Here is a 72,089-nt window from a genome sequence, read left to right on the forward strand (position 1 = left end):
CAAGGCAATTGTGTTAACCCATTTATATGTGAAAACAACACCCGAAAGGATTTCTTATACTCAAAAAGTTGTTAAAACTCTTTTAAACTATTTTAAACTTCTTTTATATCAAATCATATTCAGCTATCTATTTGCATATAAATATGCTTTAACGGACTTAGGACTATTGCTAAATACCTTAACTCCTGTTCCTTGTTTGGTTGTGGGCTTAGGGTAGGATTACTAGTTCGACTATCGATTAAATCATAGTTATACTCATCAAATACATATATGAATATTAAACCCATTTTTAAGGATCATACTTAACTTAGTTGCTTATGATGAGTAATTGAGTCTTTTCTACAAATCAGTAACAGTTCAAACAAATATACTAGTAAACTATAATAGGTATAGTTTAGAGGTTCATTGCATACTACTTTTAGAATAGGGAAACATACAAGAGTCAGTACATTCATATCATTACTATACAATACAATACATACCATAACAAGAATAGAATAACTAAAATGGGAGCCACTATTTCATGGCATAACAACATACTTGTTGTGTCACGTTTTTAACCAGAGTCTCCTAGAGGGATAGCGTGAGTTTGTGTATAGATCTATACGGGATTGACCATCCTACACCTTGCTGCTAGCTACAGTGGGACCTGTAGGTCTACAGGTGACAAATTTCATACCATTTTTGACATCCGTAGAACGTCGTATTTTGTACTAGTCAATCAAGCATGGTTATAACTTAATCACATTTTACCTTAATTAAAAGTTTGGTTTTAAGGTAGTTAGTGCTTCAGTAGAGTATTTTTATACAAACACTGTTGTACATCTTCATTTTCCATTACATTCATACAATGATATTCTCACATAAGAAATGCATACTATTTTTCGTGTAAAGATAGTTTTACAAATATGGAAAACCCACATTTATACTATTACAAGTACAAATATACACGTTACATCATTTTCAAAGAGAAACAAACATACAAAACAGTTAAGTCTTGGTAGAAGACTACTTTTCATTTTAGTAGAAAATATAGGATTTTCTATGAAGTATATAAACATTTACATCAAAACACTTACAAACATTTTCATGAAGCAGATGCAAACTTTTGACACAAAAATACTTATGAAACAAACTAGCTTAAATGTTGATCTACTCTTTCAAAATAACTTGTATTCTCAGGTCACCAGTAGAGTGGTACACTGGACCAGGTTTTGAGAAGACAGAGCATGTTCAAGACTCATCTTTTATTTTGATATATTATTTTTGGTGTCTCACAACTATACACAGAGCACACATGTATAAACTATATTATTAATGCAATGGATGATATTGTTATTTGTTTTACTATTGTGCATCGTTATGATACTTTACATGACATCCTCCGCCCCTGAATATTTCCGCCAGTTCGGTTTGGGGGTGTGACAGATTGGTATCATAGCTTTGTTTATAGTGAAATGAGTATATCAACCCATAAAAGATATACAAACTATAAACGCATCAGGATTAAAATACTCTGACCAAGAGTTATACATTCAAAATAATAAATTATTTTACTAAAAGTATACATACATGCATTCATACTAAGATCAGTGTCATACTAGAATAGAACAAAAGTATTACGGTTGTTGAACAGGACAAGTAGGATTGGGTACATATAATCGGTTTTGGGATGGATATAGCCTGATCAACTATATCTATCCGAGAAGTGATTAGCATGTGCCTAGGAATGGTTGTGGTGTTGCAACAAGTCTAAAAGCTTACCAACTCTACTACAATTGAACTCTAGAATATAACATAAACTTAAAATACTATAGGAGTATTTTGTGGTACTATAATTACTTATGTGAAAACTAAAAAGGTCTTTACTAGTAGGTTTATAGTTTCCAAGTGGATACACTTAGGTTATATATGACTAAGATGTTATAGACTTAGAATTTGTGATCTTTGCTTTACTTCTTGTTCCTTGTTTAGTTATGGACTTAGAGTTAGGTCACTTATTCAAAGGTCTATTCTATCTTAAGTTGTGTATAGCTAGTTTGCACTACGTAAGTATAGAAGTAACTGGTGAGGATCATCTTATAATTATCTTTAGTAGTACACCTATTATGTGTTTCTTACATCCCTTTTCTCACTTAGATAACATGGTTGGATTCCATCTACCTGGCGACCCGTACTATCCTGATCAAGGAGTCGAAGGATGGTTTGAAGCTGAACCCGAGGATGAGAACCCAATGGTTCCAACAGAAGAAGACGCCACGGAGAGTTCTGATGAAGATAACAAGGAGGAAGTGCAAGAAGACTCTGACTCAGAACCCGAGGTCTATAATCCACCTCAAGATGCCCGGAACCCTAACCCTCGAACGGCATTTTAAGGCCCAACGCATTTGTGGGAAACGAACTTGGGAAGGTGGAGCCATGAATAGGGACAACCACCTCCTTACAATGGGGACCAAAGCTTCTACAACGTGAATGAGGGAGGCTCAGCAGATAGATTCCTTCCTATCTTGGTTCGTCGTGTTGCTCGCAATGTTGAGCAGGGAAGAGTAAACTTCGACCAAGTCCTGGAGATACGTGCTAACTCTGGAGTCAACACGATTCGTCTTCATCATCTGACTAATGACCAAAACTTTTAAAGGTCTCACACTGACGCCCTACAGGTGGAACTGAATGCCTACCGATCTGAAGCTATAGATCTTCGTCAGAACCAGGTGGCACTGCAAAGGTGTGTGTGGGAAGCGGAACAACAGCTGGCTGAATCCAAGGCTGAATCAAGTACCAACCAGAACAACCTTCCTCATGAGTAGAGTCTACTCTACTCCCACTTTTAGATATAAATTAGTTCTATTTATGGACTCTAGTATTAATTTCCTGCTTATGTTAAGACCTTGAACTTTCAGTCTGTTAGGTCTTGGTGCTGTCAAAATTTTCTCATTTCTGGTATGATGTAAGACCCACTCCAAGGTCAATTTTCCTGAACTTATTGCATCTTTAATACCAATGATATTGGCAAGAATATAATCCCCTAGGGAAATATTTGTCTAAATGCTTTTATCATTCTAGTATTGGATCTCTATTGCAAACACATTCTCATTTACTTGTTGAACTATGGCCATCTAGTTCATGGATCACTCTCATTATTATCACTATTGAACTCTTATTATTATCTTCATCTTTGTAAACTTACAGTAGAAAGATGCCTCCACATAAAATAACAAGATGTAACACTCCTATAACTCCAATTCAGACAGTACCACCTCCTCCTCCTAAATATGATCCTGTAGTCCTTCACACTACAGTGGTTGCGGCTATTATAACAGCCCTAACTCAATTCAATGCTTGCGGTACTAGCAGAAGTAGAACGGATGTTAACTCGACCCAAGTTAACAGTCATAGATGCTCTAGTGATTGTTCATACAAAGACTTCACCAACTACAAACCTATAACCTTTAACGAGACTGGGGGTATCATTGTTCTATCATAATGGTTCGAGAAAACTGAGTCAATCTTTGAGATCTGCTCCTGCCCGGAAGGAAGCAAAGTAAAATTTGTTACCTACACCTTTTTGGACAGAGTCCTCACATGGTGGAATAGCCATGTCAAGTCACTTACTCTCATTGAGGCTAATGCAACGGGCTGGGAAGCTCCGAAGGAGCTAATGATTGAGGAATACCGCCCGAGGGGGGAAGTTCATAAACTTGAACAGGAACTTTGGAGGCTAACCATGAAGGGCTCCGACATAGTATACTACAGTGCCATATTCAGTGATCTGGTGGCTTTATGTACATCGATGGTCCCCACTAAGGGAAAAAAGATCGAGAGGTACATTTGGGGCTGCTACCTCCAATTAAGGGAAATATGCTAGCTTCGAACCCCACTACATTCGACAGTGCCAAATGATTGGCACAACGACTCATTGATCATGGAATCCGCACACCAATAACAACCCCTACTATCCCAGAACTAGCCAAAACCGCCGACAACAAGCAGAAGTTTTGGGATAAGAAGAAGAACAACGCGACGCATAACTCTGCCAAGAAGTAGCAGATCATGGATGTTCATGCCGCAATAACACCTTCCACCACTACACCGGCGAAACAGTATGTTGGGAGTTTGCCAAAGTGCAACAAGTGCAACTTGCACCAGAACGGACCTTACCAGGAAATGCAGTGCGTGAACTACAACAAGATAAAGCTTCGGCTAGACCAATCACCCATCTCCCTAGCGTTGGAGTGGGTCATGCCTGTTATGGGTGTGGTAAGGTTGGTCACTACAAGATGAACTACCCAAAAGTAGGAAATGATGGTGGGGTGGGAAGAGTCTTGGTGATAGGCCATGAGGAAGCAGTGGCAAACCCTACAATGGTCACTGGTACGTCTCTCCTCGATAACTCTGATGCATGCATAAATATTTGATAGTTGAGCGAAGAGGAGTTTTGTGAACCAAAAATTTGCACACTTACTTAAACAACAACCACGAGCACTAATAGAATCGTTCACCATAGAAATGGCTAACGGAAAGACTGAGAGCAATAGCAATATATACATAGGATGTACCCTATCTCTAGATAGTCATTCATTTCCAATCGACCGCATGTCTGTCTCATTAACAGCTACGATGTCATTATCGGCATGGATTGGTTGAAGCTGCATCATGCTGACATTATGTGTTTTGAGAAGGCCGTTCTTATTAGTCTACCGAATAGCGAAACCCTAGTTATCTATGGCGACAAAACGGGTACAAACCTTCAGATCATCTCAAGTGTACAAGCTCAGAAGTACTTACGAAAGGAATATCATGTGTTTCTTGCTCATGTGGTTGATGTGAGCCAAGAGGCGAAAGACATAAAGAACATCCTACAAGTACGCGACTTGCCTGACATCTTTCTTGAAGAACTACCAGGATTACCACCACAACGTCAAGTTGAGTTCAAAATCGACTTAGTTCCAGGAGCTAGCCCTGTAGCCAAATCGCCTTATCGACTAGCACCAACCGAGACGCAAGAACTATCTGGTCAACCGAAAGAATTACTCAGCAAAGGATTTATCAAACCAAGCTTCTCACCCTGGGGAGCACCGGTCTTGTTCGTAAAGAAGAAAAACAGATCGTTCCATATGTGCATCGACTATAGAGGGTGTTATTAGGTCATGATACATGTATTTACATGTGTGGATTCCAAGGGTCGTATGTATAACCAAAATCCATACACATGGGTTTTATGATCCATGGTTCATGTGGCCCAACTCTTTATGTGTCATAGATAAACTTGGTCCAACATGGATCATAAGCCCAACAAATATAAATATAACTAATTACCATAATTAGTCCCCATAGATTTAATTAGTCTCTTTTGATCACTAAATTAATTCCAAATTAATTCTTGATCAATACTAATTAAAACATATGATTTCGTATTAATATATTAGAACTTATAATACATTAATATATCATATATAACCTTCTCTTAAGAGTCTATCCTAACAAATTGTCCTGATGATATACAACCTAAATAAACCATGCTACTCTCGAGTCGAGTACATACCAATAATAGTTATGGGCTTACACATCTAATTTAAAAGAATCTTGGGTAGCGGCATGGTTGGTTGAGAAGAATGGACCAATAACATTCCAACAATATTTGCACGGGTGGATTCTCACATGTGCGGGTACCCATAAAATTGCCCAGCTTTGGGCATTTTGGTCATTTTGTTTACCATTTACCTTGGGGGTTGGATCTTTCAGCATAACTTCGCTTTTCCACCATTAGAGACCAGAGGAGGCGATTTTTGGAGCTTCGATACATATTCTTCTTATCTTCCAAAGTAATTGTTAGTTTCGTGATGCAATTAGACTTTTGTGATTGTTATTCTATTGCCATGAGTAGCTAATTTCTCTATTTTGGTCAACCTTAGCTAAACCTTTGAATGTTTGTGGATTTTTGAAGGATTCATGCTTATTTATCATTTATCTTATGTCTATGATTCTAGTTCGTATTTCCTATGCTTTTTTAATGCTTTGATCATGTGCTTGGAACTTAAATGAGAAATTGTTGGTTTATTAATTTCTTTAGTTTAGCATTGAATCATTGAATTAACTTAGAATAAGAGCTTTATGATGGTAGAAATCATCTCTAGATTATGAATCATCGCTCCTTTATGGGTGCGTAAGCACTAACATCCTCTAGCAATTGGGGATTCCTTCATTCTTAAGGCTAATCAGCTTCTTGGGTTCAATTGCTTCGATTGGATCTTTGATTTTGATTAAGAAGGTGTGTTGTGGGCTTCCCCAACCTCCATACTACTTCATCATTGCTATAACACACAAATGTTCATTGTTTTGAATTGCCTTGGTCAACCAATTCTCATCAATATCTGAGCATCTCATCATCTTGCTTAATTGCAAGCTTTTTAGTTATTCAAGTCTTTTAGTTTTCAAGCAATCACAACCCCCCCCCCCCCCATTTTAGTTTATTTGTAGTTAGTTAGTTTATTTACACTAGTTCTATTAGATTGCATTAGTAATTGAATACAACCATTTCCCCGAGAATGGATACCCGTTTTTACAATTATATTACGTTTTATTTCCAAACAAATTATGTAATTTTCTTGGTGGACTTGACATCCCACCAAGTTTTGGCATCGTTGACGGGGAAATTGGTTATTTTTATTTGATTGTTTATTCCTAGGTCTACAAGAACCGGTCAACTACTTTACAATCTAGAAATTGAAAAAGAAGCAAAAAGGTTGAAAAGGTTTGCAAAATAAGCAAAGCAACAACAAATTGTTCAAGATTCTTACTCATCTCAACTAATCAACATAAAAGATCAAGTTCATACTTCAAGTGATACTGACACCAAACCGAGTTCTCCAATTGTTGGTCAATCCTTTGAATACATTTCGTTTGAAAACGACATAGCCATGAATCACACTCCACCTCACAATCCTAACCCAAACCTAAACAATCCAGATTCACATACCCCACCCCAACAACCAAGACAACAACAATAAGAACCTCTCATAGATATGCCACCTTGGAATCAAGCACTTCCTTAAAACCAACCGAATTATCAACCACAAAAACCAAAACTTCCACCAAAACAACCAACCTTAAAACAATGATTTTCAAGTTCAACAACCAGTACATCAACCAAATCAACCCAATTACCAATACCCTCCAATGTACCTACAACAACAACTCCCTTACCACCAATACCTTAACTACCAACCTTATCCACCACAAATGATCAACCAATACCCACCTTACCAACAATATCCCAATTATATTCAATAATATCCCAATCACCCCAATCCCTCTCAAGAGTTGACACTTAGACAAATGATGGAGACGGATGTTCCTCACACACCTCTTGGTATTTTTTATCCTATAAACCACTAAGGAATTGAATTGAAGTCATGATTCATACATCAACTCACCAAATTCCATGGTTTGGATAGAGAAGATCCTCAAAGGAATTTAAAATCCTTTCACATGACTAATTGCCTTCCCGCTCACCTTGGAAGATACATCTAGAGAGTGGTTATTCAACTTACCACCAGGATCTATTCACACATGGGAAGATTTAATCAAAGCCTTCAATAGCAAATTCTATCCCACATCCTGGATATCAAGTCAAAGAAGTGACATTTTCGGGATTTGTCAAGGGAAGAATGAGACTTTTCATGATTTTTGGGAGCGATTCAACAGTTTGTGTACAAGTTGCCCTCAACACAACATACCCGAACAACTACGTCTTCAACAATTTTATGAGAGTATGAATGAAAAAGATCGGAGGATGATTAATGGTTCAAGCGGTGGTGACACATTCAATAAGAAACCTCAAGAGATACGGTCACTTTTTGGTACCATTTCTCAAAATCAATGGAACTTTGGGACTCGCAATGAAATGAAGAGAAATTCTCCACAAGTGGTTGGTGAAGTTAGCAACACCCAACACTTGGAATCAAAAATATTGGATTTGACTAATGTGTTAAGTCAAATGGTGGTGGGAAGTGGTCAACAATTAATGGTATGTGGTATTTGTGCAATGATTGTTGGATTAATGTCTAAGTCCATAACTATAATTGGTAAGACTTGACCCGACCCATTAATGAGAGAAATAAGACACTTATGGTTATTAATATATTATAAGTTCTAGTATATTAATAATAAGAATAATAAGATTATTTAATTAGTATTGATCAAGAATTAATCTAGGATTAATTAAGTGATCAAAAGAAGACTAATTAAATATATGGGTTGATTGTGTAAATCATCCATACTTATATAGTGGGCTAATGCTCCATGGATAATCAAGTTGGGCTAAAACCCATAGGATGGTCCATGGATGCTCCATGGTGTATTTGAACCCATGGATCCAAGGAAATGGAAAGCCATGACAATTAAGGATTTACCCTAATTGTAACACTATATAAAGATCTTATTCTTGACAAAAATCGGCCACTAGTATTATTCTAGAGAGGGCTAGCCGATTTCATGAAGTGTAGAACTCTCTCAAGTTATTCTAAGTGTTTTGATAACTGTGATTCCATTTGAGGCTTCCACACTATTGGGGCTAGGCACTCAAGCTTCATGAAGACTTTCTACATCAAAGAGGTATGTATTCTATCTTGTTACACTCATTGTTTTGTATGCTAGATTAGGATAATACCTTGGATATTCTTATTTGCATGTATAATAGAGAAAACATAGATCCAAGGTATTTAGGGTTGCATGTACACTTAGGAGTGTTAGAATGCTCAAAACCCAACAATGACAATGCATTATACAGATAAGTTTCCCTCACTTGGTTGTGAATCGGAGGATGTTAATGCAATGGAAGGATATCAAGGTCAACCAAGACCTATGGGCTTTCAAAATAACTACAACCCAAATTGGAGGAATAACCCAACCAACCCATACCTACCAAAGAAAAACCCACCACATGTTATGATGAGACCCCAATTTTCTCAATACCTATGACAAAAACCTCGATATCCCCAAACATCTCATGCCACTCAAAAGTACCAACAACCTCCACAACAAGGCCAATCCAGTGGTAACCATCAAATGAGCCTTCAAGAACCTGTCACTTCTCTTGCTCAAAGTCAAACCCAATTTCATCAAGAGACCAATATTACTTTCTCGAATATTCAATCACAAATAGGAGACTTGGCTACGCTCTCAACAATATGGAACAAAGGGGTAAACTTCCTTCTCAAATTGACAAGAACCTCAATGTGAGTGCAATAACCTTAAGGATTGGGAAAACACTTGGAGAAAGCAAACCTAAAAGAGTTTCAAGAGAAGAAGAAGAAGTTATTATTGTTGAACCTATAAAAGTTGTAGCTACTCCAAAGGACCGGATTGTGCCAAACATTGACCAACCCGACTCTTCCAACAAACCTATCAAGCCATTGGTCATACCACCACCTTATCCCTCGCGGTTGGCTTCCTCTAAGAAACAAGAAGAAGAGAAAGAGTTTCTTAAGACTTTTCGCAAGGTCTAAATCAACATTCCACTATTGGATGCCATAAAGCAAATTCAGCGCCATGCCAAATTTCTTAAGGGTTTGTGCACCAACAACAGGAAACTTAAGGTGAATGAAAAGATTCAAGTCAATGCAAATGTGTCCGCGGTCATCAAAAAGAAGTTACCACCCAAATGCAAGGACCCGAGAATGTTCGCTATCCCTTGCAATATTAGTGATTTGCATGTTGAAAGTTTCATGTTAAATCTTGGAGCCTCAATCAATGTGATGCCCTACTCGGTTTTTCAATCTCTCAATGTTGGACCTTTGGAAGAAATCGGAGTGATAATTTAATTAGCAGAGAAGTCAAGTGTATTTCCAAGAGGCGTAATGGAGGATGTACTAGTGCAAGTCAATCAACTAGTATTTTCCGTGGACTTCTATGTCATTGACCTTGAAGAGAAGACTTCGACCAAGTCATCTATGATTCTTCTTGGAAGAACCTTCATGATTACCGCTCACACGATTATTAATGTACGTAATGGGAAGATCACCATGGAGTCCGATAGAGAACATTCATTTCAACCTCTTTGAAGAAATGAGGTACCCTATCAACATTTCTACATTGTATCGGGTTGATGTAATTGAGCCAATTACCCAAGAACTACTCGAGTTATCACATTGAGACATTTTGAAGATGGTGCTCAACATGAGTCTCGATTGTGAAAATTTGAAGAGAACATTGGATTTGTATACATTGGACTCCAAAGTTGAAGAGATTGTGAAGATTTTAGAAGTTAAAAATTCAACAAAGAAGGATGTTTCTCAAGTTGCCTTATCTCATTCTCCAAACAAGATGCCCCCTTCCATAATCTAACCACCCACACTTGAATTAAAAGTTTTACCTAGCCATTTGAAGTATGTTTATCTCGGTAAAGACGAAACTCTCCCGGTGATCATCTCCTCTTAATTGAAAGACTTTAAAGAGAACCAATTAGTTGAAGCTTTGAAAGATCATAAAGAGGCCATGGGGTTGACAATAGCGGGCATCAAGGGAATAAGTCCTAATGTATGCACTCACAAAATCCTCATGGAAGATGATTGTAAGCCTAGGAGGGAAGCTTAAAGAAGATTAAATCCTCCCATGATGGACGTTATCAAGAAAGATATAATTAAGCTCCTTGATGCGGACATGATTTACTCGATCTCCGACTCCAAATGGGTTAGTCCGGTTCAAGTGGTTCCCAAGAAAACGGGAATCACAGTTATTGACAATAACAAAGGAGTAATGGTACCCACTCGAGTTCAAAATGGATGGAGGGTGTGCATTGGTTATAGAAAGTTGAATTCAAGCACATGAAAAGATCATTTTCCTTTTCCTTTCATCGACCAAATGCTCAAACGATTAGTGGACAACTCCCATTATTGTTGCCTTGATGGATAATTGGGTTTTTACCAATTACCAATTGCCCCCGAAGATCAACACAAGATGACTTTTACATGACCTTTTGGCATGTTTGCCTATAAGCGGATGCCATTTGGATTATGCAATGCCCCCGCCACATTCCAACGATGCACGGTGAGCATCTTTTCGAGTATGTAGAGAATATAATTGAGGTGTTTATAGATGACTTCACCGTCTATGGCAATTCATTTGATGAATGCTTGGAAAACCTTAAGAAGATTTTGAAAAGGTGCATTGAAAAGAAGTTGGTGTTAAACTTTAAGCAGTGTCACTTCATGGTCAATCAAGGCATCATCTAGGGACATATTGTCTCCAAAAAGGGAATTGAAGTTGATAAAGCCAAAATTGATGTCATATAAACCCTCTTAACCAACATGTGTTAGAGAAGTGAGATCTTTCTTGGGCCATGTGGGACTCTATAGAAGATTTATCAAAGATTTCTCGAAGATCACGAGACCGATGTGCCACCTTTTCCAAAAAGATGTTGACTTTGACTTCAATGTATCATGTCAAGAGGCCTTTGATAAACTTAAAGGCTTGCTCACCTCCGCTCTAATAATCCAACCTCCAAATTGGGATATTCCTTTTGAAATCATGTGTGATGCAAGCAATTTCGCCATTGAAGCGGTTTTATGTCAAAATGAAGGCAAAGCATCACATGTCATCTATTATGCCTCCAAAACCTTGGATAATGCTAAAGCCAATTATTCTACCATCGAGAAGGAACTTCTAGCCATTGTTTTTGCATTGGAGAAATTTTGAAATACCTTCTCGGGACAAAAGATTGTATACTCCAATCATGTGGCCTTGAAGTATCTAATGACCAAGAAAGATGGCAATCCACGGTTAATTTGGTGGATTTTTTTTTTACAGGAGTTCGATCTTGAGATAAAGGACAAAAGTGGTGCCGAAAACCTAGTTGCGGATCACTTAAGTTGGTTGAATATTGGTGGTTCTTCTTCTTCCATTCTTGATGAATTCTTGGATGAACACCTCTTTTACATTTCAAACACAATTTCATGGTATGCGGATATTATCAATTTTCTAGTTACTAAAGACATTCCACACACATTCACCAAGTACCAAAAGGCCAAGTTGAAGTGTGATTCTAGATACTACGTATGGGATGAACCTTACCTTTTGGAAACAATATCCGGATCAACTAATACGGAGGTGTGTTCACCAAAATGAGGTCGAGTTTATCTTAAAGTTTTGCCATGAGTATGCATGTGGAGTACATTTTAGTCAAAACAAAACCATGCGCAAGGTACTAGAATGAGGACTCTATTGGCCAAAAATGTCAATAGATACCTATCTATTTTGCAAGAGTTGTGATAGATTTCAAAGAATGGGAACCATATCCATGAAGCACGAAATGATTCAAAGCCCTATCCTCATTTTTTGGATTTTTGATGTTTGGGGAATCGATTTCATTGGCCCATTCCCTGTATCTTTCGGTTATACTTATATATTCTTAGCGGTTGACTACGTCTCAAAATGGGTGGAAGCAAAGGCTACAAGGCATGATGATTCTAAAATTGTAATTGACTTCTTGAAGTCAAACATTTTCATAAGATATGGTGTACCGAGAGACTTGGTGAGTGATAGGGGCACTCATTTTTGCAATAACATGATGGAAGCCATGATGATGAGATATGGTGTGACACACCGAATATCAACCGCATACCATCCACAGACGAATGGCCAAGCCAAAGTGTCAAATAGAGAAGTCAAACAAATTCTTGAAAAGACAGTCAACACCACACGAAAAGATTGGAGCTTGAAGTTAGAAGATGCATTGTGGGTGTATCGGACCGCCTATAAAACTCCAATTAGCATGTCTCCATTCCGCCTCGTCTATGGAAAGTATTGTCATTTACCGGTGGAATTAGAACACAAGACATATTGGGCGGTTAAAAAGTGTAACTTTAATATTGAAGAAACCGGGAACCACCGAAAGATGCAACTTCAATAAATCGAAGAGTTGAGGAACGAGTCTTATGAAAATGCAAGCATCTACAAAAACAAGACAAAAGCGTTTCACGACGACCACATCACTCGAAAGAATTTTATTCCGGGCCAAAAAGTTCTTCTTTATCATTCACGCTTAAACCTATTCCTAGGAAAGTTGCGATCTCGATGGCACGGACCTTTTATTGTCATAAAAGTTATTGAACACGCTGCGGTTGAAATTAAGAGTTTGGAAACAAATCAAATATTTAAATTGAATGGGCATCGCTTGAAGCCATTTTATGAAGGCTTTGACATGGGAGAATTCGACAACGTCACATTGGAAACTCCGATTTACGAAGGTTGATGGAAGCGGGACTTTGTCTTGGCAAAGACGTTAAATAAATGCATTGTAAATAAATAATCTCTGCTTAAAGTTTTGGGTGTTTCTAAACTTGAAGTTGGTAAAAAATAAGCATATTGAAGCCTACCAATGATCTTGGTAAAGTTTGAAAAAATGCCAAAAATCTGCAATTTGCGCGGGTACCCGAGCAGCCGTTGCGCGAACAACCCCCAGCCGTTCATATTCCAAGTTCCAAATTACCCCCACATGGGGTGCTCTCTGATTGTTACGCGCGGCCAGACTCCACCCTCGCAGCTCCTACGTGGCCAAGAATAAAATTCCATTCCCCATTGCACGACCCACCAATCCACCCATATCTAGTACCTATCAGCCCATAACCGATCTGTATCCACCCGACAGCCCAACTCAGATCCGTATCCACCCGATAACCCGTACCTGACCCACACTTAACCCACCCTTATACCCCCTTAATCCGTCAGACCTCACCGTACCTCTGAACACAACCCCTTATCCCTCCCGATGAACAACCCCTCCCTACCACAACTGTTGTTGCTGATCTAAAATCTCCACCGACGAAGACGCCGTTGCTTCCACCACCGGTTGGCGCTGCTAGCCTTTCCCTCACCTGCCAACCGTCGCTAGTTCCTTCCCCTTCCTTCTCTATCAACCTTGACTTATCACTCCCCTTTGTCACTGGAAAAACGTGCCCCGTTTTTTCGCCCTCCTCCGTCCGCTGCTAACCAACACTTTCCATCCAACCTCAACCCCACACAATTCCGACCAACCTCCACCCTTCTTCACCGGGGAGAGCTAGCTCCGCCACCACAATACCCTAGCTCGTTGGAAAATCATAAAAGCTCAATAACTCCGCCACCTTACATCAAATTCACATATTTCTTGGGGCATTCTTCACCAAACACTTTCAACCACACCTATCTATAGCACATTTGGTAGAATCAACTCGCCAGAAAACCCCGCCGGCCACCGCCACTACTTTTGACCAAAAATTTCAAAATTTTTGTTTCTCACCGGAGATTCCAAAAGACTTAATTTTGTGGGTAAAATCTAAGCTTTGGGATTCCGCTCAGCTGCATCGGGACGAACCCGACATCGGGCTTACCCACGACATCATACCAAGTCTCGCATCAGGCCTCGCCCGGCATCGGGCTTGCCCCGTCATACATACAACATATCATATAACATAAGCACATAACATAAGTATATAACACAAGCATATAACATTCATCGGGCTTGCCCGGGCATCGAACTGAAACCCAGAACACATGACACATAACAAATAAGCTAACATGCATCGGGCTTTCCCCAACATCAGATCGAAGCCCGGAACACATAAAACATAACATGCAAGGATCACAAAGACATCAAGCATACATAAACACTTCTCAGGACCGCCCATATATATGACCGAAGTCCGGAAACACTTAATCTGCATCAGGCTAACCACGACATCAGACCGAAGTATGGTACATGCTAACATACATAAATAGACCAGAATTGGTGCCTTTGACCCGTTCCTACTAGAGGAAAACTCAACTCTCGAACTGCATGCTGAACTGGTGCATGAGGAATCTCTGTTGGCTGGTCCCATGACTCCCTGACTAACACTATACAATAATACTTAGTTAAAAATCTGATAATCTTGCTTATGGTAAAATGACCAGTTTACCCCTGGTCCAAGTCAAAATTCTGGTTAACTCAACTCGCCGAGTCAGCCTATCGACTCGCCAAGTCCTAAGTTTTAATACCCTTGATTCCGCAATCCAACTCGCTGGGTCAACCCCTAACTCGTCGAGTTCCCAGGCTACTACTCATCGTGAGTTAGCGAATCAATTCGCTAAGTCACCCCCATACTCGTCAAGTTCTAGCATGCTCAGAAACGGGAGAATACGTCTCAACTCGTTAAGTTCCTCTATGGACTCGATGAGTCCTTCTGTCTATTTGGGCCTTCTTAACAGATTTAGCCCCTACACTCTAGTCTCAAGCTCCATACAACTTCTACATGTTGGGAATGTCCTTTTGAGGGTAAAGTTTCCAGCTTTACCCATTTATAACTCGTGTTAATGGGTTTAGCCCCAAACCCTAATTCCTTATGTTGCAAATCTTTGTCCACAAGCCATATCACTCCAAACCAAAATGTGGAAAATAAGATCTAGGTCCTAAACACCCAACGAACACGTAAAGTCTCAGACTTTACATCCATGCATGGCCACTTTGGGCTAAAAAGGCCATGATAAACTCCCTAAGCTTGCATGGGGCTTCCATGGTCATAAAGTTTGCACCTTTATGCCATGGAACCCCTTCTAGACTCTAGATCTAGAAGGTCAATCACTTAGGACGTCCATATCCCAAGGTTCATGCTTCTTGGGCCAAAAACTTCATAAAGAAGAAAAGAAGAGATCTAGGGAACTAATGAGCAAGGTTGAATTGTGTACCCGAAAATGTAGCAAATAAGATGTAACCTCTAGATCCACTATCTTCCTCTTGAGCTCCTCTAGATTCCCCTTCTCCTTACAAGCTTAGATCATAACAAAACACTCAAAAATGGCACTTACATACAAAGCACAAAATGGCGAGTTAGGATTTTTTGGACAATGGGAGGTGATAAGGGAGGCCACAGTGGGCGTTATATTCCTTTAAATAGAGTTTCAAACCCTTAAAATTAGGGTTTCTTCCGGAATACCTACTCATCGAGTTGGGGCTACACAACTCGTCGAGTAGACTTCAAAACCCTTGCCCCCTTTCTATCTCTACTTGAAGAGTCTGGGACTACCAACTCATCGAGTTACATTGTACAAATGAATAAATTATGGTTTAAATGCGTACCAAGGAACGGAGCGTTACATAACTTCATCTTCTTTGGCCTAAAAATAACTCCATAAACTCAAATGAAAATCAAAAAATATAGATGAACAATAACATCATAATTTTTACTTTTGGTTGTAACACCAACAAAACAGTAAAAACTCACCATATATTTTTTTAGTTGCGAAGGCTGATTAATTTTACAATAATCATGAAAATCGTCAAGATAATAAGCCAATCCAGATTATTCCCTTGAAATAATCAGTTGGATCTTCAAGGTAAGGTTTTGATACCGATTTTTGTATCCATTTGAAGATTGGATTCATGTAGAATAATAATAATAAAAAAGATAATCGAATAAACATGATAATCAAGTGAGTAAACTCATAGTGTATAAATAGAGAGATATAAAATGTTACATGAACAACTCTCATGGCTAGGGAGATTTCCACAACTAACATGTCTTCAAAATATCCAAACATACATTACAAGTCCTCAATCCATAATCTGCGAGTACATGTCTAAATAATGGGTTAAGTTTGGAGAGCCTAGTGAATAATACCATAATCTAACTATAGAAATGAATTGGTAATGATGATACCTAATTTCTAAGTTTAGATTCAAAAAATATTTTGAAAACCCTTTTAAACAATTTCATTATATATTATGCCATTTCCAAACATTTCAATGTCATAGTGGTAAAATATAAAGTTAATATAAGTTCATAATAGAAATAATGCATATTGATATGCAACTAACCCAAACTACATCCACTAGTCTCTAATAGGCCCTTTTCAACCTAGATCCAGGAAAATAACAGATAAGCTACATTTTTACGACCATTTTCGATGGCTAACTATCATCCTTCATAGTAGGGTTTATGTGATGACCCTAAAATTTCAAACTACGTGTTATAATATGTATTTGACCTAAATACATTTCAGAGTGAACTCAAATAGTGAAACGACTTCCTTATGTCGGTTCCCTTTTCCTTTCAAATATCCAAATCCTTCCGAACAATGAAGTCACAATCGTCAATTATTCATTTTACCAAAAAAACCCTAGTATGTTCCTTTAATTGCTAAAGAGAGAATTTCGAAGCTAGGATTCTAATGAGCGGATGAGCAAAATATATATACGTACTGGATTCAAGAAGGAGGTGATCCAAATGCACCTTAGATTATGACAACGTTGTTACAACTTCACTATAGTCACTAGTCGTGCTTCGGCACCCTCTACTTGCAGTTAAGGTAATGACTTCGAGCATGACCAACTCACATAGTGTGATGGGTGGTGTGTACATGGCTAGAAAATGGATACATCATCATATGGCAGAGCGATGATTACTAGGAATTCTGGCTTCATGCAAGCAAGTTGTAGCTTGTAATCCGAACCAAGGATGGTTTTTGGAGTTAGCTAACCATCCTAATGTTTTTTTTTTTTTTTTCTGTTGATAGTAAAATGACATACTTTTTGTCTGTCGTAAATACATCTTTTTTTGCGAAAAAAAAATGACATTTTGTTACGACCTATGAGTTTATCTGTCATAAAATCAATGTATGTCATCATTCACATGTCATTCACTACAAGAAGTTAGAGTATTACCGGCGACAAGCGTCGTCACTAAAAGTGGGGCTTGTCGCCGCTAATAGCATTAGCGGCCACGTGTCATCGCTAAAACGTCGACGTTGATGTTTCGTCGCTGTAAATCGAATTGTCGCCACTAATATTTGTTTGTCATCGCTAAAGACGTGTCGCCACTAATAAGCTCATGTCGCCGCTAAAGATCGGTCGCCGGTAATAACCGATTGTCACCACTAAAGACGTCGCCGGTATTGGTGTTTTTCTTATATATATATATATATATATATATATATATATATATATATATATATATATATATATATATATTCACATTAAAATTGAAAAAAAAAATTGGTATGATATTAATTAATCTAATCCTACATAATTCCATTCCAAAATATTAATACAATATCTGTTTAAAATACTCATCCGATTTAACATATAACAAAATAACGAAAATACTAGTCTAAAATACTTGCACAGATAAAACATAAAAAATCCTACAACTATCTACTCGTCATCATCACTCTCCTCGTTTCCTCCAGTTTCATTTTGTTGTGGCAACGAACGAAACCAATCTTCAAGTGCAACACTACATGCCGGATCTTTTAACATTGTTTGAAGCATTTCCAACTACATATAAAACAACATAGTCTTATAATTTAAACTTGCATTATAACATTCAATATACAAAATATACATTCCACATATCAAACTATAACCAAACTATCGATTATCAAACTATAAAATACCAATATATCAAACTATAACCAAACTAACAATTACCAATATATAAACTATTATCAAACTAACAATTACCAAATTTTGAAACTATTATTAAACCAACAATTACCAACATTTTAAACAATTACCAAATAGTCTTGTCACCTGTGATTGTGGTGGTGGCAGTGTTAGTGGTTGTTCCTGATCGTACATCAACACAACCGTAGAAGGTTTACGTCCGATGCCTCTGCTATGGCCACGTCGAACACCCAATATTTTTTCAAAGCAATTTTGTGTATCCTTCGGTGTTAGACCGCTGGCTTCAGAACAAGCTTGAGTTTGTTGACTGATCTCAAAGAGTAAAGCATTTTGTATTTTCAAAAAATAAAAAATATAATAAAAATTAGATTACTAACTACCCCTTGACGATATAAGCACTTATATGAAAATACAAATTAACCACTTACGTATTGTTGCTCGACTGCAGGACTACTAAACACCCCTTGGCGATCAGTATTGGCCTTACGAAATGCTTAGATTCGAGCGACGTCCTATTTAACATTAAAAATTAGATTAATTATAATTTAAATAAATATTTAAATATATCCTAGCTTACTTCTTTGAAACATGCATTGCTATGCGAGCACGATCCCCCTCTGTTTACAACTTGTTGTTGTGCACATACTCCTTTGTTTGACGCCGAATGTTTTAGAAATTCAGGAGTTTGAAAATGCTCGACTACTTGCGCCCAATTTTCACATGATATACCATCGGGGGGGGGGGGGGGGGGTTAGCTAATGCCCTTGGGATATTTTTAAGCCCCCACAACATTCTCAAAATAAGTATGCGCTTTATTTTTCCGGCCTCTATAAATTCTTTGCAAAGTCGCAGCAATGCTCTACAACAACTGAGCACGATCGGGATCCAAGTTAACCTTATCTAAATCAAACTTATTCTACAAATACAAAAAAGTTAGTTAGTTAAATACCAATTAGAACTAAATTTAAAATATTGTGCAAGTTACCGTTAAATGAACCACTGTGGCATTCCTTAAAGCGAGGGAAACATTGTCCCAACCAGATACGTTCAAAGGGATGTTCATCCATATATACTTCCCAATCTCACGGGTAAACCAATTACCATGGTTCCCGACAGGGGAATATGTCAGCTCCTTATCAAAATCCAAATCTACAGGCTTTCCCTTGTTTACCCGTATTATCTTTGATAGTTGAATGTTTTTTGCTAGGCCTCTTCTTTTCTTAGGGAGCTCGGCTGAAAAATATAATTAAAAATATTAGTCACGATGATTATAATAAATGGATAAAAATATCTAACAAATATATCATAATAAGACTTACCATCATGTTTGTATTGACCACGACCAAAGCCTCCAGGAGGTGGTGGATCCCCGGCTCCATCACCTCTATGTCCTAAGCCCATATCGCCTAACTAAACCCCATATATAGCCTGCAGAATTACGATATGAATAGAATTTACACATATTACATATACAAAAATAATACAGTTTCTATTATAACATTGTAGTTTTCACGTGCATAAAAATACATACACAATATAACATCATACTTTTTTTCCATTATTCCATCCTAATTTTTTGTTCAATTTTTTCCATGCACAAATTCATTATACCAAAATATACTTCTAAATAGAAAATCATACAAATTCATCTAAATACATTTCCATGCACAAATTAAAATTATTAAAAAAAACTATAACTTATCAATTAAGAACTTTATCACTTCATCATATGTATACCAAACTATTAAACCTAAATATCACATAATCATACTTATATACAATAAATTCAATTCCATTTTTTCACTTCATTTTAGACATACAATACAACTTTCATATTCCAATTAATTTCATACAATTAAACAATACATCCAATTTCATACAATACATCCAATTCAAATTCCATTTTCAAATAATTAGGCAATACAACTAATTTCATACAATCCTACCATTTTAGACATCCAATACCAATTTCATTAAAAAAAATATACACCTAAATACGAAATCACACAAACCATGTATAATTCCATTTTCATGCCAATACACCACAATGAGCATAAACACAAATCAATTATACAATAGGTTGCATAAAATATGATAAAACATACATAGTCACTCAAAAATCATCAATTTACGGCCAAAAAAAGGCTTGGTCGACACTAAAAATCACTAACCAAAAAAATATTAGAAAACATAGAAATCAGTGATACAATCAGGTTTGAATGGTAAAATTAACATCAAAACACAAGAAGAACTGAAATTAGGGAAAGAAATTCGACCTTAGATTGCTCAATTTCACTGAAATGTTGTTGTGGACGGAATTTCCCTCAATAAAGGTGGGTCGCCCGTAAACAAGGCCGGTCGCCGGTAAAATGGCTCCCGGTGGTCAGAATCGTAAGGTGCAGATGGTGAAGGCGTAGTCGGTTTGAGAGATACAGCGATAAAAGGAAAGAAGGGTCGACTAGGGGTTATCTGTCGCAACTCAATAGCGGCGACAGGAAGGTTTTAGCGGCGACATAGGGGTTTTAGTGGCGATACCCCTGGACGGAAAAGAAAGCGCGTGTTTTAGGAGTTTACAACCGTAGGATTGAATGATGATCGAATAGACTGGGATTATTTCACGCGGATCGCCACGGTGTCAGCAATAGCGGCGACACCTTTAACGGCGACTCGAAACAATAGTGGAGACATGTAACACGTCAATTACATGTCGCCGCTGTTGCTAGGCGTCGCCGCTAAAGGTGTCGCTGCTATTGCTAACATTTCTTGTAGTGATTAAAGACTTATTCTCTGGTAGTGATAGGGATTTTATAAGGTGGTTCACAAGATTGAAGTGATTGTAATAATAATGTCCATAGGAACGAAACTAGAGAAACATTTTTATTAACGTAGGCATCAAACACACTTTATGTATGAGGCTAAAATCCTATAGAAAGATCTTCCATACACAATCGTTGACCTAAAGTTAGATGCTTGTAGGCTGGCCCACATGGCCATAACTGTCACAGCCCCAAACTAGACGGCAGAAACGTCCGAGGGCTCTTGTGACTTAAATTGAATACCATCACAATGAATATACATGAATCATAACATAATACATCACCATGCATTGAAATATTACAACTAATATTGTTTACATTCTGTACATAGTTTTAGACATTAAAATTTCATAACATAATTCTTTGACAGATAACCTAAGCAAAACACCATGACATTACTTGTTACTTATCCTTTGGCTTACCTGTTACCTGAGACTACAAGTTATTTTGTAAAACGTCAACATATGAAATGTTGGTGAGTTCATAAGTAATGTTGTGGTAAAATGATTTGGTGTAGTTCGTAAACCCAGACAATCCGATATTTTCTGAAAAAAGGATTTGTTTATAAAAAGTGTGAAGATCCGTAAATATGCTTGTTGATTTTCAAAACATGTATAATTGTTGAACTTTGTATTCATCACACAAGTGAAAATGTTGAACTTCCAAGGAAAAACCCGATGTTTTCCCAATACGTAAAATACAAGACTTGTTTAGTGTTATACCGATACGTCGAATGTTTTTGTTTACTCGGGTGGCTTGGATTAATTAGGGTTTGTGAGTTGTTATAATCACGCATTTAGAAAATGACTAGTTTATAACTACAATTTACGAACGACCCTTAAAGGCATCGGCCGTTACTACTCACTTAATCAACCCACCCTGATTACTATTATTTATCGTCCTGAATCTGTTTACTTTGATTTCTCATGAGCCTAACAACCGAGGAGAAAGGAGGGTACGAAGCCCACTTTATTTCCATGAGTTATTCAAGGCTATCAGGAATGCGAAAGACACTTGGCCCAACTCGCATTTGACTTCTCGACCTTACTAGCAGTACTAATGGGCCACTAGGGCCCAATAGCACATTAGAGCTATTGAAAGTCCTTTTACATGGAATTGGCTCATAAGAGGCCCAATAACACGTAAGCGTATTCCCTTCGGGCCCAAAGATCATGTTATTGGCTAGAAAGGCCCAATAAACATAATTTGAAACTTCCAAGTCCAAAGTTTGTAAGTTGACTCATCATAATTATTGCGTGTTTATTGAAATGCTTTGGTTTTATGATTTTGTTTTGTTATTGATTCGAGACCGAATCAATTAGTTTTGTAACGATATTTGTCGTTGAGAATGTATTTGTCTTTCCATTTCGTCGGTAGTCGTGGATCTTGTATTTTGTATTTATGACTTAATTTGTTTGAAAATGGAGTTTGATCCTTTTCATTACCCTCCTTTTATAAAAATAACACTATTGGTCCTTTTATATAAAAGAGTTTCATTTTTAGTCCTTAAAATACTTTTCTTGACACTTTTGTACAATTTATTTGATGAAAATATGATTTTTAACCCACAGTTTACTTAGTTGACAGTTTCAGCCCCTCTAGAATAGTGATTCTCGGTTAAGGACTCATTTTTCACAACTTTTACAGTTTTAGCCCATAATCTAAAAAGTTTGCATTTTTGGTCCTTTTTTATAATGAAAAGCATTTTTGACCCTTATAAACATTTTGTTATGCTAAATACCCACTGTTTTATAGAAAGTTACATTTCCAGCCCCTCAACTTGTAAAATTTTGCATTTGGAGGCTTATTGGGCCGAGAAGCCCATAGTTAGCCCATTAGGTTAAAATTATACATTTTAAGTCCTTAGAAATTTCTAAAAATCAGAAACATATTTGGAAACTATTTTGGCCCCTTTTAACCTTCAAGAAATCATGACTTGTTGATTTTTACCCCAAGTTTGCATTTTTGTCAATTTAAGCCCAAAGATGGGTTTTATGTTCAAGTGTTTTCATCCTAACCTTATAAACTATTTTTCTTGACTTGATTAGTGTACAATAGCTTAAGTTATGTTTATTTCCTTTCTCATATATTAGATCTCGGTTTTACACACTTTTTGATAACATATTCATCACAAAACACATGATATCACACACATACATGCATCAAATCACACATAGCATACATTTTCACATAGATCTACACATTTTATTGTATTCTCCCCTATAAAACTCATAAAAGCCGAAAAGAAAGGGGTATGAAACTCACCCTTGCTTGTTGTTTTCGATTTGAAGAAGAAAAGAGAAGAGTTTGTTGTTATTTTTGGTCCTAGCAACCTTTCTTGGAAGATCTCAACTTAAAGAGCTTCTAAACTGCAAGATCACAAGATTAAATGGATTCAGAAGAGATTTTTGATGAAATGAAGTGAGTTAGATCATAGATTTAACATCAACTTACCTTGAATGATGATTTACTTGATGAAAATCCTTAGGCTTCAAGCCAAATTTTTGAGATTTTGGATGAAGGAGAGTGGATGATTCTTGAGTGGTTTAGAGGGAATTTTGTTGTGAGTGTGTGTGTGTTTCTCTTGCTCCCGTTCGAAGAAAAGAGAGGGAGAGGAAGAGAGGGGATTGATGAGATGTTTACTTGGGTGTATGGGATTTGCATGGAGAACCATTAAAAAAAATGAGGTGGCAATGAAAAAAGTCTACTCTTCTTCCTTGGTTGGGCTTGGGCCGAGAATGGAGAGGGAAGAGAGAATTTTTGGTCCTTAAATGCTTAAACCCAATTTCATGGTTATGTTGAGTGATTTTTGGTCCAAATAAATATAAATGTGATTTTTATGACCTATTAGGGCTAAATTAGGTTAGTTATGGCCCAATAAGGCCCATTTAAATATTTTGTTTCATTCTAGGCCTAATATGGCCCAAAATATTGAAATAAATGATAGTGGGTCCAATTAGAGCCCATTCAAGAGTTCTAAGCCCAAGATAGTCCAATTGTAAGCTTATTGATCCATTGGGCCCAATAAGGAAATCCTAGTCCAAAATGGACTTAAACAAGGATTTCTAGGGTTTCCAATTATTTGTTGACTATTTGTAGTGCTTGTATGAAATTTTTGATTGAAATTCTGTTGTTATTGAATAAGCATCTTACATGTTTTCACATTGTTGGTTCACATTTGTTATCATTGTTTAATGTTTACAAGGCATCAATTTCCTAGTTGTGACAATAACACCATTAGTCGTGCATCCTAGTTTCTAATACTATAGCCGCGCTAAGGTAAAAAAGAAGACCAGACTCCACAAATCAACAAGTGATTGTGATAGTCTTGTTAGAATCTGAAAAACGTGTTAGAAAAAGGGGATGAATAATTTGCTTGGATTCTCTGAAAGTTGTGATTCACTATCAAATTGAAGTATTTCGATGGTACAGATTGAACACTCAATTGTATGAAATTCAGAGAATGAAATCTGAGAATGTATATGAAAATGTTCTTCAAGATGTACCAGAAAAATGAGCAAAAAACGGATATATCAATCCTGTCTGAAAACTGTCAATAGACAGTTACAAACTGTCAAAAAACTACCAAACTATCCTTAAACGGATCTCAAGAAAAAAAGGGTCAACTTTCTAAAATTGGATTTTTGATGCAATATTTAATATAGCAACATAGTCAGGGGCTCTGCCCCTTGGACCCCGCCAGGGGCTGCCGCCCCGGGGACCCCGCTCCCAGGGGCACTGCCCCCGGACCCCCGTTCGTTTAGGGGCTTCGCCCCTAAATAACAATGTACTTTATATCTTGAAAATCTTGAACAAGTGTACACTCCTACACAATCCTAAATTGTTCAATATTCGACAAGATCACTTTTGGTCAACAAATTTAATCCTATTACACTTAAATAATATTTGATGATATAAAATCACCAACAAACCTCCCCCATTTAAGTGTAATCCTGATTAAACTTAAAACAAAACATAAACAATAACAAACTGATGCATAAATGAAATGTCGTGACGATTGAATTTCATATTAGTATATTACTCAATCAAAATATTCAAATATCAGGGTGTCTCTAAGGATTGAACCCTTTCTATTCAAAGTGAACACATGAAGATAATACACACACCAATTTACATTCTCATAATTTCTAACTTGACACTATATTTTACTAGCTTGTGTCCCATCCTTCAATAAGCATATCAAAGCCAAGTCCCAACTTTTTGAAGCAGCTAAGCTTCATGCTTATATAGGTAGTTCTTTTATTCTTGCACCTGCAAATGCAATTTTTCAAAGAACTATTAAGAAATATATTTTCAACCTCCTTAACTTGCAGTACTGAACACATACCTTAGGATGATCATAAAAATGTGTTCCAATCTTCAAGTATCAAGCTTTCCACATTGAATGCAACATCTAATATTGCATTAGATGGGAATTGGGTATCTTAATATAGAAGATTTTAAGTGGACTTTAAACCCATCCCTATAGCCGCCTTGTGCACAAGATCTCTTGCTAACCCTTTAGTTAGATGATCGGCTAAATTCAACTGAGTTCTTACAAACTCCACAGATATCACACCAGTCATGATGAGCTCACGAATCATACTATCTCTAACACCAAAATGGCTATACTTTCCATTGTACACTTGACTATAAGCCTTAGCCAAGGTTGCGGTACTATCACATCTGATAGAAATGGTAGATATCGGTTTGGGACATAATGGAATTTCATAAATCAAATTCCTTAACCACTCAACTTCTTTACCAGCAGCAGACAAGGCAACAAACTCGGACTCCATGGTTGAGTTAGTAATACAAGTTTGTTTCTTAGATGCCCAATGTCACACCCCAAAACAGGAATGTCGGAAACGTTCTGGGGTGGGTGACGTCATGTCAAGTATCACAACATATGAAGTATAGTAATCAAAGTACAACAACCATTGCATTAATAGTAATAATTTTACATAGGTTACATTTCATAGAAACATCAAAGTAAATACAGAACATAACATAGATGCAGCTTAGTGCTACGCTGTCTTCGCAAAAGCTCCCGGGATGTACCTGTCTATCGATGACCTGATAATACAAGTTATTTTGAAAGCGGTTATCAACATTTTTATAATGTTGGTGAGTCCATAAGTATTTAGTGTTATTTGTATAAATACACATTTTTATTCAAAATAACTTTATGAAAGATAGTATTCTACAATCTATGGTGTATTAGCGTTCTTTCCAGAAAATACTATATTTTCTAATTAAAAGCAGTCTTCTACAAAGACTCGACAGATTTATGTTTTAAGGAGTAATTTTGCCCAAAATACTATCATTACCAAAATACAGTATTGACTTTAAAGGAATTACGAGAAAATCACAAGTAAAAATACTAGGGGAAAATAACATATACCTCAGCAGTAATACTGCTGACTAAAGCAAATGAAAACATAGACTCCAAGAGAGTATCGTATGAATGATACGCCTGGCTCAGTCTGACACAAGGAAGCACAGACTCCAGACAGTATCGAATGAACGATATAGCTAGCAAAGTCTAAAACAATGAAATACAGACTTCAGACATTATTGAATGAACGATACAACTAGCAAAGTCTAAAACAATGGAATACAGACTCCAGACAGTATCGAATGAACAATACAACTAGAAAAGTCTAAAACAATGAAATACAGACTCCAGACAGTGTTGAATGAATGATATAGCTAGCGAAGTCTAAAACAAGAGATGAATGTGAACTCGTATGTAACCATGCTGATCGAAGATAGAGTATCCGATGACCCTCTAGTTCACGCGTAGAGGTAGTGGCATTATGTTACCCATGGGCCTTACCGGCGCGGACTGTAGCTAGCAGTCAGGATGCGGGAGTGTCAGTCCCATATAGATCTATACACATCATGTTCGCTCTCCTTCCTGGAGACTCTGGTTACACGACGATGGCGCTATGAGGCGTCGTAGAGGGAAATAGTGTGTCACATTCTAAAGTATTATAGTAATAGTATAGACTCGCAAATGAACTGACTCCTGAGTAAATCTTCCTACTAGATATATATATATATATATATATATATATATATATATATATATATATATATATATATATAGAGAGAGAGAGAGAGAGAATCTCCTAACTATTCCTATAATAGTGACTAGGGTTCTAGAAGCATGAATATTAGAAGGATGCTGGTACTACTCAAGGAAATGAACTCGTTGATGGAAACCTTTATGTCTAATATTTGAACGACCTTCGGATAGATATCCGATACCCACCAGACCACATCCCAACGTGGAAAAGGAAATAGGGTGAACTAGCCATTCTAAGTACTTTAAATATTTATTTATATAACTATACAAATATAGGCATGCATTTAACGAAATAAAAGCATAGAAGAAAACTTTGGTAATACCTTTGGAAAATCTTTACAAATAAAAATTTACGAGTTGATGTCATTTTGTAAATCAAGCTTTGAAAACCTTTGGAAGACCTTTGAAAAACTTTTCATAACCAAGCTTTGAAAATGATTTGATAGAACAGTTTAAGTGAAGAAAAAAAACACTATTGTAACAGGTTTTGAAGGAAAACATACAGCACGAAGGATAGTTTGAGAAATATCTAAACAAGTAACAACATTTTGGGAAAAACCATTTGAAGTAATATACTTGGTAAAATAGATGAAAGTGTAGTAAATCCTTTTGCATGCGGGTTATTAATCACCTATGATTGATATGATAACTAGCATGTTTCAACTTGTATTCCCCCCACCCCCATAAAAGCATTTAAAAGGTTAATTTTGGGGTATGAACTCACCTGACGTGGGTGACTCGGATGGACAGATAATATAGGATACCATGTGTCAATTGAGGTCTTGAACACACACCTGGATCCTATTTAGGAAGTAATGATACATTTAAGTATCCAATTAGTCATTTAATAACTAATTAAGCAAGTAAAGACCCTCGAATGCATAAAAACACCTTGTTTCAAGTGCTAGCAGTGTTAAGGGTTGCATCTAAGGAGAGTATGATCTCACTTTGGAGTTTACTCCTCAAATGGTAGTGTCTAGGGGTGTTTACGGTTTTGGAACCATATCCCCCATGAGTTTACAGTCGTAAACTCATGGGAATGGTGCATTTGTGTGCTTTAAGGCTTCATGCTTCACAAATAAAGGTTCTAGAGTTGATTCAAGGGCTATGGAAGTGATTAAGGCTTAAAAATGGACACTTTAGGGAGTTTACGGTTTCTGAACCACTCCTTGGGGAGTTTACGGCCGTGAACACATGATTTTATGGTCGCAAACTCATGTTTGTCCATTTCTTTTGTGCTTTGGTGGTTCTAGGATATGTAGGCAAGGTTCTAGTCACTTAAACAAACATTGGAAGGTGTTAAGGGCACTTAAAACCCCTTTAGAAGGTTTTTACGGTTTTCAGAGATCCCTAAACCGTAAACTCATGTTTTCCCTCTTAACTTCATGTTTTGGGGTTCTTAGATCATTCATACAATCCCCTAGGCCATTAGCTAGGCATTGGAAAGGTTTTGGGAGGGTTTTTAGGCATCAAAACCCTCTTTCAAGGTGTTTACGATTTTGGGATGTTCCCAAACCGTAAACTCTTGTTCTTGGGTTTTTTGGATGATTAAGCCACGAATTTGCAAGTGTGATAAGCTAAACAACAAGCTAGGAAGGTTAACTTACCATTTTGAAGCTCGAAGGGGTGATTTTTGACCAAAACCCGATTTGTAGAGAGAGAAAGTAGAGAGTGGAGGCTCCTAATGTGTGAAAAGGTTGGAAGGAAACCCTCTCAACCCTTATATAGGGTCGAGTTCATGACCTGGGTGGGGATCCACCCAACACCAACCGCAAACAGGGTTTTTCACGACTTCCGTTAAACACGGAAAATTTTAAATTATTGCTCCTTATTTTTGGTTCGCTTGATGAATATTATTTAAAATATTCCAACTGTCTTAAATCCGGCCAAAAATATTTTGAAATAAATTTGGCTAATTTTTTTTGGATTGCTTTATTGCGGAGACAAAACAATTGGAAATTTCGGTTGTCACATCATCCCCCCGTTAGAGGGAATTTCGTCCCAAAATTAGAGTTTAGGCAAGGAAGTAAGCATGAACAATCGAGTGAGGAGGTGAGGGTTCTTCCTATTCGGTTGGTCCTCGCGCTCCCATGTGAGCTCCTATTCCCTTGGCATTTCAGCGAACCTTCACTTAACGGGATGCATATTTCGTTTCGTTCGCTTGATTGCTCGGTTCGCGATTCCTACGGGTTCCTCTACGAAATTAGGGTTCCCAATGATTTCTATCAAGACAAGTGGAATTTAGAGAGTTACGTCGGGCAAGCACTTTTTCAAGTCTAAGACGTGGATCGATTTGGGGTGAAACTTATGGAATTCCGAAAGTAGTCCAGGTCTGACGAGGGTTGGACCAATTCTTATAAAGAATTTTGGATGGTCCTGAGCTCTTGGAAAGATAGAGCTTTTTCAATACTTAGAACATAAATGAATTGGATATCTACTGGTATCTATTTGCTGCAGGGCATCTATCTCAACCTAGTGCAAAATGAACCTGCACTTCTGATTCTTGAGATGTTTCTAACAGAAACTCTCAGGGTCGGTGAGATAGGGTTTTACCAGATGATTGTTTAGAAAGTTTTTAAACTTTTCATCATCGTCTAGGTGACGCTTTCACAATATGATTCCTAACAGGAAAGAATCATGCTCTTACTTGTTTTGTTGTTTCATGAATAACAATCTCTGTTCAAGGCTAACTCAGCCCTTAGAGAATTTATGAAGTGTTGGACTATCTCGGGAGGTGGTTCTACTATTTCTGTGTGAGACAGTATTCGTGGAACACCTAGTATTCCAATGAATCTCTAAGACATGCCCTATTCTCTAAGGTGTCGGTTTATTCCAGCTGCAGAAAGCACGTGTTCTTGTATAACCCATTGACTAACACCTAGACTGGTGTCGAGTCTATAATCTCTTCCAGATCTGGGTTATAAGACTTAACCCAACCTACTTTCGTACTTTATTCAACTATTCATGGCTGCGGAGGTTATCATGTGGCGCTTGGCATTCTAGTATTCACTTTGGAGAATGCAGTCTATCGTCTATAGGGCGACGGTGACTTCTCTCGCGTGAGAGGTGGTGTGGCCTATGCACTACTTGTCTGTAACTGGATGGACGAAGTGACTGAGTGGTGCGAGCATCTTCTGCAACTACTCTTCTGGTGGTTCTGAGTTTCCTCGATTTAGATTAAGTCTAGAAAGTATAGGGTTCCGTCACTCGGAACCTCTAATTCCTCATCCACTCTTCTCAGAGTTTAACCTGTCATAGCTTTCAAGTTTCCGGGATCTCTACTGAGATGCTTAATTAGTGGGATTAAGTGTGAATGGATGGTCGCAGTCACGATTTTGACTCTTACATCTTGAGTTATTTTTCTAACCGAGGGTGTTAACTAGTAGGCTGGCTTAACCAGGATGACGACATATTTTGAATTGTGGTCATTTTAGTAGCTTAACCCGCAGTGGTTCTCTTGACTCCAACTCCTATTCTATGGCATAGGATGAAGGATCTTATTACAAGGTTCGTGGTAGAGCTCATACTCGGCTTAATCACTAATACTTGGTGTACGCAAGCCATACATAATTGAGATCAACGGGACGTTCAGTTGTGTGGCCCCGCCCCAGACACACAACCCAACGAGGAACAGGGAGTAGGGAGGAAGCACACATCTTAAATCGTATTGATCTAAATTATATACCACTCTAATGCATATACTCAGTAGTAGCAAGTTAATCCCATGAGTTCCTTCTCTTGATTCCCGAATCTGATTGTGAGGTGCTAAGCGTCTTTCTGGGGGATCTACGGATTAGGTTTCGAGTGGTTATCATCTTCTGGTATACCTGTAGTGTCTTTCGCTTCGGGTTCTATCTTGCCTAATGAGAGGTTGGTTAACAGCACGCGATACCCTTCTCCTGGGTATTTCGGAAGGTTATAGATAAGAGGGGCGACCGACGAATTGCATTAGGTTTTATTATTAAGTTCGGAGGAACTTCTATTTGCCAAAATGGCTATGGTGAAAGTTCTTTTTACACAGCACTTGAAATTTACACATGGTTGCACCAAGTTGAACCATGATTGATAGAGGCATCGAAATTGGCATACATTGACATGATATAGAATGAGGGTCGATAGGGCCATGTGCTGAACGGGCACACAAGTTCTTGGCGTCTCGGGTTTCATCCATGGTATCACTGTCGCGAATACTTGGATCGATAGAGTCAACGCGGAACTAAAGAGGGTCCTGAGGTTTCAGAATAATGTACTTTTCATGAATGGATTCTCACGTGGCCTTTCTATAATTGCCTAGCATACACTAGTCATGTATAATTAAGGTGGGAAGGACTGTTGACTGAGCGACTCCGCCCTAAATCCACAACCAAACGAGGAACGAGAAATAAGGAAGCATCACTCACTCGAGGTGTATCCATCTTAATTACACATGGCTTTAACGTATATATCGAGCCATTATAGCTTTACCTGATGAAATTTTGAATTTTACAACAATGCTGCAACTTTCGCCTTAATGGGAGAGTAATTACATTTAGAGTTAACCTTTTAATGTTTTAGATTAGTTATCTAGGATTGAGAGACGTACCAAAACTTCAGCTTCCTTGATGCTTCTCCCTAGGTATTTAGAGTTAGAATCCTCCTGTGCCTTTGTCATTTCTTTCAGTTGGGTAGTCCCGCTTGAAGGGCCCAATCTCACCACATAGATGTCATACTGGACTGGTCGCCACATTGATGGTTGATGTAATGAACTCAACCGGGGTTCTGCAGGTGCAAGCGGTATGTCCCTTCATGTTGCACCTAACACAAAGGACTTCTCGAAAGATGTCATGATGATGGTAGCTACACTTGCTGCAACGGGGAAAGCTTCCTAGGTATGGTCTTCTAGGTTTCGGGATGGAAGGGTTGGCAGGGGTACTGACTGCCTCAGCTCGTTGCCCTTTGGAAGGTCCTTGAGCCGAGGTCCTTTCCTCCTTGTTCTTGAACTTTCTTTTCAGTGGAGTTGATTGAGGTTCTTGGGCAGCTGGGTACGCAGGTGTTGGTTTCTCCTGTCCATTGCTAGGATCGGGAATCTCGATAGGGATCCCACTAACATTGGCGTTGTTAGCATGCAGATGAGCTATGACAGCTGTTATGGTTGCTGAGACTACAGCTTGGAACGTAGCTTCATCGAATAGGAGAGTCGGTTTCTTGCCAACGGATTGGTTACATTTCTTCGGAGGCATGGTTTTCCTACACGGATAAGGAACACAAGCTGATGAGAGACGATGTTTAACTCTAGACATATCTATCCTTACTATAATAGCCATAGATTTTCCCATGCCTCGGATATTGGTTATCTGAGTGTCGACCTACATCCCTATGATGTAGTCCGGGTATTCAAGGTAGGAGTAAGAGTATCAGAAAGCCATAAGATGGGGGGTTGTTCCTACTAATTTATCTTTATATTGGAGAGATTCACTCTCCGGTTTTGGAAAGATTTGAGGAAAGTTCGGAATGAAAATCATAGAAGAAAAGGCTCATGAAGACTTATGGCTAAACACTCTCAATCGAGGTTTTGAGATCCGATCTAATCGTATTACTGGCGACGGGAACAAAAAAAGGCGACTTACCTAACACATAGTGTGAGTAATGTAACTACTAACTCACTAAATTGTATTATTTTATGGATGTATTAGCACGGCGATAACGAGGAAAAGACACTTCTCAGGTTCCATGTATTGGCTCCCTCTGTCTACCTCTTATCCTTGACTGGGACCGACGTTGGTTTTCTTCGGGTAGTTACCTAGGGTTCTCTTCTCATGTAGACATATTGAATTTCTACTCCGTCTTACTTCCGATTCTGACTCTGACTGTTATCACTTCATGATGGATGACTGGAAATCTCGGAAGTTCAGTCGAATTTCCTACCGATGTCCCTAAAAGGTATAGGTACTTGGTGGGATTCAATAGTCTTATCCTAGTTCATTTATTTCTGAATTGGAAATCTTCTCAATGAACTTCTTCTGGGTCTAAATCAACTTTTCTGTCGAACGCTGAAGTGGATAAGGTTTTCTACAGGGTCCGTGCGAGAATGGAAATGTCTAAAGAATCCTAAGAGATTATTAAAACATTTCACTGGGTGATCCATATTGAGTCCTGCTACAATTACATAGCGTACACAAATCATATATAACTTAGATCCGATATGCCTTCGAATATGTGATACTACTCTATATCCACATCCCAACGAGGAAAAGGAAGTAGATAGAAACAACACATTCTTAGTCTATGGGATCCTTATTATATATAACCTTGAAAGTATACCCTCTGTAATCATAGATATATCGATAAGAATCTTTTTAGTTTTTCACACAAGGTTATCTATGGATCCTAAAATACCCCTATGGTGTTTTTATTACTTGCTTGATTCTTAACTTTTGAATATGATTCTGGGATTAATGGGAGTCTTTTAGTATCCTAAAATACTCCCATAGTGTTTTAAAATTTATGTTTGGCTCTAGCATTCCTATTTGGTAAGTTTCAGATTTGTTGCAACACCACCATCACTCCCAAGCACACATTAGTTGCATCTCGAATAAATGTAGTTGATCAGGTTACATTTATTCCAACTTACAATTACATAATTGCCCAGGTTTGACGGTAATGGTCAGCATCCAAAGACTTTTATTCTTGTTCTTCTTGAGATACTTTGTTCGGGTATTTAGATTCTGGATGTTCTTATACCTTGGTAAAATATGGTTATATTTTAAAGTATAATTCTTAGTCAGAGTGTTTTATCCCAATCTATTTATAGGTTGTATATCTTTTATGAATTGATATACTGAGCTCACTATAAACAATGCTCTGATACCAATCTTTCACACCCCAAAACCGGAACGACGGAAACGTTCTGGGGTGGGTGACGTCATGTCAAGTATCACAACATATGCAGTATAGTAATCAAAGTTCAACAACCATTGCATTAATATTAATAATTTTACATAGGTTACATTTCATAGCAACATCAAAGTAAATACAGAACATAACATAGATGCAGCTTGGTGCTAGGCTGTCTTCGCAAAAGCTCCCGAGATGTACCTGTCTATCGATGACCTGAGAATACAAGTTATTTTGAAAGCGAGTATCAACATTTTTATAATGCTGATGGGTCCATAAGTATTTAGTGTTATTTGTATAAATACACATTTTTATTCAAAATAACTTTATGAAAGATAGTACTCTAGAATCTACGGTGTATTAGCGTTCTTTCCAAAAAATCCTATATTTTCTAATTAAAAGAAGTCTTCTACCAGGACTCCACATATTTATGTTTTAAGGAGTAATTTTGCCCAAAATACTATTATTACCAAAATACAGTAGGAATTATGAGAAAATCACAAGTAAAAATACCATGGAAAATAACATATACCTCAGCAGTAATATTGCTAACTAAAGCAAATGAAAACATAGACTCCAGGAGAGTATCGTATGAATGATACGTCTGGATCAGTCTAACACAAGGAAGCACAGACTCCAGACAATATCAAATGAACGATACAGCTTGCAAAGTCTAAAACAATGAAATACAAACTTCAGACAGAATCGAATGAACGATACAGCTAGCAAAGTCTAAAACAATGGAATACATACTCCAGACATTATCGAATGAACGATACAACTAGCAAAGTCTAAAACAATGAAATACAGACTCCAGATAGTATCGAATGAACGATACAGCTAGCAAAGTCTAGAACAAGAGATGAATGTGAACTCGTATGTAACCATGCTGATCGACGATAGAGTATCCGATGACCCTCCATGTCACGCGTAGAGGTAGTGGCATTATGTCACCCATGGGCCTTACCGGTGCAGACTGTAGCTAGCAGTCAGGATGCAGGAGTGTCAGTCCCGTATAGATCTATACACATGATGTTTGCTCTCCTTCCCGGAGACTCTAGTTACACGGCGATGGTGCTATGAGGCAGCGTAGAGGGAAATAGTGTGTCACATTCTAAAGTATTATAGTAATAGTATAGACTCGCAAATGAACTGCATCCCGAGTAAAACTTCGTATAAGAGAAAGATATATATATATATATATATATATATATATATATATATATATATATAGAGAGAGAGAGAGAGAGAGAGAGAGAGATAAAATCTCCTAACTATTCCTATAATTGTTACTAGGGTTCTAGAAACATGAATAATAGAAGGATGTCTGTACTACTCAAGGAAATGAACTGGTTGATGGAAACCTTTATGTCTATACATGTATACATGATATATAACTAATATTTAAATGAACATCGGACGGATAACCAATACCCACTAGACCACATCCCAACGAGGAAAAGGAAATAGGGCGAACTAGCCGTTCTAAGTGCTTTAAATATTATTTATATAACTATACAAATATAGGCATGCATTTAATGAAATAAAAGCATAGAAGAAAACTTTGGTAAAACCTTTGGAAAATCTTTACAGATAAAAATTTATGACTTGATGTCATTTTGTAAATCAAGCTTTGAAAACTTTTGAAAAACTTTTCATAATCAAGCTTTGAAAATGATTTGATAGAACAGTTTAAGTGAAGAAAACCTTTGTTTAAAACACTCCTGTAACAGGTTTTGAAGGAAAACATACAACACGAAGAATAGTTTGAGAAAGATCTAAACAAGTAACAACGTTTTGGGAAAAACCATTTGAAGTAATATACTTGGTAAAATAGATGAAAGTGTAGTAAATCCTTTTGCATGCGGGTTATTAATCACCTATGATTGATATAATAACTAGCATGTTTCAACTTGTATTCCCCCTCATAAAAGCATTTAAAAAACATTTAAAAGGTTAATTCATGGGTGTAAACTCACGTGATGTGGGTGACTCGGATGGACGGACGATATAGGATGCTATGTGTCAATTGAGGTCTTGAACACACACCTGGATCCTATTTAGCAAGTAATGATACATTTAAGTATCCAATTAGTCATTAAACAACTAATTAAGCAAGTAAAGACCCTCTAATGCATAAAAACACCTTGTTTCAAGTGCCAGGAGTGTTAAGGGTTGCATCTAAGGAGAGTATGGTCTCACTTTGGAGTTTACTCCTCAAATGGTAGTGTCTAGGGGTGTTTACGGTTTTGAACCATATCCCCCGTGAGTTTACGGTCATAAACTCATGGGAATGGTGCATTTGTGTGCTTTAAGGCTTCATGCTTCACAAATAAAGGTTCCAGAGTTGATTCAAGGACTATAGAAGTGATTAAGGCTAAAAAATGGACACTTTAGGGAGTTTACGGTTTCTGAACCACTCCTTGGGGAGTTTAAGGCCGTAAACATATGAGTATATGGTCGTAAACTCATGTTAGTCCATTTCTTTTGTGCTTTGGTGGTTCTAGGCTATGTAGGCAAGGTTCTAGTCACTTAAACAAGCATTGGAAGGTGTTAAGGGCACTTAAAACCCCTTTAGAAGGTTTTTACGGTTTTCAGAGATCCCTAAACCGTAAACTCATGTTTACCCTCTTAAGTTCATGTTTTGGGGTTCTTAGATCATTCATGCAAGCCCCTAGGCCATTAGCTAAGCATTGGAATGGTTTTGGGAGGGTTTTTGGGCATCAAAACCCTCTTTCAAGGTGTTTATGGTTTTGGGATGTTCCCAAACCGTAAACTCTTGTTCTTGGGGTTTTTGGATGATTAAGCCACGAATTTGCAAGTGTGATAAGCTAAACAACAAGCTAGGAAGGTTAACTTACCGTTTTGAAGCTCGAAGGGGCGATTTTTGACCAAAACCCGATTTATAGAGAGAGAAAGTAGAGAAAGGAGGCTCCTAAGGTGTGAAAAGGTTGGAAGGAAACCCATTCAACCCTTATATAGGGTCGAGTTATGACCTGGGTGGGGGTCCACCCAACACCAACTGCAAACGGGGTTTTTCGCGACTTTCGTTAAACACAACAAATTTTAAATTATACCTCCTTATTTTTCGTTCGCTTGACGTATATTATTTAAAATATTCTAATGGGCTTAAATCCGGCCAAAAATATTTTGAAATAAATTTGGCTATTTTTTTTTTTTTTTTTGGGATTGCTTAATTGTGGAGACAAAACAATTGGAAATTTCGGGTTGCACACCCAAGAAATGGAACCTCCTCCAAGAAGAAACACCTAACCACTTGTAGAGGAGTGATCCTCTATAAGTTGTTAATCTAGCTAGAATCTGAATAACCGTCCAAAACATAAGGATATCCACTATAAGTTAAACCATAATTAATGGTCCCTTTCAAGTACTTGAATACTCTACTCACAGCTTTCCAATGATGTGAACTAGGATTAATAGTATATCTACTAAACTTTCCCACAACATATGATATATTAGGCCTAGTACTAATCATGGCATACATTAGACAACCAATAGCCCTAGAATATTCAAGTTGAGACACTGGAGATCCTTTATTTGGCAAAAGCTTGAGACTAGGATCTATAGGAGTGCTAACAGGAGAACAATTCTCAAAGTTAAACTTTTTCAATATTTTCTCAATGTAATGAGATTGAGAAATTGAAATCCCATTGTTTCCTTGTTTAATTCTTATACCAAGAATTACATCAGCCTCCCCCAACTCTTTCATTTCAAAATTGGATGATAAGAATTTCTTGGTTTTATTAACTTCTTCTAAATCAGTACCAAAAATTAACATATCATCCATATATAAACAAATCATGACTCCTTTTCTAGAAGTATCAAATTTGCTATATACACACTTGTCAACTTGGTTTAATGCAAAACCATTAGACAAGACAACATCATCAAACTTTTGATGCCATTGTTTTGGTGCTTGTTTCAAACTATATAATGATTTCTTTAACTTGTACACTTAGTGTACATTTCCAGACATCACAAACCCTTCAAGTTGTTTCATGTATATTTCCTCATCCAATTCACCATTCAAGAATGCAGTTTTCACATCCATTTGGTGAATCAGAAGATTATGGATAGCTGCAAGAGCTAATAATAATCTAATAGTAGAAATTCTGGCAACAGGAGCATAAGTATCAAAGAAATCAATGCCTTCCTTTTGTCTAAAGCCTTGGATAACCAATCTGGCTTTATACTTATCAATTGTGCCATCCACCTTCATTTTTCTTTTGATGATCCATTTACATCCTAATGCCTTGCAACCAGGAGGTAAATCAACCAATACCCAAGTATTGTTATGCATAATAGAATCAATCTCATCATGAGTTGCCTCTTTCCAGAAATGAACATCCCTAGAAGCCATAGCTTCATTGAAAGTCTTTGGGCCCTCTTCAATATTAAAACAATATTGATGTTGAGAAATAGTTTCATTCCTTGTTCCTTCAACTAAATATAGTTGAAAATCAGATCCAAAAGTTCATAAGTTCATAAGGAGTATTCTTACTCCTTTTATTTGGAGTTCTATTCAAGATGTAACATGCAGTTAACTCAAATTTTGAGATAACTCAAATTTGGTACCCTTTTACACCAAAGTTCATAAGGAGTATTCTTAGTCCTTTTATTTGGAGTTCTATTCAAGATGTAACATGCAGTTAACATTGCCTCACCCCAAGGGAAGGTGTTGCATGGAAATCACATAAATCACTATGTATAAGATCCAACACTTTGCTTTCCCTAACACCATCTTTGAAAGGTTGTCTAGTGATTTTAGTTAGCATGCATGTTTTACATTTTTCATTATTTTGCATATCAAAAGCACGAATTAAACTCATTTTAGACATGTCTTTTAATGTCTTGTAATTAATGTGTCCTAGTCTAGCATGCCATAATTTAGATTTATGAAAATTATTACTAATACTACTAGAAGCTATGCAAACAGAATTATCACTAGAAGGATAATTAATATTAATCCTAATCATTCCATTACATATATATATATATATATATATATATATATATATATATATATATATATATATATATATATCCAAATCCCATAAAAGAACCATGTCTTGACAAGATATTCTTATCACTTTCTAACACTTGTTTGTAACCAGAATTATTTAATACAATTTCAAACACGAGATTCTTATGAATCCCTGGAACATATAAAGCATTGTTCAAACAAAAACATTTCCCATAAGTAAAAGTAAGTAAAACAAATCCTATTCCCTTGATTGGTTCAGTTGCAACATTTCCCATCTTAACAACAGATCCATCTTCAATTGGTTGAAAGTCCTCGAACCAATATAGATCTTTGCAAACATGACTTGTTGCTCCTGAATCAACCCACCATGCAACTTTATCATCCTACACATAAAATGCTTAGAAATCATAGAAATACAATTCTTAATATATTTAGAATTCTGCAATGAAACATATATCTGACCTTGTTGCTTTTCTGTATCCTTGGATCCACTTGGTCCAGTACCATCCTTATTCACTTTGCGGAGATGACAATCTTTCTTGAAGTGACCCGGTTTGTTACAATTCCAACAAACCAACTTAGCCTTCTTGTTGGAAGACTTGTCATCCTTTCCTTTAAACTTCCTTTTTCCATTAGACTTCTTGGGATTCTTTGAATTTTCTCCTTCCACCATGTTCACAGAAGAGGAACCAACTTGGTTCTTGCCTTTAGGATTGTTATCAAGTTCTTGAGTCCTTAAGGACTCTTCAATCTGTAAATGACTTCCAAGTTGAGTCAAAGTTAATTCCTCTTTGTTATGTTTTAGATTATGTTTAAAATCTTTCTAGAAAGGGGCAATTTGTCAATTATCACAGCCACAACAATGGCTTCATCCATTTTCAGATTTTGTTGAGAAAATGTCCTAGGATCCTTAACATTTCATGAAATTGTTCCATAACAGGCCTGGAGTCAATCATCTTGTAACCCATAAAGTTACTAACAAGAAACTTCTTGCTAGAAGCATCTTCAGCCATGTATTTGGATTCAAGAGAATCCCAAAGTTCTTTTGCGGATTCGAAATTTTGATAGATATCAAAAAGAGAGTCAGACATACCATTGAGAATATGACCACGACATATGTAATCATCATTTTCCCACTTTGATCTCCTTCTTGTTTCCTCCAAAGGTTCATCTTTAACAGATTTTGGTAAGACTTGTATGGGTGTACTCAAAACATACACCACTTTCAGAGTGGTAAGGAGAAAGTTCATCTTCTTCTGTCATCTACGAAAATCTTGCCCTTCAAACTTGTTCAATTTATCAAACTTGCTTGTCATATCCTTCACAGAATCACCACTTGCCATGATTACAGAATACTTCAATTTTTGTTAGAAAAAGGGGATGGATAGATTGTTTGGATTCTCTGAAAGTCGTGATTCACTATCAAATTGAAGTATTTCGATGGTACAGATTGAACACTCAATTGTATGAAATTCAGAGAATGAAATCTGAGAATGTATATGAAAAATGTTCTTCAAGATGTTCCAGAAAAGTGACCAAAAAACGAATATATCAATCTTGTCTGAAAACTGTCAACAGACAGTTACAAACTGTCATAAAACTAGCAAACTGTCATTAAACGGATCTCAAGAAAAATAAGGGTCAACTTTCTAAAATTGGATTTTTGATGCAATTTTTAATATAGCAACATAGTCAGGGGTCTGCCCCTGGGACCCCGCTCCCAGGGGCGCTGCCCCCGGACCCCCATTCATTTAGGGGCTTCGCCCCTAAATAACAATGTACTTTATATCTTGAAAAACTTGAACAATTGTGCACTCCTACACCATCCTAACTTGTTTAATATTCAACAAGATCACTTTTGGTCAACAAATTTAATCCTATTACACTTAAATAATATTTGATGATATAAAATCACCAACAAAACGTTATTGTATGGTAATACATTTTCAAGTTATATGTTATTTAGTGAATGATATATTTTTAACTTTTATTCATAATATAATGCAAGAATTAGATTAATCATTTAAAATAAAGGAAAAATAATTAACATTTCCGTAAAGTGTTAAAGTCAATATTTCTTGTAGTTATAAGTTACTTCCCTTATTTGGATCCATGTTAGGATGAGGACAGCCGGCCCAAAGCTAAACTGGTCTCAATCAATGCCGGCCCCCAAAAGAAATAACTCTCGCTGTGTTTACCGTATAAAGTTGTGAACTCTGATTTTGTTAGATTACGAGATACATGATGCATTTGTATCTTGCTTTGTCTTTTGCAGCAGGAAACGTGCAGTGAGAGAGTCAAAGAGGTAAAAACTTGTATTTTTCTACTGTATTTTGTTGATGCATGGTGCATTTGTATCTGGGGTTCGGACCTCAAACGTTTGAGGTAGATGGTAGCTATTTAAAAATTTTAACCTCTGCTGAATGATTACTTACATTTGTGGAATTTTGGCTATTGTTAAACAACACAAAATAAGGAAATTGAAACGCTTAATCTGCAGCTTATATTATACTACAATGCAAATTATATTCTTGGTACCTCTCACAATCTTTTTCTTCATTGGAGGTTTTGTTTACTACTAGAATAAATCACAATCACAATTTCGTAAATTATGTAGAAAAGATGGGACATCTAATGTTATTCTCTTGATAAATTACGTTCTTGCATGCTTCTAAATCCTTTTCTCGACATAAGTTTTTGTTAGTTTTCGTCAAATTGTTCACACTCTTGCTGATTGGGAGTTTTGCTGTTCTGTTCGTTTGTAAAATTTGACAATTCCTGCATCAAAGATTGTAATGTTATAATGTTATGCTTTTTTCAACATCTTAATTCTACATATGTTCTTTGTCAATTTGGTAGACTTTAATCATAAATTGGACCTTCTTTGTCAAATACTCCGCTTAATTGTGATTCTTTGAGATAAATTATAGATTATTGAGGCTCAAATAAATCCTTTTTTGATATGCATAAATTGCAATGATTTGATGCATTAATGTACGTAATATCTTTCAGAAGTTTTATACATATTAAATTCAATGATGTATAACTTCACATTTTGTATCTACTAGATAGATACTCTACAAGGAGTTCATGTCTTCAAAAAATGGTTCTTACGTCATCACCATCTTCTTCACAACTTGATGTAGCAATGGTTCCTCAAATTCTGGGTTTTCTTTTCTTCTTTTGTAATGGTAAATACATACCTCTATACTAAAAACACACACAAATCTTTTCTTCTATACGCAATTTTGTGCATACTTGCAGGAGCTTTAGGCGCAACTTTTACTTTTGTTAACGACTGCGGGTTCTCAGTTTGGCCTGGAATCACTCCATGGCCTTATTTCAATACTACGGGATTCGAGTTAAAAAATGGCAATTCACGATCTCTTCAACCTCCCGATAACTGGGTAGGTCGTATCTGGGGTAGGACTGGTTGCAGTTTCAATGAATCCGGCAACTGGTCATGCGCCACCGGTGACTGTGGCACTGGGCAAGTGGAGTGCAATGGAAACTCATATACACCCCCCGTTACAACTGTAGATATCAACATCGGTGACCCTAAAGGCTTGAACTTTTATTACGTCAGCCTTGAAGATGGCTACAACTTGCCAATTCTTGTGGAGACAACTGGTGGATCTGGTTCTGGGTTACGTAGTTGTGCGAAGACAGGTTGTGTTGATGACTTGAATCAATGGTGTCCAACTGAGTTGACTTTGAGTGGTGGAGGAGCGTGTCAGACGGCTTGCCAGGCGTTTGGATCACCAGAATATTGTTGCACGATCTCGATAACATCAACAGACACGACATGCAAACCGACAACGTACGCTCAGTTGTTTAAATCTGCATGCCCGAGATCTTATAACTCTGTGTTTGATGATTTGAATACTATATATAGATGTAATGGTGCTGATTACAGTATCAGATTTTGTCCTGCTTCCGATTCATTTTCAACGATCAAACATGGAAGCCAACTCAACTCTACAGATCAACTTGTTTCCATCGGTGGGAATTTTACGTTAGGGTTTTTCAATGAGGATTATAGTTACTTGGGAATTTGGTACACTAATGATGTTGAATCTAGGAAAGTATGGGTAGCTAATCCAAATACGCCGATCAAATCCACTTCAGGTGCCCATGCCCTCTCCATTGATGTCAATACTGGAGACTTGATCATCATTGCAGGAGGGAGAACTCTAATGAGTATTACCAATGTTCAAATGGGTCCAAACCCTAATGTGACTGCAATCCTCGAAGATAATGGTAATTTTAGGTTGATTGATGAAACTGATAAAAGGGTTTTGTGGGAGAGTTTTGATCACCCAACTAATGTACTTTTACCTGGTATGAAGCTTGGATATGATATCACAACAGGGAAGAACTGGACCTTGACTTCTTGGGTGAGCAATGATATACCTTCTTCAGGAGCTTTTACTATGAGCTGGGAGCCCATTGAAGAAACATCCCAAAGATTGATGATTCGAAGACGAGGAAAACCCTACTGGACTAGTGGGAATCTAAACAATCAAGTATTTCAATATATGGTTGCATTGAACGCCCCAAGTAGCAAGTCTAGATATCACCTTACTTCTGTATACAACAATGAAACACGATACTTTAGCTACGATGGCAATAATAGTGCTACACCAATGTGGATTTTGACGGAGAAAGGTCAAATTACAGATATAGATAACTCTTTTTGGACCCCTGAGTTTTGTTATGGGTACGATTCTAGTAATGGTTGTGTGGAGTCGAGTTTACCACAGTGTCGGCGAGTGAGTGATAATTTTAGTAAGATGAACGGAGATTTTGCGAATGACATGACAAGAAATGCTATCGATGAGGACACAAACCTAAGCATTAGCGATTGTTTTGTTGAGTGTTGGAAAGATTGCAGCTGTGTAGGATTTAGTAGCAGTATCATCAATGGAACTGGCTGTGTTATATGGACTGGAAGTAATAACTTTTTGGTTAATCCTCGTGATAACTCTACGTCAAAGTATGTAATCAACCATAATCCAATCAGATCAGGTATATTTAATGTTGTTTATTTCCAATTGTTTTTTCTGCCATTAATAAACATCTTTGAACCTAGAAGTCACTATGCAGTAAACAAAACCGAAAAGAGCAAGAACAGTGTATGGATACTCAATGGGATTGCCATTCTTCTCATTTTCTTGTGTTTTGGGTTTTTCTTTTATATAAAGAAGATAAAAGATAGTCGAAAAGGTACAAAACTAGCAATGATATAAAATCTAGCTTGTTTTGGTGCGTTATAGTTTCATATTTTGTTAAGCTTTTGATTCTGATTGTAGAATACGAGAGACGGAAGAGAGATGAATATTTCGTGGATTTGACCACTTCTGAAAGCTTCAAGGATGTACATCAGGTTGAAACTAATGGTAGGAAAGGAAATTACTTGTTACTATTTAGCTTTAGTGCTATCATGGCTGCTACTGATGACTTCTCAGTTGAAAATAAGCTTGGACAAGGTGGTTTCGGACCTGTTTACAAGGTCTCTTACTTTCCAGACAAACTTAATTAATTGATACATATATTTAGTTCTTGCATTGGTATCTCTATTATTATGACAAATAGAGATGTCATGAAATTGTGAAAACAGGGACAACTAAGTGATGGACGAAAAATTGCAATCAAAAGGCTTTCAAGAACATCATGCCAAGGGCTGGTGGAATTCAAGAATGAGCTAGTCCTTATCGCGAAACTCCAACATACAAATCTCGTTCGGGTTCTTGGTTGTTGCATTCATGGGGAAGAAAAGATGTTAATATATGAATATATGCCCAACAAAAGTTTAGATTTCTTTCTCTTTGGTATGTTTTGTTTCTAACATTAGTGCATATAGTGGTTTTACTTGTGATATTTGTTAGAGTTTTAACTGTCTTGCAGATGAAAATAAAAAGGGACAGCTGGATTGGCCTAAGCGGTTTGATATTATTGAAGGAATTGCTCAAGGGTTGTTATACCTACATAAGTACTCGAGAATGAGAGTTATTCATAGAGATCTAAAAGCAAGTAACATCCTTTTAGATGAGACTATGAACCCCAAAATTTCCGATTTTGGTATGGCAAGAATGTTCAAGCATAATGAGACCGAGGCAACCACTAAAAGGGTCGTTGGAACATAGTAAGTTATCTCCAATTTAAAAACTCCTATTGAATTGTATTTTTGTTGGCAATAACTTTAACATAAAATATATATCTTGGAGATGACAATATAATTTCACCATTTTTATCATATATACATGAAAAACAAGAAAATGAAGATAATTTATAGATTACATTTATCACATACAAAATATATCCATAAATTACTAGACCCGTCAATGGTTACCTTCTGTTGCTATCTTAAGTTCCACTATTTACTTTGTAGGTTACAAGAACAATAAATATAAGTATAATAAAACTTATACACAATGCCATGCAAGTTGATTTATTTTGCTAACAATCTCTCTGTGAATTAAACTTGCTTTTTACTCCAAAAGTCTTTTGGATGGTGGACACTAAGGGTACAAACGCAGGGCTGGTCCTGAAAAATGAAATATTCTTAAAGGTCCAGGACAAACAAGAAAAAAATGAAATATTCTTAAAGGTCCAGGACAAACAAGAAAAAAAGAGCCCTTATCTTTATTATAATTTTGTATTTTTAAATAAAAATATAAAATAAAAAAAATTTAAGCCTGTTCAGCTGCCCACTTTGCCCCGCCTCTAAGCCACCCATGTACAAACGAATCAAGTTACTAGAGATTAACTTGTTAAAAGTTCAACTCTAAATTTAAAACAGGCCCTAAGTCAAGCCCGATCGATCTTAATATTAGACTTGTTTAACAAATGAGTTCGAGCTTAAGCATGTGTTACTAAGCATAATTAGTTGTGAGGCTAAATGAGCCCACATGTATATAATATAAATTTTATGCTTTATATATATATATATATATATATATATATATATATATATATATATATATATATATATATATATATATATATTAAATAAAGAAATATTTAATAAAACATCATTCAGGCAATTAGGGTATATTGTATAGGAGCCGAACCAAAACCCATATATTTTTTACGAGCCCGATCCTATACCATGTCTTGGACGAACCCAAAAAAATGTTTTTATTGTTATTATAAGCTTTTTATTTTTAAATAAATAAATTATATATATATATATATATATATATATATATATATATATATATATATATATATATATGTGTGTGTGTCTATATATATATATATATATATATATATATATATATAAACACATACACACATATATAACATAAGAAAAAAATTAGCCCCAAAAAAATTAGGCATTTTGCAGCTGTCCACTTGGCCCCTCCATCTACGCCCCCATGCTTAGTGTATATTAGGATTTGTCTCATATCATGCTTCATCTCCATGATTATTTTGTTTGTTCTTTCACATACACCATTTTGTTATGACATATAACATACAATCATTTTATAATGTTGAATGCCATTTTCTTTATTATGTTTTTTAAACTATTTGAAATATTCATCCCATTGTCGATCTGCAATATGTTTATTTTTAGACCCATAATATTCTTCACTTTCGCTTTGAAATCCTTGAATTTCTTAAAAACTTCGTTTTTTTGGAAACGACAAATATATTAAAAGCCACATGATTAGCAAGTAACTAGATCATGGGAAAGAGTACAAAGAGTACAATGGCAATTAACAAAAATTAAAAGGAGAAATACACCAACCAATCCAACTACCGCGCGAATTGGAACTCCTATATTTAAACCACGTGAATGATTGAGAGATAATCTTGTCCGCTATCTTTTTCGGGGTAGTAATCACCTTATTATATACCTTATTGTTCATTGCCACCCAAATATACCAAATCATTCCATAGAAGATTAAATTGACCACCAACTTTTTCTTAGGGCAATTCCCCTAAGAAGCAGTAAAGTTGAGATATTCCTCAATGTTGGATAGTTGTCTTCTAGAAATACGACACCATTTGAAAATCCAATCACGTGTTTCTTCCGCAACCTTGCAAGTGACAAAAAGATGATCTATCGTCTCAGGTTCCACTCCACATAACTAACATAAATTGGATTGGACATTAATACCCCTACGAACAAATTTTGTTGCAACTGGTATTCTTCTCAAAGCAACTCGCCATACAAAGCACCTTAATTTGAGAGGAATCATCTTTGACCATTCGACCAACAAGCCATTGTGTGAACACGCCGTAGAGTCATTTTTTTCTTAGTGTATTTACTGTGTATACACCATCATTGTTGAGGTTGAATCTAATACCCAACACATCAGGTATGATTCTGATGTTGTTAAGGGTCGATCATAATTGCAAAAATTCTAATAGAACATTATCCCCTGTAATGTGCTGATTTCCAGCACCATGTGAAACTTGAATCAGAGATTCCTTCAGACAGCACCATGTGAAACTTGAATCAGAGATTCTTTCAATGATGAAACATCTTTTTACGGACTCCAATTCATACAACAGTGGATACATGTTTTTAAGAGTATTATTGCCACACCACCGATCCAACCAGAACAGAGCTTGCACATTCGAACCGGGAACCACAGAGAATAATGATTGATGATCAATTTGTGTATCAGGAAGGGTTTTGATGGCCTTGTCGATATTAGTCCAGACACCCGGGAACATTTTCTTCGCCAGATACCATAATGGTTTTCTAAATAAATTGTGAATGCTAACAATACATTTGTTCCATATGGTTTCTGTGTTTGATTTGAGTCGCCATAACCATTTAGTGATGAGAGCAAGATTTTGGGCTTTTAAAGAACTAACACTGAGACCACTATCTTTTTTTGTGTGCAATTACCTTTCACCATGGTACCCAATGAATTTTTTTCTTTGTGTCATCACCACCCCACGTTAACCTACGTCTGAGTAATTCAAGATCGTCAATAACTCCGTTTGGTGCTTTGAATAATGAGAAATAATATGTTGGGAGACTTTTAAGAACTGATTTTACTAATGTTAGTCGACCACCAAAAGATAAGGTCTTAGCTTTACACAACGACAATCTCGATTGAAACTTTTCGATTATCGGTCGCCAATTCTTTTTTATGGTCATATTCGCCCCAACAAGGATTCCCAGATACATGAATGGAAAAGATCCTTTTGCACAACCTAGAACATTTGCTTGAACTTGAAATTCAGCATCAGTCACGCCAATACCAAATAGCATGGACTTGTGGAAGTTTACTTTGAGGCCAGAGCTGATATGGAAACACTTGAGGATTCGAGCTAAATTCTTGATGCAACTACTTTCCCATTTTCCAATAAAAATGGTATCATCCGCCTAGAATAGATGAGTAAGACATGGGCCATTATTAGGTAATTTGAGACCGTTAAACAGATTGTTGCTGGGAAGCACTCTTGATTGCAATATTTAATCCCTCCATAGCAATTATGAACAAAAATGAGGATAATGGATCCCCCTGTCTAATGCCCGTTGACAAGTATTGATGCTCTAGAAGAAATATGACAACCATGGATCCCATTTGTTCCATTAAGGAATCAAGGAACCGCCAATTCACCGAGTCAAATGCTTTCTCAAAGTCCACCTTGAACATAAAGATTTTTTCTTTTCATTTTTTTGCCCAAGAGCATACTTCATTGATGATAAGTGGACCATCGAGAATGTTTCTACCTTTGATGTATGCAAATTGGACATCATCTATTATAGAATCGATGACCACCTTTAGACGGGAGGCAAGAAGTTTAGCAATCACTTTGTAGAGACAACCAATCAAGTTGATGGGGAGATAGTCTCCAAGATCGAGGGGGTCTTTTACTTTTAGGATGAGTGTAAAGAATGATGAGTTACAACCACGTGCAAAGCGGCCATATGATTCAAAGTGCTGTGAAAAGCGAAAAAGATCAAATTTGATAAGCTCCCATTTGTTTTTAAGAATTTTGAAGGTATATCCATCAGGCCCCGGCACCTTATCCCCCCCACCCCCAACTCTATACGGCTTGTTTTACTTCATCAATAAGAAAAGGTGAATCCAATGCTTCAATTTGATCGTAGTATAGCGATTTGAATAAGTTACTGATAAGCTTAGGTCTCTCAGGCCACATGTCATGGAATTTGGTACCAAAAAAATCGTGAACCTCCTTCATAATATCTTTTGGGTTTGTATTCCAAACACCATTAATAACCATACCATGCACACGATTTTTATGACTTTTACTTCTTACTGTAGCATGAAAAAAGCAGTGTTTTCATCACCGTCAGCAAGCCATTTGACTTTCGCCTTTTGTTGAAGATCAAGCTTTGCAAGTCTCTCCAGTTCAACAATCTGTCGTTTACATTCCTTTCTTTCTAGTAAGTCACCATCAGATAATGCACGGGATTCAGCCCTAAGTTCCAATTCCGAGACCCTGGCCTTCGACTGCTTCAATGTTTCCAATTCCTTATTACAGTCTACAATTCTCCATTTACGGATACAAGCTTTGACATACTTGAGCTTGGACATGAGAAACATATCTAGTAAACCGAAACCACTAAAGGAATTCAACGCCTTTAAAAATTCCTCATTGAATCCATCTTTATACAACCACGAGTTGAAGAAGCGAAATGTAGGTGGCCCAAAATCTTGGTTAGAAGGTTTGACAACGAGTGGTGAATGATCAGAATGCTCACGGTCGAGGACAATGACCATGGATAATGGTTGATGTGCAATGAAATTGGTGCATACTAGAATTTTGTCCAGCTTACTCAACTTACGGCCATCATCACACATGTATGTAAATTTTCCTCCACCATGATTGAATTCTTGTGATGAATTCATTGAAATCACTGGCCATGCTATGATAGAATCGTGAATTAATCCTTTCATCAGCTCTCCTTACTGCATTGAAGTCTCCAAGAAATATCCAAATACCATATGTATTGCTTTTTAGGTTAATCAAGTCTAACCAAAGTTTTCTTTTATCCGACTTTGCTTCTGGTGCATATACGTTAACTATAGTTGAAACCTCGTTTACACCTTTCCATTGACCTGTTACTGCAATGAAGTATCGGGAGGACGTAACTTGTCTTTTAGAGAAAATGTTTGGATCCTAAATAGAGACAATCCCACCAGACCTTCCAGTTGGATTAACAAAAACCATATCATAGTTATTGTTTCCCCAAGCTCCCACAAGAACAATTGTGTTTGAATCAGCAACTCGTTTTTCTTGAAGACATATAAAGTCGGCTTTATGTGAATGTTTAAGCCTGTGCAACCAGTCAATTTTGTGAGATTCCCCACACCCCCTTATATGGAGACTTAAGCAATTCATTAGATCTGCATTTTAACGCTATCGCCTAGGTTTGCAATACCGGTGACAATTGGGTCGTCTTTTGAGAATTGAAACCCAACATCACAACCGACCTTGAAAAGTTTAGTGAGTTCACAAGATGAGGAACCTGAGTCATCAATGGAATGATCTTCCTTAGAATTAGACTCAGTAGCAGATGTGTTAAGATCGAATGGAGTGGTTGCAAGGGGATGTACAATCTAAGGGTAATTTGAAGATTGAAGTGCTCGCACCGCGTTGTTACTAGAAAGCATTTTCACAGCCATTACTCTTCTTCGTTTATCATATGATTCTCCTTTGCCAAACATCGGAACAATATTTGCAATATGATTCTCGGTTGGAGTGTTGGGTCATTCGTCACCTCCAGGAAGTGGTATTGTATAAATGGGCCTAAGAGATGCGTTATGATTGGGCTCAGGAGGTGTGCTAATAGGTTTGATTGAATTGTTAACTGGACCTTCTGGGAGTTGACCACCTTTTACACTAGTACCATTCCTATCATCCCTGGTATCACCCATGTCATGAATATTCCCTACATTAATATGTTGCGGTGATTGTCCATCAACACTTAATGCAACCTTGGATTGTCAAGGTCTTCGGACATTAACGCCACCGTCGTCGGAGCGACATACTCGCCAGATTCTTCAACGATTTCCCCATCTTTAGGGGCACATTCTTGTTGGATTGGACCCATCCATGTTTCAGAGATCGCATCTTCCTTAGAATCTTGATTGTCTTCTTCCTCAAAATCTTGTTTGTCACCTTTATCTTCTTTAGAGTCGTTCACCTCCATGTCATCTTCTGGTTCATCATCAATATCATCATTAACTTGGGCAACAGGGTCCTTCTGTATCGATCTATCAAAAGTCGTCCAATCTCTATCATACTCTACAACACCAACAGAATATACTTTGTTTACAAAAGAAATGTTGACCACATCGTTTATAATTGTGTTGTGTTTGGCGATGATGCAAACCTCACCAATAGAAATATCAAAAGCCTTCCAGTCCACACCAATAATCTCAAGAGTGGTCCCAAAAGTATTTGCAATGCGTGGAAAGTTTTCGTTGGATCTAATTCTAACCGGCAAGCCAAGAATTTTAATCCATGTAATCCTCTCTGGTATCAGGTCATTGAATCCCATTTTGAGCCACTTGAACCAGCATTTCCAGTTATGTTCATTATCATATAATGCCTTCGCGGATTTTGAATTGATGAATTTTATAATAACATTTAAACCACCGATGTAATAGACCATACCAGCGGGGTTTCCGTCGATAGGAAGTACCGTGGGTAAATCTGCAATCTGTTGGATACTAATTGTCTCACCAACCATCACACAGTCTTCCATTCCAACAGAAAATGTTGCAGGTTTGATAGCAATTGGAGTCGCCCCTGCTGCTAATGGTCTAGAAGTCGTACCTTTAGTCACCTCCGCGAATGTTCTTGAATCTCTAGTTGCATTAGTTTCTTTCCATGCTACCTGGTATGATTTTTCATGCTCCAAAACTTTTGCATCTCTGATGTTTTCAATCCTAACAAAAGCGAATGTTGAACCGGAGCGATCCTTTTTACCTCCAATGTAGATATCCGCCAGTCTTCCATATTTCTGAAAGGATTTCCATATTTGTGCCTTCAAAACTCCTTCGGGAAGATTGGATACATAGTAGGATGTAATGACCTTCTTGCCGCTTTTTACTCTATGCAGGTTGCACATTTGCCGGACCTCTGGCCAGTCATCGTGACCATCCACCTTCTCAATATTTTGTTGATATTCACTAAAATTGTTATAAAAATGATTTTTTTCTTGATTTACGTAAAAATGAATCATGAAAATGTTTTTTCGGAATTTTTTTTGTGAATCATCTTACTTTTAAATCATCTAATGATTCATTTCGTTTTTTTTGCTAAAAAATACATATAAAAATTTCTTACCTTCCTACCAAAATTTTCCTTCTTATTTGATCTTGACTCTCTCTCTCTCTCTCTTTCTCTCTTTCTCTCTCTCTCTCTCTCTCTCTCTCTCTCTCTCTCTATATATATATATATATATATATATATATATATATATATATATATATATATATATATACCCTAATAAATGAAAATGACTTTGCCACATGTCATTCTTTTATAAAATTAGCCACATGTCATTTTGTCATAATTTGAGATATATTTATTTTCCACTTGTCATTACTTTAATTTTCATTTTCAGTATATCATTAATTTAGTTTCCATAAATTAAACTACCATAATGACTATTAATTTCAAATTTCAAATTTCAAATTTCAAATTTCAAATTTTAAATTTTAAATTTTAAATTCAATTTCAAATAAATTTACAGTTTAAACCTTTATGTTTAACATTTTGTTATAATTAACCCGTTTAATACACTAAACACATAATTTTAATTTATTTATTTTTTGCATGTTTTTTTTCTCATAATTTTCATTTATTTTAATTTCAAATTCAAATAAAATTTCTATTTAATCGTTGGTACTTAACATTTTTTTTTAATCAACCCGTATAATATACGGGTCTCACAACAATATATATATATATATATATACACACACACTTACTAATATTTAAATACATCACATTCAATGCCGCATAATACAAAGATATTTCACATATACAAATAATAAGAATCCATTACACAAAAAGTATATCTTGTCAATTACATAATAAGTTATCACTTAAACGACTAGCCTGAAACTTTGTCCATATATCCATAAATTTGTTCACTTTAACACTAGATTTTCTTCTGAAATCATCTTCTTCTTCTCAACAATTCTTGATATGTTCCTTTGCAAATTCAATAGCATCACCAAACTCTTTATCTTAGGAGTTGTGCTTACATCCTTTCTTTAACCAAATCTTTAGAATCCCAATTACAATGTAATGCCATTTATTTATTTATAGTAGTATCCTACTTACATATCAAACTCCTAAATTATATTTATGATGTCTTTTAACTAATTCATACAAATTATTTTTGAACAATTGTCACTTGCTTAAAAAATAGATATTGTATTAAAACCTACTACTTTCCATATACATTCACTTATTGTTCCGCTTGCTTTGAAACCATATTGAGGAATGGTAATTTGTCTCCTTGCCTTGGATAACAATGCAATGTAAATATATAACATGACAAATACGTGTAACCTAAAGGGCCTGACTATAGTTGGCTAACTCTAATGGACTATATACACAGAAATACACTATACAAAATACAATACATCTTACATATAATAAAGTACATTAACATTATTTGATTTTTATTTTATTAAACCATTAGTTGGAAAGTATCTTCCCATGCTATTCTGGTTCAGATCCAAAATTTACAAGTGAAATGAGTGCACTCAATGAATGGATGATGTAAATGTCAAGATCATAATTCAAACTGAGGTAGAATAAATAGCTACGGAAAATGACTAAAGGGTATTATTATTTGCGTTTTGTACGCATTTCGTCATTATTTTTTTTTTTGTATTTTTTTTTTTTTTTTTTTTTTTTGCAAAATACACAAGTTAACTTGTTGGTTTTGCCCGTATTATGTTATTATGACTTGTTTTTGTAGGTTTACGGCCAAAAGATGGATTTTCCGGTGATTTTGGCATCTACGATGATATATAATTTTTCCGATAACTCAGTTTTTCCGGCCAACTTCCAACGATTATGTTTTTCTGGTCAATCTTGTATTCTATTTCTGGGTTTCTCTTCCTCAATCTGTGTTTTTCTAGCAATTCTATTTTCTAGCCGATTTCTAATGTGCATCTCCATAGTCATGGCCTTTAATTGCAAATCTCTGACATGCATCTCGACAGTTAGCAACCTGTCAAAGCTTCGCAATGGAAGTCTCACACTGGTCCTCAAACTCCCTGAGTATATCCATAGACTTTGCCTACTGTTCGGAGTTTCGTATCCGATGGCGCACCACCAACACTCCAATAATGGCACATACCATCACTTCCAGAGATTGGTCGGGAAAACTGAATAGCCGGAAAAATAATATATCACCAGAGAAGTTGACCGGAGGCTCGCAAAAGGTGACAAACTTGGGTGAAAATCCATCTTTTGGCCGGAAATCTACAACAATATGTCATAATGATCTAATGTGGATGAAACCAAAAAGTTAATTGGCGTATTTAAAAAAGTAATAATAAAAAAATAACAAATAACAAATAACAAAACAAAGACTATTGGGTTACAAATCCAATCCCACATCAAAAAAGTAAAAGAAAACCTATATGGTAGTATTATGACACCGGATAGTTCTTTTTATCACCAATTTGTTTTAGAAAATGAAACCTTGTTCTTTTATGTTTAATATTGTTGAGCTAGTAGTGATCCTAGCAAGTGGTATCAGAGCCAGATTATAAGTTGGATGATATGGTCAAGTGGCGCAATTCCCAGTAATTCCCAGTCCGACGAAGTTGTTCCTGATCCTGAAACCTATCGAAAGTCTTCCTGATGGATGGCCAGCTAGGTCAATTGTTCTTCTATGTTGAACTTTGTTGGGCTAATAAGGATCCTAAAAAAAACATTAGTGGCTAAATATATACAAAATGAAAACAATATTACCTGTATAAGTCTTTTTCCCTAATTAGTTAACATTGGATGGTATAATACCCAAGATCTTTAGTAAAAAAAATATTAAAAAATGAGTAGTTTAGGAGTAAGATTTAAAGGTACGTGTTAACTGTCAAAAAAACAAATCTATATTTTCAAGGATTTATATACATTCGTTTATTATAAAATTCAAAGAATTAATTCCATGTAGGACAAAATAATACCTAACAATTAAGCATACTAGGTTGCACCTGTTTCCATGATTCCGCCTTCAAGATAATGTGGAAGCCTATTGTTAGTTGAAGTCGTGAAGATTAATCACCTTTTGTGCATGATGGTTGAAGCTTCCAGCGAGCACAGGCTGCACAACCACCTCCTTAAAGACAAAGTCAGGATAACTAAAAACCCAGAAGAAGACACTAACTTAGGTCCAGAAGGATCTCTTTTTTTTAACAACACAGCTTCATTCACAACGAGCAAGGCGCTAGCAAAATAACTCTGAAGGGAGAAAACTACCTTACAAACCACAAGTCCATATCGAGGTCTTTTCCTAGTTTGCTTGTAATCCTCATCCACAAGAAGGAAGAACATTTAACATCAACTAAACTAGGAATGTTCTTTAACAGAGTTTCTAAAACAAATACTGTTTCTGTTACACCAAAGAGTCCACAAGAAGGCTCTTAATTATAACCACCTCATATTTCATCTTGTCAGGAAGAAAAGGCCACTTCCTCTTCAAGCTGTATGAGAGCTCTTCATGAAGTCTAAAGTCTGCTGCCATGAATCTAACAAATATCATGTTTTGAGTTTCACTACAGGTTAATCTCTAATATAATTAAGAATTTATCTACTGAATAATCAAATAGTTTAACATGGTCAAACTGAAGCAATCACAAAAACAAAAATTAATTCACAGCGATAACCAGGAACTATCAGTTAAGCAAGCACACTTGGGTATTTACTTGGAACAAACTGTGAGTAAGAATGATGAAACATTTTTTTAGAAATAATTCAAATTCAGCCAATTTCAATGTGAATTACAAATCAAACCTGAATTTCATTAACTTAAATTACGCAATGTTAACCTACAAACATATTGGAAAAAGTTAAGAACAAGCTACACCAAACACAGGAACTTCATCTTTACAGAGCTAAACGCTATAGGAATTTCCTTGAGATAAATCGAACATTAATTTATTACCAATTCATGACAGACACAGATTATTGATTTTTCCTCCTTAGATTCCCTTTTTGAGGTTACGCTTATCACTCATCATTTTCAACTTTGGCATGCCCTTTCTCAGTTACCTCCCATTCTTCTTGAGAACCAAGAAACATGATTTGGACATACCATTTTCCATAATTTTTCTTTTACTCAGTTGAGGAACAAAAGAGAAAGGAATTGAGTTTTTCATTTGATTTGAACAACGCTTTGATGCCAATTTGTTGGCTATAATTTTAAGATAAAATATTTTGGAGATGATAATATGAACGGAGAACAAAAGAAATTGTTTTTCTTCTTTTTTCACACAAACAAAATGAAGACAATTTATAGGCTATATTTATCACCCACAAAATATCTCCATAAATAACTAGACCCCTCACTTGCTACCTTTTATTGTTATCATTATTTCTATCTTAATTGTCTCTCTTTATTTTGTAGGTTACAAGAACATGATATATTTTTGGTTTGTCAAATTCAATGTTATTATTTCTTACGATGCCATGTCCCATGTTGTATTCAGTGGTTATATGTCTCCGGAGTATGCAATGGAAGGCACCTTCTCTATTAAGTCCGATATCTTCAGCTTTGGAGTCCTAATCTTGGAAATTGTTAGTGGAAGAAGAAATAGTAGCTTCGTTCATCTTGACCGGACATTTAATCTTATTGGATATGTAAGTGTAGTAAAATTCACATCTTTTAATTATATAATATACAGACTTCGTTGAAGATGAGAACATCTTACTTAACTCCTTCCTAAATTTGATTCAGTTTGATCTCCAAAGTGAGGATGTCGAAAGTTATTTTTCTCTGGCTTTTATGTTGTCATTGTGCTTCATGGTTTGATTATTTTCTGATAAGAAGATTTGAGTACACTTATCGACTGGGTGATTTGTTTTTGCTGTTCTAATTTTTTTTACTACTTTACACTTATCAACAGGAAGATTTATTTTTTGACGTTCTAAAAACAGAAACAAAAAATTACTTCTTTTGAAAGTATAACAGAAAAAATGTCATATCATTTCTTTTATCAGGATGTGCTATCTTACAAAACATGTGAAGTACAATGGACAAACAAATTTTTTTACCAGAATGGCTGATTAACATATTACTTATTGGTAGAGTTGAACAAACATTATTTTCATGCATGATTTATTAATCACTTGCTAATGATTTAGGCATGGGAGAAATGGCAACTAGGGGATGCTTTGGACTTGAAGGATCCTAAATTGGGAAATACTTTTGTTCTAAAACAATTCTTAAGGGTTGTGCACATAGCCCTTCTCTGCGTACAAGAAAGTGCAACAGATAGGCCAACAACATACGATATGATTTCCATGCTCCTCAATGACGCCACACCATTACCCATGCCAAACAGACCGGCATTTGCTATCGGAAGAGTGGAATCACGGTCAAATTTTGGTGAAACCAAAGCAAAGGATTGCTCTGTAAACAATATGACCATCACTGTCGTAGAGGGGAGATAGTTTATGAACTAATTACCAAATTTGCTACTTTCATATCATTTCTTATGCAATAGTGTGTGTGTGTGTGTATATATATATATATATATACATATATATACATAGAGAGAGAGAGAGATAAAGACAACTTACAATCGCCACCGTAGATGTCTCATTCACAAAATCCAATGGCACCTCTTTATCTCCCCCAAAATATATCTTCTTTGATTCGGCGATAAGATATGTCTTATAATAAAGATCAATGAATGAGGGGTCTTCACCCGTCAACTCTTTCTATATAAACGACACAACATAATTGATGTAATTAGTGTTGAAAGAAAAATGTATCGCTAAAATCTATAATTATGATTACTTACCAATTTAAGACGGTGCTCCTCAAATCCAATGCTACCACCCGTATGTCTCGCTGCACCGCCAAAATCAATGTTAAGGTTTTTTTTCCGCTTGTGGACAACTTTTTCCACTCATATTTGTCCCATTTCTTTAATATATATATATATATATATATATATATATATATATATATATATATATATATATATATATATATATATAGGGTTAGCTTATTTTGTTTTCACTATCTATTGTGTGCCTGTATGACTGATTCTGGACCAATCATTTTAGTTATTTTAAGAAAGTAATTGATGCATATTACATGTTGAAGATATAATAGGTATTAATTACATCTTCAGCATTTAATAAGCATTAATTACTTTCTTAAAATAACTAAAATGATTGGTCCAGAATCAATCATACATGCACACAATAGATAGTGAAAACATTTGAACCTAACTATATATATATATATATATATATATATATATATATATATATATATATATATATATATATATATATAGTACAAAATAAAAAACAACAAAATAAGCAATAATGTATTAGATTGCTTACCCTACACAAACGTCGCCAAACATCTCTATGTATTTCAGCATGATTGTAATTTGCAAGAATCTCAAAGTTATCATTAATCTCTGCGATAATGTGCCCATCTTTTCTTGCAGAATTTACCGATGCTTCCCTGGCATCCTTCATTCTAACCCTGTAGCGATCTTTCAGCATATTCTCAAAACCTTCACGAATTCTCCCTTCTTCATTTGGATCCCACTAGTATTGTGTCTGTAAAAAAAATAAAAAGTAAAAGTCTAAAATGCAAAATAAGAATGAATGAGAAATAGATATTAAAAATAAATAATTAATATATTACCCTGAAACGCTCAAACATTTGAGTGACAACTTCCTTCGGAATTTTTCTATAAGTAATCCAAGGTTTATTTTTAGACTACCAAAATATCTTTAAAATCGTCCGATGAATACTTTGTCTCTCAAACCTACAATATTGAGATAACCATATAAGGATAATTATAACAATAACAATCATGAATATAAAAATAAAAAATAAATAAATAAAGAGAAACTTGTACCCCTTTCGTGTGATAAATGGCCTTTAAGAGCCATTCAAATCTACAACATTTGATCCACCATGTGTATCCGCATAATGGGACGTTTGAACCATTGGTGACTCATGCTCATGCATAGACTCATGCCCATGCTTTGGCTCCTATTCATGCTCAGGCCCATTATAGAAAAAATCACTAGCGGGCTCTTCATTGTTGCATGTCATCTCATAACCATATGCAATACCCGTTCGGACAACATTGCATAAACAGGAAAATCACTAATTGTCCACATCAATACAACTCTCATCTGGAAATTGTCCCTTCGATGAGCATCATAAGTTTCAATGCTATCTATGAACAACATCTTTAACTCATGCACTAAAGGTTGTCGGAAAACATCTAAATTTTGTCCAGGATTCTTTGGACTAGGAATGATCAAAGGAAGCAATATGTATTGATGTTTTATGGCCAACCAAGGAGGTTGGCTGTATATTGTGATAAATACTGGCCAGCATGAATACGGACTCCCATTTGAATTATTTGTACTAAATCCATCGATACATAACCCAAGTCGGATATTACATTTCTCTTATGCAACATCAGGAAAAACTTCATCAATATGACTCCAAGCTCGACCTTCACTAGTATGTATCATCTTTTCATGATCTATCGGATGATCTGAGTGCCAAGTCAAATATTGAGCCGTCTTTTTCGAATAGAACAACCTTTGAAGTCTAGGTCCAATAGGCATGTAAGTCGTGACCAAATTAGGAACCTTGTTGCCCTTTTCCATGTTTCTACTTTCATTACATACTACACAACGATCCAGATTATCATGATATCCATAGAATAACATGCAATGGTTTATACACACATGAATCCGTTGTGAAGGTAGTTGTAATGGCATCAACATTTTCTTGGTCTCGAAAAAGTTGTTAGGAAGCTTCTCACCTATAGGTCGAATGTCTTTGATTATAGGAATTAATTTATCAAATAAAGAGTCTGATACATTGCACTCCGATTTCCAGTTCAACAATTTGGCGGTGGTGGAGAGTGTGGAAGCTTTTTTAGACCCGTCCCATAAAGGCTCGCTAACTTGGTTCAACATTTTATAGAATGTTTGGGCTGATTGATTTAGGTTTTCTAGTGCTTGTTGACAATAAGGAGCATGTTGATAGTAAGGAGCATCAGGTTTATGCATGCTTTCGATAATCATCTACTCGTATCTATGATAATCACCCATACCTTCATCATTGTCTTGAGGTGTTTCAGAGATTGAACATTGACCAATTTCTTGTGTTGGATATAATTTGTAACATACACGTTTTGAAATCGTGTTTTGTAATGAATAATATAACGAAATATTATGTGAATTTGAATGTTGAGTTCTAATTGAAGGTTTTTACTAGAAATGAAGTAAAAATCTGCTTAAAATTATTCAGAAAGTATTGGAAGTCTTATGAGATTCCAATCAAATATCAAATGGTAAATTTAACGAAAATATAAAATTTGGAATAAGTAAAATTTTATCATTGAAAATTGTAGATAATCTCGTTAAAAACTTGTAGGCGAAAACCTCGTTGAAATCCGAGTTATAACGAAGAAGTTATGACCAATCGAAGATCCGCAACAAAATCGGCACAACGCCGAATGACTTAAAAAGTGAGTTTTTGATAAACTAATTTTTAGCCTTAGTGACCTAAATGAAAGTCGTAGTATTCCTTAAACCGAGATGTTCGATAAAAAGAATGCCAAAATCTGACTTCATATGAGGAAGTTATGATTTTTCTAAGTTTTAGAATAGTAGTAGACACCTAAAAACTCGAATTTTAGATCGAGTGACATTTAGCCGATACAACCTAAACGAGAATCAAAGGTCTCGTCATTTGTAGTACATGAGTAAAAATTCTGACAAAAACGGATGTCGGATGAAAAAGTTATGAATTTTTAACGGATTTTTCTGTCCCAGTCTGTTTAAAATAATAATATTAAAATTAGGATCAAAATTAGCTGAAGAAGTCTAAATGAAAGTTGTAGAGCTTAATTTTATCTACGCGTGCATATAAAGAACGTCAACAACGGAGCCCGTATGCGAAACTTATAAATTTTAGAAGATTTGGGCTCAATTTCTGAGAAATTCGCATGGATAAGGTTCGGCCACGTCATCCCTCGTACGAGCTCGCCCCGTGTCCGATGCAGTGACTCACCCTCACACAGATGTCCTACTTGTGTCCGTCGCTGATTGGTCCGAAGCTGAGGTCCATTAAACTTCCGACGCGCCTTTTGGCGTCCTAGGCGATGTCTAAGACGCCTCCTAAGACGCCTCACATCTGGCTGCCACCTCCTCGCATCTGAGCCAGCTGCCGCGCCACGTGCTTCGCTCCTACTGCTGCCTCGTTTTCTCGGTGCTGACTCCCCCTTCCTTAGCCGACTTCCGACCTCCATATAAATAGAGGGCTTGCGAGCCTTCTTGGATACATTTGGAAATTTGCCATCTTTTACCCCCTTTTCAATATTTCCTTCATATTAACATCCCCCGAAGCCCCAGTATCATTTTTAACACCCGAAACACGCCCTGAAGTTCCCGATAAGCCCGGAAAATTTATCTTTTCGGTTTTGAAGCTCTACCTTCGCAAAGCCCCATTTTCAATAAAGCTCCCAGCTTTCAACATAGAAAGTCATATTTAAAGCCGAAGTGCTGTCCAAATTACTATTTTGACCCCCGGTTAATTCAAGGCGAGTTCAATATATAGGAACAATTGTAGGTTATGTGTTATATGTGCTATGTGATTTTCATTGTTATTATTCTGGGTTATTTTCCCATGTTATTTTATTCGCTACTTTTATAGCAAAAAGTAATACCTTTGACCATGTGATCAGTGAAAGGACTTAGATTCACATTGGCACTGGTACGTAGCCTCTAGCCATGTAGGGCATGTCTCCGTAAGAGAATGACTTCTATTCTATGGCATTGGCAAATGGTTAGATAGGGCTATAAACCTGAAATCTACCATGATGTTAATCCGAAATGTTATGTCTTCTGTGCCATTTAGGCCGAAGCTTTATTGATGTATATCAAGTATGGAAATTGCTATGTCTCATTGATTGTATATCTTTAAATCAAGTCATCGAATGATATGGAATGCTTAACACATGATTCACATATGACTTTGTTGTTCCATGTTTCTAGTTGCTTCTGCCATATTGAACTATATATATATGGCATAACGTTATATTGTATCTATTATTAAACCCACTAAGCGTCACTAGTTACCCTACAAATGTTGAACAATTGCATGAGATAAGTAACCATTATGATCGTATACTTTTGGAAGATTTAGAATAGTTTATAATAGTACTTTTGTACTTCAGTTTATGGTTGTATAAATTACAATATCCTGGGTAGTTATGTAATATATAACACTTTGTAATAGTCGGTTTATATCCAGTAATTTGTAACCTCTTTATCATTGTAAAATATTGCTTTTATGAATATGCAACTAGCATGTTTTGGAGTAATAATATTATGAAGTATGAAAGTTTGGGTCTTTCAGAAATACGAAAGTTGGGGTCTTTCAATCATGGTATCAGAGCAGCAGTTTAAGCGAACTAAATGCCACAAATTGGTATTTAGACTTAAACTATTAGAAGTTCAATATGTGAACTGAATCACTATAAGTATATGGATACAAACCGTAGGAATGAATTAAGTGAAGTATTAGGTTATAATACATCCTAATATTCTAAAATACTATATTACTCCTAAATTTTCAGAATGATGGCTGAACAAGTAAGTAGCCATACCCCAGAGGTTGGTGGAGGTCCTCAACCCGAGGAAGTGAATACTCCAGTATCTCCTTGTGAGGGGCGAATCTTGGGTAAACTTACTGGTGTTATTCGACAGACTCTCGAAGAACACAAAAAGAATGGTGATAAAGGAAAAGAAAAAGCAACTGGAGAATCTTCAAACAGAAAGTTGAAGCGTCCCTCGTTCAAAGATTTCAAAAGTAGTGGTGCTACGGAGTTTTCTGGTGTCCTTAATCCCATAGTTGTTCTAACATGGATTCAGAACACTGAGAAAGTATTTCGTGTCTCTCATGTGGATAATGAAGACAAGGCTATCTATGCTTCTGCAATGCTCATCGTAGAATCCTTAGTCTAGTGGAAGCAACATATGAAGCTCTCAACGGTTTTGACCAAGAGAATTTATCCTGGGAGTTGTTCAAAACTTGTGTGCTAGAGAAGTATTGTCCTCCGGATATGAGGAGAAGATTAGAGAAGGAATTCCTCAAGCTTAAATAGGGAGGAATGAATGTGAATGAGTATGAAACTCAGTTCAATCAAAAAGCACGGTTTGCTGCATAGTATATTGCAATTGAAGATGAGAAAATTCAGTTATTCTTAGAGGGACTATGACATGAAATCCATGATTTTGTAGCCGATCGGGTTGTTCTGTCATTTGATAAAGCTGTTAAGTATGCTCGAAGGCGTGAGCATGACTTAGAGTGTAGCACCTGGTTCCTGATACGTACTTCTTGTAATTAATATTCTTTAAATAATGCATTCTTGCCTTGGACTCGGCGAGTTGAAGGACGAACTCACCGAGTAGAAGCGGGATAAGACACGGGGTCTAAGCTTTGGACACGGCGAGTAGACCCTGTCAGGGAAAAAACCCTAACCCGGGTGTTTGCACCCTATTTAAACACTCTAACTCGGCCTCCGTTGCCCCTAACACTTCCAGAGAAGCTGAAGGACGAACCCTGTCCCCCTTATTGTTCTTGTGAGTGATTTTGGCCTTGTGAAGGTAATTTGAAGCTTAAGAGAGGGAGAAGAAGGTGGAAGAGTGCAAGGAAGGGAAGTAGATCCGACATCTACCCTGCAAGAGGCTTCCATTCAAGTAGAAAAGTTCCTACCTTGATCACTAGTTCATTAGATCCCTTTTTTGTCCCTAATTGGTGGTTTTGAAGCCCTAAAACCCCAAACTCCATGTGTTTGTTCTCTATGATCCGAATGGACTTCAGATCTGGACCTTATGGGCATCTTAGAAGTATAAAGTCTCTGTGGTTGGAGTTGTTGAGGTCTCATTATGCATTGATTTTTAATCCTGCATTTGTCATTTTCCATAGGATCATGCATGTGGTATCAGAGATTAATCTTGATGGTTTAACAACTTTTCCAAGATCAACGATCCTAGATGACAACATTTTCGCGTAATCGACTACAAGAATGGAAATCTTTGGTGTGTCTCTCCATTGGATCTATTTGCTTTCAATTCCAGATTTGTTGATCCAATTATCTTTTGATTTAGGCCAAAATTTGATTTGTTTTTATTCAAAATCAAGCTTAAAAATATCAATCTACATTTTCTTTTGATTTAGTAACCCTTTACTGTTCATCTGGTCCAATTTGGGCACAAACATTGAGTTTGTTACTGTTCATAGATTGGTTCATTGAGTTTGTAGCCCAATTCTATGTGATCAAATTCGATATGATACTGTTCATCTCAAATCCCAATTTCTTTTAATTTATTCCACATAATTGATTGATTATTGTTCATTTGATTCAGACTAGAGCCAACACTATTCACAGATTCTCAAAATTAATTTTCGTGTATGTTTCTTGATTTCGGTTCCTCGTAAATTGACAATCTAGAAAATACAACTCGTATATGGTCTTATCTATTATGTATTGATTCTTAATTTCGTATTTGTCATTTTCCATGGGATCCTACAAAGACGAGGGCATGAATTTTAGTTAAGAATAATCATGAAATGGTGAGTATATATGGAACTTTTAACAAGGGTACATGTAATACTTGCTATATTTTACGAAAATGCTTCTACTGTGAATCAACATTCTATACACGATAGTTTTCTATAAATTGGTTAATGAGTCGCGATGTTCTTTATATTTTTCATAATGATAAGAACTTATATGACGCATACCATAACATCTTGTGTGTGTGGATCGAATATATTTGGAAATTGTATTGTAGAATGAGAATGCATCCATATGAGTGCACTTTTCATTGGTTTGGAAGTATTTCTTCACACCAATCTCCTTAAGGGTATGATGACATTATAGTACCTAACTCGCTCTAAGAGTACGGAATTGGGACGACATGGGTATGAACTCCATAATAACTAATTCAGAGTGATACGGTGTTTTCAAATGGTAGGAAGTCAGCGTTTCTGATAAATGTATCTGAAAATAGGGTCTGAACTACCCAAAACTCTTGTACTTGGAAATCATGTGTTGCATTATAAGATGTTGTGTTATGCATGAAAGTATGTTTATTAACTAATTCTTTATTAAAATGAATTCAAATAAATTATATTAGGATTTAAAATGACTAAATACTTTTTTTTTTGTGAAACCCTATAAACTCAAGAGATGAAAGGCTTACATATTCTTCAACCTTTAAATATGATAGGTACTCATGTGCAGAAGATATTGATTCCTTTGGACACTAGCATGGATTTTTGGGACATTGTGCAGGCATAATTTTTGTAACTTATAAATGGAAACTATTGCCTTATCATTTTGAAAATGATAAATATTGTAAACCTTATGAATGCTTTCCTGTGATTGTTTGTTGTAGTTTATAAACCCAAAATTTATGTTCTCACAATTTGTGAAAAAATTATTTTATGAAATGTTTTATAAAACGAAACATAAAAAAATATAATTTTGAACTGGTAAGAAATTTGGGGGTTATTAGCAAGCTTCGATAAACATACAATAAACATATAGATGCAAAGAAAATAAAGAACACACATATATAATTTGGTTTATACGATCAGAGTGGGCGTCAAATCACATGACTATATATATATATATATATATATATATATATATGTATATATATATATAGAGAGAGTGTGTGTGTGTGTGTGTGTGTGAGAGAGAGAGAGAGAGAGATTATGAATTATAAATAGTCATGAACCTAAACTTGATTGTGGGTTTACACTTACAAGGCCTAATAGGTCATAATCAACATGTCTATCCTAGGACTATAAAACTTAATCAATATTAGCCTCGACTGTAAACTTGTTGCATAACTAACTTATAGCTACATGCAACCTAGAACTTCTAAATAACCCTAGCTCTAATAGAAAATTATAAAGGTTTAAACTACATATCTTATTGCTATTATCGCAAATAACAAGGTACTTTGAATAACTTTCTTGGAATGTTATCCCCAATAGTGTAGAAGCCTCTAATCAATCACACTCAAACACTAGGAAAACCCCCGTATCAAAATAAGAGGGGGGGGGGGGGGGGAGGCGAATTCTATATTTTCTTATGATTGTGTAGGTTTCTGAGTTTTATGGATGTCCCTATTTATAGTTACAGGAAACCATAATTTGAATTCAAAATAATAATATTATATTTCAATTCAAATTCAGTTTTCTTATCAACCAAGGAGGCTTCCAGAAGCCCTAGAAGGGCACCTCAAAGCCATCCCACCTAGGGAGGTTCTAGAATATTTCATTGTTCAACGTTTAAACAATTTCACTTTACCCTTAGACTCATTAATTAATTCTAATTAATCCAAAACAATTAAGTAACTTAACTCCGATTAATTCCTAATTAATTACCTCTATTTCTAATTAATATATTAATCTAATTATATATTAACAAATTATTAATCTCTCTCTTAGTATTAATCCAAGCCATTTCTTGTTTATGAAGGGAACGCAAAAAAGACTTTACTATTATTCACTCCATACACCAATTTAGTTAAGACCTTAGATACCCTGATCCAACAAACATTTGTCTCACTGAACTTCTTTAATACTTTACGATTATAGTTCAAAGCTTTATAGTACCAACAATTTTGATTTTAACTATGCTTATTATCATAATCTATTTGCCAATTCCCGAGTCCTTCATCTCAAACTCTATAGATAACAACCTCTTTAGTATGAAGATTTACACATGTTTGATTTGGCTACTATTTGTCCTCAACATATCAAACTATTCCATGCAGAAATCATAGTGATCCATATTGCTTCTTATGTACCTACTCATATTCATAAAGCTTCCAAGCTTAAAGTACTACCACCTTGGAGCTTGTTGTAACGTATATAGATGTTTCTGCGAATTATATGCAACTTACATGCCATATGATCTTTATTAGTTGCTACAAAAACCATATGGTTTTTCCAAGTAGATATCTTTATGAAAGTATACATCCAAAAAACATTTCTTCATATGTATCTAGTAACGCTATGTGTAAATCTTCTACAACCACAATACCAAGTACCAATATAATTGTAGTTACCTTCAAAAATAAAGAGAATATCTTAGTATAATCAACTTTGGATTTCAGTTTGAAATCCATAACCACCAATTTTTCCTTTTATCTCTTTTTGCCATCAATTTCTATAATGCCCGTAGATCCGGGCTAGTCAATTTAGAGACAATAATCATCAAAAATGATTTTTTTGATGGAAGATTATTTAGAATGATTAATCTTAACCAAGTTGTAGAATATGTCTCAAGGGTTTTGTGCATATAAAGAATGCCAAAATCCGAGTTATAACGAAGAAGTTGTGATCCGTCGAAGTTTTACGGCAAAACCGACACGGCACTGGGAATCGTAAAAAGTGAATTTACGATAGAGGACTTTTTAGCCTTAGAAATCGAAAAAAAAGTTGTAGTATACGTTAAACTGATAACATACAAAAAAAAGAACGCCCAAATCTGACTTCGTATGAGGATGTTATGAATTTTCTAAGATTTAGCATAGTAGTGCACAGCCCAAAACTCGACTTTTAGATCGAGTTGTTTTTGGCCTATGCAACCAAAATGACAGTTGAAGATCTCATTAATAGGAATTCAACGGTAAAAGAAACAGATGAAAACGGAGTCCATATGTAGAAGTTATGAATTTTACGTGGACATTTAACAGTATAATCTTCTCGTACTTTTAAATTTAAGATCGAGAATTAGACGACAGAGTCAAAATGAAAGTTGTTGATCTTATTTTTAAAGAAAGTTGAAAACGGAGCTCGTATGCGAATGTTATGAATTTTAGAAATCGGGAAGGAAAATTGTGAAGTTGTCGCTAGATTGATGACGTGGCGCAATACCGGCCGTCCTTGTTGTCCACAGGCCTCGCTTCAGATGGAGACACCTGGCCTCGCTTCGCATCGCGTACAAGGAACGGCTAGCGTTTGGAATCGCTTGGACTCGGATGGACCATGTCGCACCTACAGACCTCGAACACGTCTTTGTATGAACGTTGAGCGTAACCGAGGAACGCCTCACGTAGAACCAAGGAGCGGAGCGCGTAGCCAGTAGCTCCCAGCCTATAAAAGGGCTACGAGGCAAGACGATTTCTCACACCATTTTAACCCCTCTTTCTTTCTCTACACTCTCTCTCTAGCCCCTAACACCCCCTAAAGCCTAGCTAAATGCCCTATCACCCTAAGGAAGCCCCGAGGCTCCCAAAGCCCTGAGAAAAAGAGTCTTTCAACTCTGAAACGTTACTCCAAGCGAAGCCTAGTTTTCTATAAAACCAGATGTAAGTGAGCTACGCCTATGTGATTTTTAATATAGCTTTTATTTAATTATGGTAACATTATTAGGAACTTATAATAAGTATTTGCGCTATTATTATGAGTTATATAAGTGTCATTATAATGTCTTTTTAACCACTCATGGTACGGGGAATCTGGTTTTAAAGGGCCGCATAGGTTTGTTGGATTTCAAAAGTGCTATATGCCAAAATGATCATGCCCTCCGGTGTTTTATGTCTGGCTCTGTCTGTACATAATGGTTGGAAAATATTCTTTAAACGCTTATATAATAATAATAATAATAATGCTAAGACTATGAATTAGTCGCAATGAATATTAGACTAAAATCTAGTGGTAATGATATTGGGTTTCATCGAAGGAAAATAAATTAAGAAGCGAACCGCTGCTCGAATATCGAGTCATCACTTTAACAAGTGAGTGCATAGTTACTTTCATCTTACACATAGATATGAAGTATTTTATATAAACTACGTGCTATGTATGCATATTATTTGTATACTTGCTATCTATGTTGGATGAACGATTTTATACAAGTTTTATATGATTTAAATTGTATACGTATTTATATCAACATAATATGTTGAGTAAAACATGGGTAGGTGACATATGAGTTGGACGATAAGTTGAGAGGTAATATACACCATGAGGTAAGGGTGAGAGGTGGACGATGTGAGAAGCCTTTTTCCAAATGTTGGCCCCGTTATCTAGCAGAGTATGGATGACAACCACAGACTATACTAGACAGTCCAACGAAACACTAGCAAGCTCACAACCTGTAGGTGTTATGAACGATGGGTTCACCGATGTACTCTAAAACCCAATTGACATGTATTGCAAGTGGACTCTCGAAAACGATACTGTCAATAAACGAGATAACCTTGGCAGATGCACCTAAAGGACTCTACTGGCTGAAGTGCCTAATAGAGAACCTCATAACCCCGACAGATGCGCCTAAAGGGCTGTATCGGCAGATGCGCCCCATAAAGAATCTCACAATTCTGGCAGTTGCGTGTAAGTGATAATATTAGCAGTTGTGCTTGACAGATGTGTCATTAGCAACGATGGATTTCGTGCCTCTTCCTTAGGATGATCCTTAGGAATGAATGAACAAGAAATAGCTGATTCTTAGGGTAGATCCTTAAGAGTAAATAAGATAATGGGGATGGGTAATTGGGTTAATTGTTTGATGATTAAACATAATAATTATATTATTGTGGGTTGAAAACCCTATGTACTCACCAGGTCTCCCAACCTGACCCACTCAGTTTATTTATATGACAAATGTTGATATGAAGTCACATTACATTGAGATTAAAGAGATATAAATCACTAGCGATAATGAATGTAAGTTATGTTTATGCTTATGTTTTTGTATTGATGATGACATCCCAAATGTTTTAAAATGAATAAAAATACTTTTCTTCGGAAATGATTTGATAATGTATTTATCATGTTTTATTGGGAACAAATTCCGCAACATTTTTATTAAAAGTGGTCCTCTGATTTTTATAAAGCATAAACAAAATCGGTCTTTTCTGGCCGTGAAAATGGGGATATCATAGTTGGTATCAGAGCATTAGTTTAAGCGAACTAGGAATATGGATTTATTTCTATACTTAAACTTAGAATGCTAAGCGTTGATCGTGAGGAGTGTGTCTAATAAAATTTAGGTAATACATTTAAATAGACACAAGCACTAACTAATTTAGGGAAAATACCTAACATGCTTTTATGTGCTAAATGATTTATGATGCTTTATGATGCTAAATGTATTATAGGATCTATGGTCTGTTGCCGACTGGATTTGGAAACTTTATGTGCTCAAATTTCTAAACATTTAAATATAGTATTACAACTGACTTGTAACTTTTCGGGGTAATAAGGAGGAATACGCGTCTAAATATTCCTCTATCAATATTCTCGTCTCGATACACCGAACACCTGCTTTGGTGTATCAAATGACATGATAAGGACTCATAGCAGACTGATAAAATGGAGGAAATGATAAGGCTTACGATAGTGAATGATACCTATCGGAATATATTTTAAGAGTGATATCTTGTCTTTAGAATGCATCTAATAAATATACATCTAGTACCGAAGAAGTACACTTTGAATTAGCAGAAAGAAATATTTTTGGTATAATCCATGAATTTATCCTATCATCTGACATTTCCATCACCATCCAAGTTGAAGCATAATTGATGATTGAAGATACGCATGGAAGAACTCCTAGTAGAGTCTAGAGAAAATTATATGATTGTTTAGACACATTTGTATGTGTTAAAATTATTTTTGTGATAATAACTTGGAGAACTGCGAGACAATACTTGGGACGAGTATGAGTAGGTGTGAAAGGTAGTAGAGGCCTATACTACCGGAAGCACATGACTCACATATGGATCGGGGAAAGTCACAAGTTTACCAAGAAGCTAGTAGTTGATTCCATTTTTTTTCATGTATGTCATTACCATTGTTTCCGTAATGACTACGAAGATGATTGTTATTTCGACCCTAGTGGTCATATCAAATTGTCACACCCCCAAACTGAAACAGCGGAAATGTTTGAGGGTGGAGGACGTTATGTATAGTATCACAATAATTTCATCATAGTAATCAAAGTAAACACAACCTTTACATTAAGATATGAATATTTACATCTGTTTGATATATAGTTTGTATACCTCAAAAGTATGACAAAATAAGTAAAAGACGTGTCTCTATATGCTCCGTCTTCTCAAAATGCCGCATGAGTACTTGATTATTGGTTTCCTGAGAATACAAGCGATTTTTTTGAAACAGAGTATCAACATAAAAGCTGGTGAGTTCATAAGCATGTTTTTGCAATGAAAACCTGTCATTGAATCTGTAAAATGTTTGTATGCTTCTCAAGAAAATCCAATATTCTCTAACATACATGATTACTACATTGTTCTGAAGTAGTGTGTAATGTATTAGTTTGCATGTATGGTTACCACCAACTATATTGTATGACGTTGTTTTGAATGAAAACCCTTTGTATGAAAACCCTGGCTATCACTGGTAATGTATAAAATCTTCTATTTGAAAACCCTGGTTACAACCAGTATGTATAGTAGTTTCATTACTTAAAATAAAAGTATGATTTGAAATCCATGGAATCCTCCAGTTGTATTCTCAACTAGTTTTATTAATGAAAATAAAATGTAAGTCCCCAAAATACTTGTGTATCAATCAGATCCATTTGATGGTGCGGAATCCCAATCAAACGAATGATGTCATATTAAATAGAAGAGAAGGAGAAGAAG

General features: G+C 36.2%; 1 protein-coding gene and 1 pseudogene across 1 annotated transcript; both read left to right on the top strand.

Moving 5' to 3' along the window:
• The first annotated feature begins 42,303 nt into the window (after nt 1-42,303).
• On the top strand, nt 42,304-43,515 carry LOC145002855 (thaumatin-like protein 1 pseudogene; annotated as a pseudogene).
• LOC145000908 (G-type lectin S-receptor-like serine/threonine-protein kinase CES101) lies at nt 43,476-57,842 on the top strand. Its single transcript, XM_078960211.1, has 7 exons — nt 43,476-44,228; nt 44,307-44,426; nt 44,513-44,712; nt 44,821-45,031; nt 45,108-45,345; nt 56,879-57,029; nt 57,534-57,842. Exons 1-7 carry the CDS (start codon nt 43,544-43,546, stop codon nt 57,840-57,842), a joined length of 1,914 nt encoding a protein of 637 aa, XP_078816337.1. The 5' UTR covers nt 43,476-43,543.
• Nucleotides 57,843-72,089: the final 14,247 nt, after the last annotated feature.

This window comes from Lactuca saligna, chromosome 6 (genome assembly GCF_052625555.1).
Source record: "Lactuca saligna cultivar CGN05327 chromosome 6, ASM5262555v1, whole genome shotgun sequence".
NCBI lineage: Eukaryota > Viridiplantae > Streptophyta > Magnoliopsida > Asterales > Asteraceae > Lactuca > Lactuca saligna.

Bases quoted from the DNA above. Each gene is read 5' to 3' on its own strand.
- LOC145000908 (XM_078960211.1), top strand. From the start codon at position 43,544: ATGAAGCTTGGATATGATATCACAACAGGGAAGAACTGGACCTTGACT. The intron at 44,713-44,820 runs GTCTCTTACTTT...TTGTGAAAACAG, and splicing joins GTTTCGGACCTGTTTACAAG to GGACAACTAAGTGATGGACG. The intron at 57,030-57,533 runs GTAAGTGTAGTA...CTAATGATTTAG, and splicing joins CATTTAATCTTATTGGATAT to GCATGGGAGAAATGGCAACT.